Here is a 72,089-nt window from a genome sequence, read left to right as displayed (position 1 = left end):
ATGAATCATGATGGCCCGGTCTAGAGTAACTTCAGACGGTTGCTAGTCAGAATGATTGAGCGTTGGATAAACTTCAACCATCCTCTAGCCACGGGTTTGAGGTCATGCCTTCTCAGTTGAACCGGCTTTCCTCTTGACTCTCTCTTCCATTGAGTGCCCTCTTCACAAATGTCTATAAGGACTTGGTCCAACCTTTGATCAAAGTTGACCCTTCTAGTGTAAGGGTGTTCATCTCCTTGCATCATGGGCAAGTCGAATGCCAACCTTACATTTTCCGGACTAAAATCTAAATATTTCCCCCGAACCATTGTAAGCCAATTCTTTGGGTCCGGGTTCACACTTTGATCATGGTTCTTGGTGATCCATGCATTGGCATAGAACTCTTGAACCATTAAGATTTCAACTTGTTGAATGGGGTTGGTAAGAACTTCCCAACCTCTTCTTCGGATCTCATGTCGGATCTCCGGATATTCACTCTTTTTGAGTTTGAAAGGGACTTCGGGGATCACCTTCTTCAAGGCCACAACTTCATAGAAGTGGTCTTGATGCACCCTTGAGATAAATCTCTCCATCTCCCATGACTCAGAGGTGGAAACTTTTGCCTTCCCTTTCCTCTTTCTAGAGGTTTCTTCGGCCTTGGATGCCATAAATGGTTATGGAAAAACAAAAAGCAATGCTTTTACCACACCAAACTTAAAAGGTTTGCTCGTCCTCGAGCAAAAGAAGAAAGAAGAGAGTAGAAGAAGAAGAAATAGAGGAGATGGAGATGGCTTTGTGGTTCGGCCAAAAGGGGAAGAAGTAGTGTTTAGGTTGTGTGAAAATGAAGGGGTGAAGATGGGTTTATATAGGGGTGGAGAGAGGGGTAGGGTTCGGTTATGTGAGGGTGGGTTTGGGAGGGAAAGTGGTTTGAATTTGAATGGTGAGGTAGGTGAGGTTTTATGAAGGATGGATGTGAGAGGTGAAGAGAAAGATGGGATTTGATAGGTGATGGGTTTTTGGGGAAGAGTGGTTGAGGTGATTGGTGAATGGGTGAAGAAGAAGAGAGAGGGTGGTGGGGTAGGTGGGGATCCTGTGGGGTCCACAGATCCTGAGGTGTCAAGGAAAAGTCATCCCTGCACCAAGTGGCGAGCAAAAATGCTCTTCATGCCAAATCTGGTGATAAACGCCGGGCTGGTGCCCATTTCTGGCTTTTAACGCCAACTTCTTGCCCTTTCCTAGCGTTTAACGCCAGTCTGGTGTCCCTTTCTGGCGTTAAACGCCCAGAATGGTGCCAGACTGGGCGTTAAACGCCCATTTGCTACCCTTACTGGCGTTTAAACGCCAACAAGGTCTTCCTCCAGGGTGTGTTGTTTTTCTTTCTGTTTTTCATTCTATTTTTGCTTTTTCAACTGATTTTGTGACTTCTCATGATCATCAACCTACAGAAAACATAAAATAACAAAGGAAAATAGATAAAATATAACAATGGATTGCCTCCCAACAAGCGCTTCTTTAATGTCAGTAGCTTGACAGTGGGCTCTCATGGAGCCTCAAAGATACTCAGAGCAATGTTGGAACCTCCCAACACCAAACTTAGAGTTTGAATATGGGGGTTCAACACCAAACTTAGAATTTGGTTGTGGCCTCCCAACACCAAACTTAGAGTTTGACTGTGGGGGCTCTGTTTGACTCAGTTTTGAGAGAAGCTCTTCATGCTTCTTCTCCATGGTGACAGAGGGATATCCTTGAGCCTTAAACACTAAGGATTCTTCATTCACTTGAATAATCAATTCTCCTCTGTCAACATCAATCACAGCCTTTGCTGTGGCTAGGAAGGGTCTGCCAAGGATGATGGATTCATCCATGCACTTCCCACTCTCTAGGACTATGAAGTCAGCAGGGATGTAATGGTCTTTAATCTTTACCAGAACATCCTCTACAAGTCCATAAGCTTGTTTTCTTGAATTGTCTTCCATCTCTAGTGAGATTCTTGCAGCTTGTACCTCAAAGATCCCTAGCTTCTCCATTACAGAGAGAGGCATAAGGTTTATGCTTGACCCTAGGTCACACAGAGCCTTCTTAAAGGTCATGGTGCCTATGGCACAAGGTATTGAAAACTTTCCAGGATCTTGTCTCTTTTGAGGTAATCTCTGCTGATGAGCAGATAATTTGTACGCTTTTTGGCATTGTTTTTAGTATGTTTTTAGTATGATATAGTTAGTTTTTAGTATATTTTTATTAGTTTTTAGTTAAAATTCACTTTTCTGGACTTTACTATGAGTTTGTGTGTTGTTTTGTGATTTTAGGTATTTTCTGGCTGAAATTGAGGGACCTGAGCAAAAATCTGATTCAGAGACTGAAAAGGACTGCAGATGCTGTTGGATTCTGACCTCCCTGCACTCGAAGCGGATTTTATGGAGCTACAAAAGCCCAATTGGCGCGCACTCAACGGCGTTGGAAAGTAGACATCCTGGGCTTTCCAGCAATATATGATAGTCCATACTTTGCCCAAGATTTGATGGCCCAAACCGGCGTTCAAAGTCACCCTCAGAATTCCCAGCGTTAAACGCCGGAACTGACACAAGAATGGGAGTTAAACGCCCAAACTGGCATAAAAGCTGGCGTTTGACTCCAAGAAGAGTCTCTACACGAAAATGCTTCAATGCTCAGCCCAAGCACACACCAAGTGGGCCCGGAAGTAGATTTTTATGTCATTTACTCGTCTCTGTACACCCTAGGCTACTAGTTCTCTATATATAGGACCTTTTACTATTGTATTAGGAGCTTTTGATCATGTTTTTATGATTGAACCCTCTTTGGGAGGCTGGCCATTCGGCCATGCCTAGACCTTGTTCTTATGTATTTTCAACGGTGGAGTTTCTACACACCATAGATTAAGGTGTGTAGCTCTGCTGTACCTCGAGTATTAATGCAATTACTATTGTTCTTCTATTCAATTCCGCTTGTTCTTGTTCCAAGATATCACTTGTTCTTCAACTTGATGAATGTGATGATCCGTGACACTCATCATCATTCTCACCTATGAACGTGTGCCTGACAACCACCTCCGTTCTACCTTAGATTGGGTGAATATCTCTTGGATTCCTGATACACGATGCATGGTTGATCGCCTGACAACCGAGTGCTCGCCTGACAACCGAGCCAGCCATTCCGTGAGATCAGAGTCTTCGTGGTATAGGCTAGAACTGATGGCGGCATTCAAGAGAATCCGGAAGGTCTAACCTTGTCTGTGGTATTCTGAGTAGGATTCAATGATTGAATGACTGTGACGAGCTTCAAACTCCTGAAGGCGGGGCGTTAGTGACAGACGCAAAAGAATCACTGGATTCTATTCCAGCCTGATTGAGAACCGACAGATGGATAGCCGTGCCGTGACAGGGTGCGTTGAACATTTCCACTGAGAGGATGGGAGGTAGCCACTGACAACGGTGAAACCCTTGCATAAGCTTGCCATGGAAAGGAGGAAGAAGGATTGGATGAAGACAGTAGGAAAGCAGAGAGACGGAAGGGACAAGCATCTTCATACGCTTATCTGAAATTCCCACCAATGAATTACATAAGTATCTCTATCTTTACCTTTATGTTTTATTCGTATATCATCATTCATATCCATTTGAGTCTGCCTGACTAAGATTTACAAGGTGACCATAGCTTGCTTCATACCAACAATCTCTGTGGGATCGACCCTTACTCGCGTAAGGTTTATTACTTGGACGACCCAGTACACTTGTTGGTTAGTTGTGCGAAGTTGTGTTTATGCCATGGTATTGAACACCAAGTTTTTGGATTCATCACCGGGGATTATTTGTGTTGTGAAAAGTATTGATCACAATTTCGTGCACCAAGTTTTTGGCGCCGTTGCTGGGGATTGTTCGAGTATGGACAACTGACGGTTCATCTTGTTGCTTAGATTAGGTATTTTTTCTTCAGAGTTCTTAAGAATGAATTCTAGAGTTTCATGATGATCTGTTGAAATTTGGCTGGCTGTGAAGCCATGTCTAATTTCATTGGACCGAGGTTTCAACTTATCATCACAAGAGCTTGTTGATTTCTATCAATCTTGCTATTGGAGCAGTGATCTGCTAAGGCTTGGCTGGCCTTTAGCCATGTCTAGTGTTTTGGACCGAAGCTTTCTTTGAAAGCTTGGCTGGCTGTAAAGCCATGTCTAATTCCTGGACCGGAGTCTTAGACTAAACATTGCATGATTCCTGGAATCCTCATTAAGAATTTTGATACCTTCATTTTCTTTTTCCACTTAATTTTCGAAAAAGCACAAAAAAAATTTAGAAAATCATAAAATCCAAAAATTTCTTGTTTGAGTCTAGTGTCTCATTTTAAGTTTGGTGTCAATTGCATGTTTCTGTTTTTCTTGCATTCATTCATGTGTTTTAGTGATCTTCAAGATGTTCTTGATGATTTCATTACTCTGATCTTTAATTCCTCTTGACTTGAGTGTTTATGTGTCTCATATGCATTCTCATTAGTGTCAGTAGTATACAAATTGCTAAGTTTGGTGTCTTGCATGCATTATTATTTGATTTTAGTTGCATTTTGATTATTCCTCACTATTAAAAATCCAAAAAATATTTTTAATTTGTGTCTTTTCAAGTCAATAATACAGAGAATTGAAGATTCAGAACATACAGCAGAGGAATTACACAGAAAAAGCTGGGCGTTCAAAACGCCCAGTGAAGAAGGATAGACTGGCGTTTAAACGCCAGCCAGGATGCCTGGTTGGGCGTTTAACGCCCAAAAGGGTAGAGTTTTGGGCGTTAAACGCCAGAATGTGCACCATTCTGGGCGTTTAACGCCAGGATGGCACAAGAGGGAAGATTTTGCTTTCAATGCAAATTTTTTTTCAAGTTTTCAAAATCTTTTCAAAATCAAATCTTTTTCAAATCATATCTTTTCAATCAAATCTTTTTCAAATTCAATTTCTTTCTATTTTCAAAGATACTTGCTATCAATTAATTATTTGATTCAACATTTCAAGTATGTTGCCTTTTCTGTTGAGAAAGGTTTAATGTTTGAATCATATCTTTTCTTGATAGCCAAGTCATTAATTTTCAAAATCAAAATTTTTTTTTAAAAAAATGTTTTTCAAATCATATCTTCTCAATCACATCTTTTTAAAACCAATCATATCTTCTTAACCACATCTTTTTCAAAATAACTTTCAATCAAATCTTTTTGATTTCTAATTTCAAATTCTTTTTCAAAAATCACTTGATTTCTTTCCCACTTTTATTTTCGAAAATCAATTAGTGTTTTTCAAAATGTTTTCAAAATCTTTTACTTGATTTTTGAAAATTACTTCCCCTCTTCTCACATCCTTCTATTTATGGACTAACACTATTCCTTAATGCAAAATTCGAACTCCATCTTCTTTGATAAGTTCGAATTTTCTACTTCTGCCTTCTATTTTTCTTTTCCTCTGACACCTCAAGGAATCTCTATACTGTGACATAGAGGATTCCACACTTTCTTGTTCTCTTCTCTTTCTTATGAGCAGGAGCAAGGACAAAAGCATTCTTGTTGAGGCTGATCCTGAACCTGAAAGGACCTTGAAGCGAAAGCTAAGAGAAGCCAAGGCACAACTCTCTGTAGAGGACCTAACAGAAATCTTCAAAGAAGAAGAACCCATGGCAGCCGAAAACAACAACAATGCCAACAATGCAAGGAAGGTGCTGGGTGACTTTACTGCACCTACTCCCGACTTCTATGGGAGAAGCATCTCTATCCCTGCCATTGGAGCAAACAACTTTGAGCTCAAGCCTCAATTAGTTTCTCTAAATGCAACAGAATTGCAAGTTCCATGGACTTCCATTGGAAGATCCTCATCAGTTTTTAGCTGAGTTCTTGCAAATCTGTGACACTGTCAAGACTAATGGGGTTGACCCTGAGGTCTACAGACTTATTCTATTCCCTTTTGCTGTAAGAGACAGAGCTAGAATATGGTTGGACTCACAACCTAAAGAAAGCCTGAACTCTTGGGAAAAGCTAGTCAATGCCTTCTTGGCAAAGTTCTTTCCACCTCAAAAATTGAGTAAGCTTAGAGTGGAAGTCCAAACCTTCAGACAGAAGGAAGGAGAATCCCTCTATGAAGCTTGGGAAAGATACAAACAATTAATTAGAAAGTGTCCCACTGATATGCTTTCTGAATGGAGCATCATTGGAATTTTCTATGATGGTCTCTCTGAACTATCCAAGATGTCTTTGGATAGCTCTGCTGGAGGATCTCTTCATCTGAAGAAGATGCCTATAGAAGCTCAAGAGCTGATTGAAATGGTTGCAAATAACCAATTCATGTACACTTCTGAAAGGAATTTTGTGAACAATGGGACCAATCAGAAGAAAGGAGTTCTTGAGATTGACACTCTGAGTGCCATACTAGCACAGAATAAAATATTGACTCAACAAGTCAATATGATTTCTCAAAGTCTGTCTGGAATGCAAAATGCACCAAGCAGTACTAAGGAAGCTTCATCTGAAGAAGAAGCTTATGATCCTGAGAACCCTTCAATAGAAGAGGTGAATTACATGGGAGAACCCTATGGAAACACCTATAATCCTTCATGGAGAAATCATCCAATTCTCTCATGGAAGGATCAACAGAGACCTCAACAAGGTTTCAACAACAATAATGGTGGAAGAAACAGGTTTAGCAATAGCAAGCCTTTTCCATCATCTTCTCAGCAACAGACAGAGAGTTCCTCTGACTTAGCAACCATGGTCTCTGATCTAATCAAAACCACTCAAAGTTTCATGACTGAAACAAGGTCTTCCATTAGAAATTTGGAGGCACAAGTGGGTCAGCTGAGCAAGAAAATTACTGAACTCCCTCCTAGTACTCTTCCAAGCAATACAGAAGAAAATCCAAAAGGAGAGTGCAAAGCCATCAACATGGCCAAATTTGGAGAGGAGGAAGAGGCAGTGAACGCCACTGAGGAAGACCTCAATGGACGTCCACTGGCCTCCAATGAGTTCCCCAATGAGGAACTATGGGAATCTGAGGCTCAAAATGAGACCATAGAGGTTCCATTGGACTTACTTCTGCCATTCATGAACTCTGATGAGTATTCTTCCTCTGAAGAGGATGAGTATGTCACTGAAGAGTAAGTTGCTAAATACCTTAGAGCAATCATGAAGCTAAATGACAAGTTATTTGGGAATGAGACTTGGAAAGATGAACCCCCTTTGCTCACCAAGGAACTGGATGACTTGTCTAGGCAGAAACTGCCTCAAAAGAGACAGGATCCTGGGAAGTTTTTAATACCTTGTACCATAGGCACCATGACCTTCAAGAAGGCCTTGTGTGACTTAGGGTCAAGTGTAAACCTCATGCCTCTCTCTGTAATGGAGATGTTAGGGATCTTTGAGGTGCAAGCTGCAAAAATCTCACTAGAGATGGCAGACAATTCAAGAAAACAAGCCTATGGACTTGTAGAGGATGTTCTGGTAAAAGTCGAAGACCATTACATCCCTGCTGATTTCATAGTCCTAGAGACTGGGAAGTGCATGGATGAATCCATCATCCTTGGCAGACCCTTCCTAGCCACAGCAAGGGCTGTGATTGATGTTGATAGAGGAGAATTGATCATTCAAGTGAATGAAGAATCCCTTGTGTTTAAGGCTCAAGGATATCCCTCTGTCATCATGGAGAGGAAGCATGAAGAACTTCTCTCAAAACAGAGCCACACAGAGCCCCCACAGTCAAACTCTAAGTTTGGTGTTGGGAGGCCACAACCAACTTCTAAGTTTGGTGTTGAACCCCCACATTCAAACTCTAAGTTTGGTGTTGGGAGGTTCCAACATTGCTCTGAGTATTTCTGAGGCTCCATGAGAGCCCTCTGTCAAGCTACTGACATTAAAGAAGCGTTTGTTGGGAGGCAACCCAATGTTATATTTTATCTATTTTCCTTTGTTATTTTATGTTCTTTTGTAGGTTGATGATCATGAGAAGTCACAAAATCAATTGAAAAAGCAAAAACAGAATGAAAAACAGAAAGAAAAATAGCACACCCTGGAGGAGAGCGTGCTGGCGTTTAAACGCCAGTAAGGCTGTTGGGCATTTAACGCCCAGTCTGGCACCATTCTGGGCGTTTAACGCCAGAAAGGGGCACCAGACTGGCGTTAAACGCCAGAAAAGGGCAAGCATTCGGCGTTAAACACCAGAAATGGGCACCAGCCCGGCGTTTAATGCCAGAATTGGCTCAAAACGCATTTTTGCTTGCCACTTGGTGCAGGGATGACTTTTCCTTGACACCTCAGGATCTGTGGACCCCACAGGATCCCCACCTACCCCACCACTCTCTCTCTTCTTCACCCATTCACCAATCACCTCAACACCTCTTCCCCAAAAACCCTTCACCTATCAAATCCCATCTTTCTCTTCACCACTCAAATTCATCCTTCATAAAACCCCACCTACCTCACCCTTCAAATTCAAACCACTTTCCCTCCCAAACCCACCCATACATGACCGAACCATGAGCCCCCCCCCCCCACTCCTATATAAACCCATCTTCACTCCTTCATTTTCACACAACCAAACCACCACTTCTCCCCCTTTTTGGCCGAACACAAAGCCATTCCCTTCTTCCTCATTTCTTCTTCTTCTACTCTCTTCTTTCTTCTTTTGCTCGAGGACGAGCAAACCTTTTAAGTTTGGTGTGGTAAAAGCATTGCTTTTTGTTTTTCCATAACCATTTATGGCATCCAAGGCCGGAGAAACCTCTAGAAAGAGAAAAGAAAAGGCAAAAGCTTCCACCTCCGAGTCATGGGAGATGGAAAGATTCATCTCAAGGGTGCATCAAGACCACTTCTATGAAGTTGTGGCCTTGAAGAAGGTGATCCCCGAGGTCCCTTTTTCACTCAAAAAGAGTGAATATCCGGAGATCCGACATGAGATCCGAAGAAGAGGTTGGGAAGTTCTTACCAACCCCATTCAACAAGTCGGAATCTTAATGGTTCAAGAGTTCTATGCCAATGCATGGATCACCAAGAACCATGACCAAAGTGTGAACCCGGATCCAAAGAATTGGCTTACTATGGTTCGGGGGAAATACTTGGATTTTAGTCCAGAAAATGTAAGGTTGGCATTCAACTTGCCCATGATGCAAGGAGATGAACATCCTTACACTAGAAGGGTCAACTTTGATCAAAGGTTGGACCAAGTCCTCACAGTCATATGTGAAGAGGGCGCCCAATGGAAGAGAGATTCAAGAGGGAAGCCGGTTCAACTGAGAAGGCATGACCTCAAACCCGTGGCTAGAGGATGGTTGGAGTTTATCCAACGCTCAATCATTCCCACTAGCAACCGGTCCGAAGTTACTATAGACCGGGCTATCATGATTCATAGCATCATGATTGGAGAAGAAATAGAAGTTCATGAGGTGATATCCCAAGAACTTTATAAGGTGGCAGACAAGTCCTCTACCTTGGCAAGGTTAGCCTTTCCTCATCTCATTTGTCACCTCTGTTATTCAGTTGGAGTTGACATAGAGGGAGACATCCCCATTGATGAGGACAAGCCCATCACTAAGAAGAGGATGGAGCAAACAAGAGACCCCTCTCATCATCAAATCCCTGAGATGCCTCAAGGGATGCACTTTCCTCCACAAAACTATTGGGAGCAACTAAACACCTCCCTAGGAGAATTGAGTTCCAACATGGGACAACTAAGGGTGGAGCACCAAGAACACTCTGTTCTCCTCCATGAAATTAGAGAAGATCAAAGAATCATAAGAGAGGAGCAACAAAGACAAGGAAGAGACATTGAGGAGCTCAAGCACTCCATAGGATCTTCAAGAGGAAGAACAAGCCGCCATCACTAAGGTGGACCCGTTCTTTAATTTCCTTGTTCTTTATTTTCCTGTTTTTCGAATTTTAGTGCTTATGTTTATCTATGTTTGTGTCTTGTGATCATTAGTGTCTTAGTGTCTATGCCTTAAAGTTATGAATGTCCTATGAATCCATCACCTCTCTTAAATAAAAAATGTTCTTAATTGAAAAAGAGTAGAATTGCATGAATTTTGAATTTTATAACAGTTTAATTATCTTGAGGTGGTGGCAATATTTTTGTTTTCTGAATGTATGCTTAAACAGTGCATATGTCTTTTGAATTTGTGGTTCATGAATGTTGGTTCTTGAAAGAATGATGAAAAAGGAGACATGTTACTGAGGATCTGAAAAATCATAAAAATGATTCTTGAAGCAAGAAAAAAGCAGTGAATACAAAAAAAAATTCGAAAAAAAAAGAGAAAAAGAAAAAGAAAGAGAAAAAGAAAGAAAAAGAAAGAAATAAAGTTGTGATCCAAGGCAAAAAGAGTGTGCTTAAGAACCCTGGACACCTCTAGTTGGGGACTCTAGCAAAGCTGAGTCACAATCTGAAAGGGTTCACCCAATTATGTGTCTGTGGCATGTATGTATCCGGTGGTAATACTGGAAGACAGAGTGCTTTGGGCCACGACCAAGACTCAATAAGTAGCTGTGTTCAAGAATCATCATACTTAACTAGGAGAATCAATGACACTATCTGGATTCTGAGTTCCTAAAGAAGCCAATCATTCTGAATTTCAAAGGATAGAGTGAGATGCCAAAACTATTCAGAGGCAAAAAGCTAAAAGCCCCGCTCATCTAATTAATACTGATCTTCATAGATGTTTTTGGAATTCATTGCATATTCTCTTCTTTTTATCTTGTTTGATTTTCAGTTGCTTGAGGACAAGCAACAATTTAAGTTTGGTGTTGTGATGAGCGGATAATTTGTACGCTTTTTGGCATTGTTTTTAGTATATTTTTAGTATGATATAGTTAGTTTTTAGTATATTTTTATTAGTTTTTAGTTAAAATTCACTTTTCTGGACTTTACTATGAGTTTGTGTGTTTTTCTGTGATTTTAGGTATTTTCTGGCTGAAATTGAGGGACCTGAGCAAAAATCTGATTCAGAGACTGAAAAGGACTGCAAATGCTGTTGGATTCTGACCTCCCTGCACTCGAAGCGGATTTTATGGAGCTACAAAAGCCCAATTAGCGCGCACTCAACGGCGTTGGAAAGTAGACATCCTGGGCTTTCCAGCAATATATGATAGTCCATACTTTGCCCAAGATTTGATGGCCCAAACCGGCGTTCAAAGTCACCCTCAGAATTCCCAGCGTTAAACGCCGGAACTGACACAAGAATGGGAGTTAAACGCCCAAACTGGCATAAAAGCTGGCGTTTAACTCCAAGAAGAGTCTCTACACGAAAATGCTTCAATGCTCAGCCCAAGCACACACCAAGTGGGCCCGGAAGTAGATTTTTATGTCATTTACTCGTCTCTGTACACCCTAGGCTACTAGTTCTCTATATATAGGACCTTTTACTATTGTATTAGGAGCTTTTGATCATGTTTTTATGATTGAACCCTCTTTGGGAGGCTGGCCATTCGGCCATGCCTAGACCTTGTTCTTATGTATTTTCAACGGTGGAGTTTCTACACACCATAGATTAAGGTGTGGAGCTCTGCTGTACCTCGAGTATTAATGCAATTACTATTGTTCTTCTATTCAATTCCGCTTGTTCTTGTTCCAAGATATCACTTGTTCTTCAACTTGATGAATGTGATGATCCGTGACACTCATCATCATTCTCACCTATGAACGTGTGCCTGACAACCACCTCCGTTCTACCTTAGATTGGGTGAATATCTCTTGGATTCCTGATACACGATGCATGGTTGATCGCCTGACAACCGAGTGCTCGCCTGACAACCGAGCCAGCCATTCCGTGAGATCAGAGTCTTCGTGGTATAGGCTAGAACTGATGGCGGCATTCAAGAGAATCCGGAAGGTCTAACCTTGTCTGTGGTATTCTGAGTAGGATTCAATGATTGAATGACTGTGACGAGCTTCAAACTCCTGAAGGCGGGGCGTTAGTGACAGACGCAAAAGAATCACTGGATTCTATTCCAGCCTGATTGAGAACCGACAGATGGATAGCCGTGCCGTGACAGGGTGCGTTGAACATTTCCACTGAGAGGATGGGAGGTAGCCACTGACAACGGTGAAACCCTTGCATAAGCTTGCCATGGAAAGGAGGAAGAAGGATTGGATGAAGACAGTAGGAAAGCAGAGAGACGGAAGGGACAAGCATCTTCATACGCTTATCTGAAATTCCCACCAATGAATTACATAAGTATCTCTATCTTTACCTTTATGTTTTATTCGTATATCATCATTCATATCCATTTGAGTCTGCCTGACTAAGATTTACAAGGTGACCATAGCTTGCTTCATACCAACAATCTCTGTGGGATCGACCCTTACTCGCGTAAGGTTTATTACTTGGACGACCCAGTACACTTGCTGGTTAGTTGTGCGAAGTTTTGTTTATGCCATGGTATTGAACACCAAGTTTTTGGATTCATCACCGGGGATTATTTGTGTTGTGAAAAGTATTGATCACAATTTCGTGCACCATCTGCCTAGACAAGTCATCCAGTTCTTTGGTGAGCAAAGGGGGTTCATCCTTCCAAGTCTCATTACCAAATAACTTGTCATTTAGCTTCATGATTGCTCCAAGGTATTTAGCAACTTGCTCTTTAGAGGAAGAATACTCATCAGAGATCAAGAATGGTAGAAGTAAATCCAATGGAATCTCTATGGTCTTAGTGTGAGCCTCAGATTCCCATGGTTCCTCATTAGGGAACTCATTGGAGGCCAGTGGACGTCCATTGAGGTCTTCCTCAGTGGCGTTCACTGCCTCTTCCTCCTCTCCAAATTTGGCCATGTAGGTCATTTTAATGGCCTTGTATTCTCCTTTTGGATTCTCTTCTGTATTGCTTGGAAGAGTACTGGGAGGGAGTTCAGTAATTTTCTTACTCAGCTGACCCACTTGTGCCTCCAAGTTTCTAATGGAGGACCTTGTTTCAGTCATGAAACTTTGAGTGGTTTTAATTAGATCAGAGACCATGGTTGCTAAGTCAGAGTGGCTCTGCTTAGAATTCTCTGTCTGTTGCTGAGAAGATGATGGAAAAGGCTTGCCATTGCTAAACCTGTTTCTTCCACCATTATTGTTGTTGAAACCTTGTTGAGGTCTCTGTTGATCCTTCCATGAGAGATTTGGATGATTTCTCCATGAAGGATTATAGGTGTTTTCATAGGGTTCTCCCATGTAATTCACCTCTTCCATTGAAGGGTTCTCAGGATCATAAGCTTCTTCTTCAGATGAAGTGTCCTTAGTACTGCCTGGTGCAGCTTGCATTCCAGACAGACTTTGAGAAATCAAATTGACTTGCTGAGTCAATATTTTGTTCTAAACCAATATGGCATTCAGAGTATCAATCTCAAGAACTCCTTTCTTCTGATTCGTCCCATTGTTCACAGGATTCCTTTCAGAAGTGTACATGAATTGGTTATTTGCAACCATTTCAATGAGCTCTTGAGCTTCTGTAGGCGTCTTCTTCAGATGAAGAGATCCTCCAGCAGAACTATCCAATGACATCTTGGACGGTTCAGACAGACCATCATAGAAAATACCTATGATGCTCCATTCAGAAAGCATGTCAGAAGGACACTTTCTGATCAATTGTTTGTATCTTTCCCAAGCTTCATAGAGGGATTCACCTTCCTTCTGTCTGAAGGTTTGGACTTCCACTCTAAGCTTACTCAATTTTTGAGGTGGAAAGAACTTTGCCAAGAAGGCATTGACTAGTTTTTCCCAAGAGTTCAGGCTTTCTTTAGGTTGTGAGTCCAACCATATCCTAGCTCTGTCTCTTACAGCAAAAGGGAATAGCATAAGTCTGTAGACCTCAGGGTCAACCCCATTAGTCTTGACAGTGTCACAGATTTGCAAGAACTCAGCTAAAAACTGATGAGGATCTTCCAATGAAAGTCCATGAAACTTGCAATTCTGTTGCATTAGAGAAACTAATTGAGGCTTAAGCTCAAAGTTGTTTGCTCCAATGGCAGGGATAGAGATGCTTCTCCCATAGAAGTCGGGAGTAGGTGCAGTAAAGTTACCCAGCACCTTCCTTGCATTGTTGGCATTGTTGTTGTTTTCGGCTGCCATAGGTTCTTCTTCTTTGAAGATTTCTGTTAGGTCCTCTACAGAGAGTTGTGCCTTGGCTTCTCTTAGCTTTCGCTTCAAGGTCCTTTCAGGTTTAGGATCAGCCTCAACAAGAATGCTTTTGTCTTTGCTCCTGCTCATATGAAAGAGAAGAGAACAAGAAAATATGGAATCCTCTATGTCACAGTATAGAGATTCCTTGAGGTGTCAGAGGAAAAGAAAAATAGAAGGAGAGATAGAAGAATTCGAACTTATCAAAAGAGATGGAGTTCGAATTGTGCATTGAGGAGTAGTGTTAGTCCATAAATAGAAGGATGTGAGAAGAGGGGAAGAAATTTTTGAAAATAAATTAAAAACATTTTGAAAACATTTTGAAAAACACTAGTTGATTTTCGAGAACCAAGAGTGGAAAAGAAATCAAGTGATTTTTGAAAAAGATTTTGAAATTAGAAATCAAAAAGATATGATTGAAAAATATTTTGAAAAAGATGTGATTAAAAGATATTATTTAAAAGTTATGGTTTTAAAAAGATGTGATTGAGAAGATATGATTTGAAAAACAATTTGAAAAGATTTGATTTTTTAAAAAAATAATGACTTGGCTAACAAGAAAAGATATGATTCAAACATTAAACCTTTCTCAACAGAAAAGGCAGCATACTGGAAATGTTGAATCAAATCATTAATTGTTAGCAAGTATCTTTGAAAATGGAAAGAAATTGATTTTGAAAAAGGTTTAATTGAAAAGATATGATTTGAAAAAATTTGATTTTGAAAGATTTTGAAAACTTGAAAAATTTTGCATTAAAAACAGAATCTTCCCTCTTGTGCCATCTTGGCGTTAAACGCCCAGAATGGTGCACATTCTGGCGTTTAACGCCCAAAGCTCTAGCCTTTTGGGCGTTAAACGCCCAGCCAGGCACCCTGGCTGGCGTTTAAACGCCAGTTTGCCTTCTTCACTGGGCGTTTTGAACGCCCAGCTTTTTCTGTATAATTCCTCTGCTGTATGTTCTGAATCTTCAATTCTCTATATTATTGACTTGAAAAGACACAAATTAAAAATATTTTTGGATTTTTAATAATGAGGAATAATCAAAATGCATCTAAAATCAAATAACAATGCATGCAAGACACCAAACTTAGCAGTTTGTATACCATTGACACTAACAAAATGAGAATGCATATGAAAAACAACAAAACACTCAAGACAAGAGAATTTAAAGATCAGAACAAGGAAATCATCAAGAACATCTTGAAGATCACTTAAGACACATGAATGAATGCAAGAAGAACAGAAACATGCAATTGACACCAAACTTAACATGAGACTAGACTCAAACAAGAAACATACAATATTTTTGGTTTTTATGATTTTGTAATTTTCTTTTTTTTTGGATTTTTTGAAAATTAAGTGGAAAAGAAAATAAAGATATCAAAATTCTTAATGAGAATTCCAGGAATCATGCAATGTTAGTCTAAAGCTTCAGTCTAAAGGAATTAGACATGGTTAGCCAAGCTTCAGCAGGACATTGCATTCAAGAGCTAAATTGATGAAGATCAATCAGCTTTGGTGATGATAAGAACATCACCTTGAAACACTAGAATTCATTCTTAAGAACTCTGAAGAAAAATGCCTAATCTAAGCAACAAGATGAACCGTCAGTTGTCTAAACTCAACAATCCCCGGCAACGGCGCCAAAAACTTGGTGCACGAAATTGTGATCATCAATGGCGCCATCAACATGGTACGCTCAATTGCAATCTCAATTATTTATCACAACTTCGCACAACTAACCAGCAAGTGTACTGGGTCATCCAAGTCATAAACCTTACGCGAGTAAGGGTCGATCCCACGGAGATTGTTGGTATGAAGCAAGCTATGGTCATCTTGTAAATCTTAGTCAGGCAAACTCAAATGGTTATGGATGATGTATGAATAAAACATAAAGATAAAGATAGAGATACTTATGTAATTCATTGGTGAGAACTTCAGATAAGCGAATGGAGATGCTTTGTCCCTTCCGTCTCTCTGCTTTCCTACTGTCTTCATCCAATCCTTCTTACTCCTTTCCATGGCAAGCTGTATGTAGGGTTTCACTGTTGTCAGTGGCTACCTCCCATCCTCTCAGTGAAAATGTTCAACGCACCCTGTCACGACACGGCTATTCAGCTGTCGGTTCTCGATCATGTCGGAATAGAATCCAGTGATTCTTTTGCGTCTGTCACTAACGCCCCACAATCGCGAGTTTGAAGCTCGTCACAGTCATTCAATCATTGAATCCTACTCAGAATACCACAGATAAGGTTTAGACCTTCCGGATTCTCTTGAATGCCGCCATCAATTCTAGCTTATACCACGAAGATTCCGATTAAGGGATCCAAGAGATAAACATTCAAGCCTTGTTTGCTTGTGGAACAGAAGTGGTTGTCAGGCACTCGTTCATAAGTGAGAATGATGATGAGTGTCACATAATCATCACATTCATCATGTTCTTGGGTGCAAATGAATATCTTAGAATAAGAACAAGCTGAATTGAATAGAAGAACAATAGTAATTGCGTTAATACTCGAGGTACAGCAGAGCTCCACACCTTAATCTATGGTGTGTAGAAACTCTACCGTTAAAAATACATAAGAACAAGGTCTAGGCATGGCCGAATGGCCAGCCCCCAAAATGTGATCAAAAGATTCAAAGATCTAAAGATGAAAATACAATAGCAAAATGTCCTATTTGTAGAGAACTAGTAGCCTAGGGTTTACAAGGATGAGTAAATGACATAAAAATCTACTTCTGGGCCCACTTGGTGTGTGCTTGGGCTGAGCATTGAAGCATTTTTGTGTAGAGACTTCTCTTGGAGTTAAACGCCAGCTTTTGTGCCAGTTTGGGCGTTTAACTCCCATTCTTGTGCCAGTTCTGGCGTTTAACGCCGGGCAGTTTTGAGCTGATTTGGAACGCCAGTTTGGGCCATCAAATCTTGGGCAAAGTATGGACTATTATATATTGCTGGAAAGCCCCAGGATGTCTACTTTCCAACGCTGTTGAGAGCGCGCCAATTGGGCTTATGTAGCTCCAGAAAATCCACTTCGAGTGCAGGGAGGTCAGAATCCAACAGCATCTGCAGTCCTTTTCAGCCTCTGAATCAGATTTTTGCTCAAGTCCCTCAATTTCAGCCAGAAAATACCTGAAATCACAGAAAAACACACAAACTCATAGTAAAGTCCAGAAAAGTGAATTTTAACTAAAAACTAATAGAAATATACTAAAAACTAACTAAAACATACTAAAAACATACTAAAAACAATGCCAAAAAGCGTACAAATTATCCGCTCATCAATGGAATTGTTTATGCACTCTGTATTTCTGCTTGAACACCCGAGGATTTCCATGTGTGCGTGCGCACAAGCACCTGCGTGTACGCACAGGTCGATTTTCAACCGAGTGTGCCGGCACACACGTCTGGGCGTCTGCACAGGTCCCTGCACGTGATTTCATTAATAAAACATGTGCTTCACAATTTCTGAGGCCTCTTGGCCCATTTTGGAAGGTTGGAATGCTGTTTTGGAGTGCTTTATTAAGGAGAATTCAACACTTATTAAGGGGGAACACATTGGAGCATAATTTTACTTAGTTTTACATAGTATTAGGAGTAGGAGTGGTGTAGAGTAGATAGCTCTCCTAAGGTTTATGTAGTTTTCTTGTAGAATTTTATAGCAAGCTTTGATCTTTGAATTTACTTCTGTAATTGTAAGTACTCTCAATTTCCTCTTTAATTAAAGCACTTTTACCTTTATTTCCTTTGGTTCAAGTCACTTTGTTTATATTGTAATTTTGTGTTTCTTGAAGTTTTCATCAATGAATTTTACGTTTCATGCCTCCTTTATGTTTGATTGCGTGTTTACATTTGGTTTTTTTTATAGTTGGTTATAGTTTTCTAATTTTCCTTGCAAATTTTCCATACTTTACTTTTATGCACACAAGGTGTTTGTGAAAATGCCAACTTTAGATTTCGAGTAAATTTTCACACATTGGCTTGTAGCTTGAGTTCTTAGGATACTAGAGTCATAATGTTCGACATTTAGAGGTATTTCTTGGGTAGTTAGTTGACTCTTGTTTCCATTGACGCTAATCTTTTATCAACTAGTTTGGTAAGTTGGTTAGGACTTATGGATTAAGGTCAATTATGCTTGCTTGACTTACTCCTCGATGGTTGGGGTTGATTAGGTGAGATTGACTCATGATAATTACCATAGTTGTGGTTATGACAATGATAGGATTCTTTGGATCCTCAATCCCAAGTTAAGGCTTCTTTTATGCATTTTCATTAGTTTTGATCTTGTTTCCTTTCTTCTTGCTTTAATTACAATTTTGATTATCTCTTTGTTCTTTTATTACTTGGTTCTTTTAATCTTTCATTTATTGCTTGAAAACTCCCTTTTTGCCTTAACAACCAAGGAAGTAACACTTCAATTGCATCCTAGGGAAGACGACCTGAGGTTTAGTACTCTCGGTTATTTTTATTTGAATTTTAATATTTGATCTTGAGAATTCATTGTTGGTTTGGAATATGCTACTAACGAATTGATCCTTATTTTGATTGATTCTAAACCGGCATAAGTTCTCGTTATCAGTCTTCTTCCCCAGGATGACATTGTAAACTGTGGAGTCTCTTAGGACTACGAACTCGGCCATTACCGACCTCTTTCCTTCTCCTCCACTGATACAAACTGGGAGGATGACTGTCCCGTCAGGTTTTATGAAGTTGTCTTCTAGGCCGACGACCCCATGTTAGTGGGTTTTTAAGTCGGTCTCGCCGAGTCCTAGGGCATCGAGCACGTTTCTGAACATGATATTGGAGTCGACCCCAATATCCACGAGGATCCGCTTGAACCAAACCCATTCAAACCCTCACCATTATCACATTGGGGTGTTTTACCGGTATGTCGTTAGTCCACTGGTACTCTGGTTCGAACGAGATACTCGGGAGTCCTTTGGTCGGGGGTCTATGGGTCGCTGACGACACGGCCAAAACTTTGGCGCCCTTTCTGGTGGCGGACCTTGACTTTCGGGGTGCGTCTCTCCTGACCACCACTTTTACCACCATGAGGGTGTTGTCAGTGTCCTCGCTAGGCCCTTGTTTCTGTTTCACGGCCCGGGCATGATCTTCCTCAGAACGTTCTCGCTCCCTTCTCTTGGGCTTCCTTATGAACTGGGAAAACTCGGTTAGCTTTCCTTCGCGGATGGCTTACTCCAAGGCATCTTTCAGGTCAAAGCAATCCTCGGTTTTGTGGCCAAACCCCTTGTGGTAATCACAGTACAAGCTCTTGTTCCTGCCTATTCTGTCTTTCAGTTGCTGGGGCTTCGACAGGATGCCCTTGTTAGCGATGTACTGGTAGACTTACACTATTGGGGCCGTAAGGGGGGTATAGTTTGTGAACTTTCCCACTCGAAGGAAAGTCTTGAAAGGTTTAGCTGATCCCTTGTCTTTGGAGGGTTCTTTCGCCCTTTCCCCGTGTCCGGGTTGACGGGTGGGAGGGTTGACCGATTGTCGCTTATTGGCTGCCATGACCTGGCTAATCTTCTTATCGTTAATGTACTCTCTAGCCATGTTCTGGATTTATTACATTGTCCACACGGGCTTGGTAGTGAGGTGCTTTCTGAAGTCCTCATTTAACAAACCGTTCGTCAGGCATAGACTGGCCACTGAGTCGGTCAGGCCGTCAATTTCTAGGCACTCATCGTTGAATCTGTTAAGGAACTTCCTAGTCGGCACACCGGCTTTTTGGGTGATCCCTAAAAGGTTAATGGGATGTTTATCTTTGGCGATGCGGGTGGTGAACTGTGCTAAGAAGCTGCGAGTTATGTCTGAGAAGGTTGTAATGGACCCTTGTGGAAGCGCATTAAACCACCGGATTGCCAGTCCTGCCAAGGTCACAGGGAAGGCGCGACACCTCACTGCGTCGTCAACACCCTCGAGATTTATCCCGGCTTCAAAGGCTGTTAGGTGTTCCTAAGGGTCTTGGGTTCTATCGTATCTCATGTCTGTTGGCTTATCGAAGTGTCTCGGTAGTCGAACCTTGAGGATGGAAGGGTGAAAGGGGGTCGCTCCATGATTATGGGGTCATGCCGCCTTTTCGGCCTCTCTCTGTTCTCGCCTTGGCCCTCCGATCTGTCGTGGGTCGAGGGAGATCGAGCATCTGCTCTGCGCGTGGCACGGTTCCTGCTGGGGCTTCTTCCTCGGGCTTCTGATCTCCTAGGGGGAGATCGGGTACGGGAGATGCTCGGGCTGGGTCGGTAGCGATCCTTGGCCGCCAGCTCCCTCTCGCGATTTTACACTCAGTGGCGCAATTCTTACATGATCCTTGCGTTGTCACCACCCGTACCCCCGAAGGGGCGTCTTTCATGGGAGCTGGAAGGAGGGTCATTCCTACGAGATGGGGTCCTCATACGCTCGTGAAAGGAAATCCATTCACGCCAGTCACCACAGACGGCGCCAATGTTTGGTAGCTCGTGTATCGAACGGGTCGGATCTAAAGGTAATGAAGGTAAGGGTGACTGGGAGATGGACGCTGGAGAGCTCCGGCAAGTGACTCCTCCGGCCTGATGGGTCAAGGATGAGGTGGGACCACCTGCAAAGACTCCAACGCTCAAGTCAGTGTCTGTACAAGAGGCGGCTATTAGGGTTAAGGTTAGGTGACGTTCCTCTCGAGAAGGGTAGGGCCCTCCCCTTATATAATCTATACTAGAGTGGGTCCCACGCAGTCAGACCCTCTTTCCTGAAAGTTTCCTTCCCAGCTGTCCAGGTCCACACGAGGGGTGACATTCGGGTCACACCCCAATACGGGTGCGACTAACCCGTCAGGTCAGTCAGACGCCCGGACCCAGGTCTTTGGCCATCATTAGGCTAGGTCAGAACAGAATATAACAAGATACATGAGTGTTGGTGACTAATTCTGAAGTAAAAATTTAGATATTTGACAGATATTTCTAACACATGACAATGAGTCAAGGAAAATGTGTTTTTATGTACAAAGGACCAAAAAAATTGTTGATGTTTATTATGAGCTTGAAGTGTCAACACTAAAAATTTTACCATTGAAAGAAGTTGTGGTATATGTTGATCATGAATAAAGGTTGGTGAAGGAGACTTAAAGAGCATGCCAAGTGCAACTTCCAATCCTAGCCCCGTGCTAACACTTCATAAAATACTAAAATTAAACCATTTTCAACAACACTCTTTTACTCCTACATCGAGCTATAATCCTAATTTTATTTTAATATGTAACATCAATTCAAATCCCAAATCTAAAACTACTTTTAAATTAGACAAGAATTGTGTTATATGCACCATTTCTAAATGTAGCCTGAAACTAATTCCAAATTTTAATCTAATTCCAATTCCAACCCCAAAGTTAACCCAAATTTAAAGTTGACTCCCAAGCCTAAGAGCAATCCAAGCTTAATTCAAAGTCTAACCCCAACCCTAATCTCAAGCCCAAGTCTAAGAAGAACACCAAGCCTGCTGCAACTATTAACACTAAGTCTAATCCAAAATCTAATTTTGTTGTAGAACTTAAAAATAATCCCTCTCAAAATTAGACAGAAACTAACTACCAAGTCTAAGAAAAATACCACTTCATAATCTAAACACAATTTAATCCAGAAGAATATCACATCTCAAACTATTAGACCTTGCACAAAATTTGTTACTAAAAGCAAAAAAAATTTAACAAGAATAATGACCTAATGATAGCTCTAGTAATGATGACAGTTTAAAAGATAATTTCTACAAGTTAGGACAAAAATACAAGTCTAATGAAAGTTAAAAATTTAAGAAATTCTCTGTGTCAACCTTTGCAAAGGAAAAAAATTACTAGAAGGTGAGGATGCTTAGGTTGAGGAGGTTTTAGATATAGAGGTGGATTAAGAATTTTAGAATTCATAGGGCAAAGTATAATGTATGAAGCATTAGACTCAGATGATTAATCTAATGGTGCTACCTCTTGTCACTAATAAGAGATAAAGTCTCTTTCTGATTTTGAGGATAAAGAAGAATTTGATAATTTTTTAATTTTTAGAGATGGTGTAGGTTTGCTGAGTTTCAACTTCAAGTGGGAATAAAACTTATAAGTATGAATTTAGAAAGACTATGAGAGAGTTTAAACAATTCAAGAGGGTAAGAGAATAAGATTAAAAAAATGATAGCATTAGGTGTTACATTATTTGCAAAGTTAAATAGTACAATTTAGTAGTATATGCCTCGAGAAAACATGAAGATTCTTGTTGGCAAATGAAAATATTTAATGATGATTATACATGTCTGAGAAAAAACTCCAATAAAGCTACAAATAGGGTTTGAATTTGACTAGCTAGTGAGTTAGTTAAAAAGGTTAGGAAGTACCACAATTTTAAAATAATGTATTATTGTTATTTACTTCAAACCAAAATGTGATCTAATTCTAAAGAGAAATTCAATCTCAAAGACTTTGACAAATATTAAAAATGTTGTGTATGGGCTGAGAAAGTCCAATATGCCATGATAAGGAACTAGGGTAAAATTTTATTAAAAAATAATCTGGAATACAATTTAAATCAATGTCATTTCACAACTAAATATAGAGATAAATAATCACATTTATGTGATTACATGGACTATTATTGATGTGGAGAATAGGAAGAACTCAAAATAGTTCTTCGAGATACTTTACAGAGATCTTGGAGATTACAAGACTAATGAATGATGCTTTATATCTAACTTGAAAAAGATATATTTTTTATTCATCCTCTTTTTAATATTGTTATTACATGTACTTTGTCATGTGAACCGTGAGATTATTGTTTCATTATGTCACATTGTTTAGGGATCACAAAGAGTCACGATAACAAATTCAGTGACTATTATGTATCTAAATTTGAAACTCAATGACTAAATTATAGCACAATAATTCGTTAAACTATGATATTGGACCATCATATAATACATTTTTTATGGTTGGCCTGTTTTGCAGAGTTTAATTCTAGTTGTCCAGGAAGTAATGCTTGGTGCTCATCACCATTTTTGTGTATGGCACTTATAGAGAAACTTCAATAAATAATAACGGAAATGTTTGATAAAAAAAAAATCAATCAAAGACAGTCATAATTTGCCTTATTTAGCATTCATTAATTGTTACGATAATTAATAAATACTAAATAAAGTAAGTTTTGAGTGTTTATTTTTTGTCTTCCTAGCATTATCCAAATAATAAAAAGATCTTGAGCTGAGGGACCTACTGAAAAATGTGTCAGGTCAATTACTTTCCAAGACTTTATACACAACATGAACAAGACTAAGAACTTGAATGAGGAGGCATGAACTTATCTAAACAAGTAACCTAACAAATCTTAGATGAAGTCACAATTTAGTTATAGGTCGAAACTACTAGACAATATTTGCAATAACGCATATGAGGTTTTTAATATAAAGAATCAAAAAAGCAAACAAGTCAATCATTATATTATTTGAAGAGATTAAAGTGTTTGTCATAAGATCAATTACAAAAACAAGATAAAGTTGTCCAACCATGTAAGAAAACTTCCTCCTATAATGGATAATAGGCTAGAAAAGACTAAAAAAGAGTAAAAAGATTGATATCTATCTTATCGAATTAGAAATGAAGTTTATGAAAAGTATAGATCTGAAAAAATGATTCTACAGTTGCCAATTTTAAATGTTACCAGGTGATATGTATAATATATTGGTTTTCTAATATATTATACCATTTAAATTTTTTTGTCCTTCTAAAATATCTCTGTCTTCAGAATTTTTTTTTATTGTTATATTTGTTTTGTGTTTAGATTTTTGGTTAATTGGCTAGTTTTAATTTATGATTACTGAATGTAGATATCCTTTAGGATTACATTAATTTTGTTCTATTTCATATGGCTTGGACATTAAAATATTAGTAGATTTAGTTTATATCATGATTAGATTTATGACTCACTCAGATATTATTATATTTTAAGGAATGTGAACTAATTTTTAACATTCTATTTAGTGTCTTGTTAAGATTTTCAATTGTGATTCGTAAAAGGTTTTTAAATAGACTCTTAAGATTTCATAGGTTAAGCGCATGACTTATTCGTAAATTAAGATTTAGTTCGATAAAATTTTTATTTTTTAAAATTTGTAGTATATGTATTTAGTAAATTAAATTAAAAATGACTTTTAATTAGCATAAGTAATAAGTATAATTGATAAAATAAGTTTTAAAATTAAAAAAGATTATAATAGATATTAGGTATTTTTAAATTTAAAATTTAAAAATATTCTAATAAATTTAAAATTTAGATATTAATTAATTGATGAGATTATATAAGATTTTTTAATTTTAATAAACACAAATTAATTTTAAAAAAAAAATCTCTTAAATATTTTTAAAAATTTAAAAACTGCAAATATAAACACATAAACTTTTTAATTTACTAAATAAGTTAGACTTTTTAAATATGTAAAATGTTACTAAACTAAGTCTAAGTCAAATTTTTTAACAAATCATGCACGAGTGTAAAATGATTGCTTGAGCAAATTTACAAACGGGTAATAGTTAATTAGAACTCTCTCTTCATAAATATGGTCGTATATATCTAACGGGTCTGCTACACATACAAGCACTAAGGTCTTACAAGTGTTACAAGCCCCCAACCCACAAACATTCTACACGCACACTAATTATATTGAATGGAGCGTAATATTCACGCGCTCCCACTCAAACGGTTACGCTTCTCTTCGCGTAAACTGCCCCTTAATGGCAGACTCTTCTACTTCTTCTACTTCTCAAAGCCATTTAGAGAAACGCAACCCTTTCATTTTCGAGCAACATTCGAAACTCAAGATATACAACTCGTCGCTAACATTCGAAAACTCCATCAACACACCATAAAACTCTCGATCAAGAATCTCCAGAGAAAACAAAGCTATAATACTCAAGGTACGTTACATTACCATTCTTGTATATTTTTCAGATTTCGAACTAGGTTTTACTATTCTTCTACGTTGTTGTACGTTTTACTGTTCTTCTTGCTCTACGTCTCATTTTACAGTTTATAATGTTCTAGGTTTTACTGTTATTCTTGCTTCTATGTTACATTGTTCTTCTTCGTTCTTGTAGGTGTTACTGTTCTTGTTGTCCTAGTTCTTCTGGTAACTGATTTTTGGGGGTATATTCCGTAGTTTGGTGGGTGTATATGGAGTAATTTGTTGGGTGTATATGGCATAAAATGTTGGGTGTATATTTCTGAACTGATATACTGTAATAGTCAGCACTTGCTTATATTTGCTTGTCCATGGGTGTATATTGCTTGACCTTGTAATGTTGCTTGATATTGATGCATGTTTGAGTGATACCTGACTGATATATATGGGTGTATCTGAATCATATCTATGGGTGTATCTGACTGATATATATGGGTGTATCTGACTGATATCTATGGGTGTATCTGAATCATATCTATAGGTGTATCTTACTGATATCTTTGGGTGTATTTTTCATTTCAGAGAAAATGGGAACGAGAAACCAACCTGGAAGAAATGTAAGAACAAATATATGTCTTACATGAAATCAGTTTTATATAATAGAAATATATCTGACTATAATTTTATTTTTGTTTACAGCAAACCAAAGACCTTAAGTGTGCAACACATTTGTTAAGTGAGAAATTCAGAAACATGAGCGAGGAGAAGAAAACAATTGTTAGGGATTTGGGATTTGGTGGCCTGATGCACATCCCACCGTCAAGGGTGCATCACCAAATTGTCAGATAGATTCTAAGGATATTGACACTGATTAATGTAAATGTTATATAGTCCTGTAACAAATTGAACACATGCTGTAAAAATTTTCCAATTATAATCCAGTTTATTGTAAAATTTCTTTCAATAATTAAACTCTCTTTGTTGTATTCAAAATGTATGAATTATAGGTACTATAATATGAAGAAAAACATCAAACCAAATATACACCCATAACCTGCCATTTTTTACACCCAAAAAAAGTTGAATATACACCCAAAAATCTATCCCCCTAATGCTTTATCCCTAAAATTCTGAACCCTAAACACTTAAAACCTAAACCCTAACCCCTAACCCGTAAACCCTAAAACCTAAACCGTAAACCCTAAAACCGTAAACCCTAATACCTAAAACCCTTAAACCGTTGTAAAAAAACAGTATTTTATAACATAAAAACAAGATTCTGAAGTATATATATGTATATATATGTAAAATGTGAAATACAAGAAAATTCAGAAATACACCCAAAAGAACACTACTTTTACACCCAAAAGAATGCATACTCTCGCTACTTTGTGTGCTTCTCATCCCTGTCCAGAAGTGGTGATCCAGATAGATTGGAACCCATATATGACGGTCTTTACAGAGATCTGCAGAATACACCCAAACACAGACTATAAATACACGCGAAAAAAATTAAATTTACACCTCTGCTGCAGATTTTAAACAAACATTACCTGAAAGCCACTTGTTATCCACAAGACTAAAATTTAGCAGAAAATCATTTCAATTCCTATCAAATGAGTCTTTAAGCACACCCATGCTTCTCGCACTTCTCTCGTAATGTAATTCCTCACATCCTTTTCAATAAAATTTAACTCACGATGACCCCCGGCAGCCGCAACAAATGATTGGTAAGTTTTGCTTAGTCTAATACCAGCCTCCTCGTTATTTTCTATTGTACGACGAATGGACATGCTTAGTTCCCTGTACTGTTTGAGATAATTTAGATTTCCATTTCCCTCTCTGCTACATGTAATCAATTGGTTCTTAATCTCGTTTCCCTTCCTATTTGTGCTCCGAACTCTTGTAGAAAACCCTGCAGCCTTGGCGTAGTTCCTGTAAACTTTTCCAGCATCTTCAAGGATGGTAAAGGTCATTCCAACCTTGGGAACAAACTGGTCATCAACAACAGAGAGAAGCTGTAGAATACACCATGTCAAAAACTAAAAATACACCCAATCATGTCTGATATAATACACCCGAACCGCAACAACTCAACTAAAATGACAATAAAAGCCATAAAATGTAAATACACAGGCTGCAGAATACACCATGTCAAAAACTAGAAACACACCCAATCGTGTCTGATATAATACACCCGAACCACAATAACTTAGTTAAAATAACAGAAAAACCACTAAACTGTAAATACACCCACACTTCCCTAAAAAATACACCCAAAAAAGTTCTGATCTACACCTGATCATCTGCTATAAATTCCAGAAAATTAATCAAAACTAATACATTACATTCAATCCACAAATTTATCTTCATGCGTTAGTTTGATAGTCAATGTTCACAAATTATTCACCTACACAATGCTATACAAATTACTGTAACAAAATTCATAGTAATCCTATGTAAATCAAACCTCAGGAACTTCGTTAGATTCAAATTCATAATCTACTTCGCTTGGATTCAGTTGATAATCTGAGGTTGAATCATCCATTATCTTCAAAACGAGTTCAAACTTTGATTTCAGAAAACAAAAAATCAAATAGAAAACGAAGCTGGAGTTACAGAGAGAGGAACTAACGTAAATGACGAAGAAGAAACGAGTGAGAAAGGAGGGGAAAAGAACGATCAAAGAAACCAGGGAAAACTTCGCGAGAAGAAGAACGAGCAAATCTGCAAATAAGGAAAATGAAGAAGGAAACAAATCTTTTAAATTTGGTAGTTATATATAGCGCGTGTATACGACCTAGCCATTGGAGCGCGTTTTAGGTTTTAGGGTGTTAAGTAACTTGTAAAGCATACAAGTCGTTAGCGCTTGTATGCAGAGCTTTTCTGTATATCTAAAAAGGAAAAAGTTTGATAACCAAAAATTTTCAGCCATAATTAGTCAAAGTTTCTATAATTTACTTCATTTATATCATTTAATATTAGTTTTATTTTTTATTTCTCTCTTATCATTTTACTTATCATATTCTTATCAATTCTACTTATTAATGATATTAATTATAATATAATATTCTTGTAATTAATACTTAATATTTCTTTTATAATTTAATTTTTATATTTAAGAATACATTAAATATTAATAATAATAATAATAAGAATGGACGGTAATAATTACATTAATTGAGTTAATTACACTTAATTCTTTGTTTTCCTTAAGGCATTTAATATCAATCAATAGAAATATAAAAAAATCATTAATTCTTTGTTTCCGTTAAGGCATTTACTTACACTTTATTCTTTGTAATATATACCTTCCATTAATTTAATTATTATCATTCAAAAATCATGACTATAATACCATTGCAAGCATAATAGTGTATAAGTCAAGAAATTTTACAAGTCGCGTTTATTGTTGCAAATAGTATGGCATTTGAATTCGAATTTAATACGGTACTTATGGTAGAAGGTGCTGATGAAGAATTTGAACAACAGATAGATTCATCCGACGAGATTGTTGTCAGTCAACCAATTCTCGAGAATATGAAAAACCACACTAGCTTTGATAAGGTATGGTAATAAACTGATTTTTTTTGTGCTTTTATGTGCATTTATAATTATATTGTATACTAACTAAGTTTATACACATAACATTTATACGTACATATACATAATATCCATAATTACATACAACTAACATCTAAAAATTAAATTCATGTTTATTAGATATTACATCTATACACATATCATTTTTTAGTTATTGCATATGTAAATATAAAGTTAACACATGTTTTTTAAATTTTATAATTGAATTTAAAAAAATATCAAATTTTTAAATTAGTTTATTCAATTGATAAATTTACACATAATATCTATAAATTCATACACATAACATCCATAATTTCATGTTAATAACATCTATAATTTGTATTCATAATATTTATAATTTCATACCTATAATGTTTATAATTAATAAATTTTTATAATTAATATTATCAAATTTTAAATTATTCGTCTTATTGTATTTTTTAAATTATCTCATATGTGTACTAATAGGCCATGATTTTAATTATTTTAATATTTTTATTTAATATTCATATATATACTTATTTATTGATTTTAATATGACGAGTTAATAATTATTTTAAAAAATTTATTTTTTAATTTTTGTTTATATTTTATATTTTATATTTTATTTTTTAATAGTCTATATGTAAAATATAAGTTGTATAGTACAAGTTGTTAAAACTTTTTAATTTAATTTTCATATTTTTTGTAGAGAATTATTACATTTTAATGGATAATAATGTGATTGAAAGATGTTAGGGATTTGATTTGGAAGAAACTGAAATTAATTTTGGAAAGAACATTAATGACTCCAAACATGCAGCAAAATAGTAGGTGATAAGGAGGATAAGTGATAAGGAGCTGTATGTCACTTGCTTATCAAGAGGATAGGAATTTTTATGTAATATTCTTATACTGTAATTATTTTTTGGCTACCTAGCATTAAATTAAAAAAAATAATAATATATTTTAGATACTAGTTGGATAATAATTATAATATTATTTTATTAATTTTATATAGAAATGCAATTTAGAGTTATAGATTTTATATTTCTGTATCAAATGTATCTTTAATTTTTTTATTATAATTTTTACTTTCTCAATTTAAATTTTGTATTATAGTATGATGTTTTGTTATTATAAATTTATGAATATTTTTTAGAGGAATCTCATAATTTATATTTTTATGTTTCTTTTGATTTTATCTAATAAAATTTAAATCGTGATAGAGCACTAAATATTTGCTTCTTTGTATATATGTAAATGTTGCTAAATTAATAGTTTTAGTACAAAATTTTAAAAGTTTATTGTCTAGATTTATGTGTTAATGAGTGTTGAGTTTATGAGTAAATCTTAGCATTATCACATAATTTATGCATTAAATTACACTTGCATTGATTTATTAGAAAATAATAATGTCTATTATTTTGTAGCAATTTATATAAATTATAAAAAAATTTATATAATAAATTTTAGTTTGAAAAAATTTCATAAACATTTGTTTTAATTTTATTTAGGTGAAAAAGACATTAAAGGGTACGAAATAAAAATATATAAAATTAATCTTATATACAAAAATAAAGGACGGAGAAATTTAGTCTTGGATGAAATTTTCTATACATAATTAACACACCTTGAAATTTTAACATGGTGAAAAGCCAATAAATATATTTCAACCAAGATTTGGTATTTTATCTTCACTAGTTTCTTTTTAAAAATTATCAAATTTATTTTATTGCAATCTTTAGCTATGATAAAGTTGAAAAAATTTAAATATTTAACAAATTAGTAAAATAAAATTAGACATTGAATAAACTAATAGAGAATTTAGATTTTGACCAAAAGTTTTTAAATTTATAAAACAACCACCACCATGCTAGATACAAACAAAAAACAACTACCTGTATAAAATACTTGTTAAAATTTTAAATAGATTCAATAAATTAAATAATATATATTTCTATACAAATATATGACATAATATAGAAATTCGTCCCAACCTCTACTAAAGCACCAATTAGAAACTTATTGTCGTCATAGTATGAACATATATCTGTCTTAAGCTGCTCAACATAATCCTTCCTCCTTGACCTTTCTTGCTTCAAGGCCTTAAAATTTGAAAGAACATAAACAACTAGAAAAACAAACATCCAACACAATCACAACACCAACCAAATAAGGTAGCACATTGAATGAATCATGAAGACAGTCAAGCATAGTCTGATGGAAATCAATTCACTCTCTTTAATCCTCCTCTGTATATTGGAAAGATCAGGCAAACGCAGATTTTCCTTTTATCAGAACTAAAATAAAAAATTTAAAAATAAATAAAGAAACCAACAAACCAACTTCTTGGGTTAGTAATCTAAACTCATCAGACTCCAATTTTGATGTTGAATTGCATTTCAGCCTAAGCATCTTCTTCTTTCTTCTTCCTTTCCTCATCAATGATTCTCGACTTCTTTTTAATGTCATAGTCATCCGAGTCAACATCTAAATCCTATCCTGAATCAGAAGTGGAGTCTTTCTCTGCATAACAAACAACAAACCAAAAATAAATAAAAGTTAAAAACAAGACATAAACAACAAAAATATGTGCAAATGGTTGGGATAAAGGCTGAAATGCAGAGAAGAAGTGTAGGAATTTTCTCTCTTTCTCTCCTTAAAACATGGTCAAAATGTGCAAAAAAATGTATAAAGTGTTTCATGAATTTGTGATAAGGATTCCTTAAATGAAAAATCTGAGTCTTAACTAATTAATTGTAGTCAATAGGGCTAAAAAAATCAGAGAAGAGTTGGCTAAGATCGAGAGAGGAGGGACGTGATTCTGAGAGAACACAATTAGATTTATAATGATGTGTTTATTCACAATTAACTGCGATTCTTGTGGTTAAAAATTACAAAAGAGGAGTAAGAGGCTGAGATAATCTCGGCCTAGAGGCTAAGAGGGAGGGGACGAAATACTTGGGTGGCAAGTAAGAGAGTTTGGGGTCTCTAAGAGTTGTTTGCGAAATGTTAATAAGAATTCGGTTCGAGGTAATTTTTATCGTGTGGTAAGATAATCAATGGCTAAGATTTATTCTTAAATAAATAAATTATGAATGGATGGCTAATATTAACTTTGAGACAGAATTACCAAAGTAGAAGTTATTTTTACTACTGATTCCGAGTTTTTTAATTATTAACTTTTTTACAACGCACGCAAACCGTCGCTAAAAGTGAATTTTCGACTCAAAATGTCTCTAATGAAGAAAATAAACCAATGACAAATAAGTATTTACTTTTTATTAGTGAAATTTGATTTTAAGAAATTAATTACTCTTGTAAAATCAAGTTTCACCTATTAATTATTATTTTATAATTTATTTTTGTTTTTTTCACCATTCGGCTGTAGTTCAGAATTTTGTAAGATAAATTTTAAAATAATAAAAAAAAGTCAGGTACCAAAAATTGATTCTTACACTATGCACATACACCATCCTCTCATGCAAAAACAAAAATTTAATCATGTCCTAATAGGCCCGTTCCGATCATCATAGGCCCAAGAGTATATCAATCTGGTCCAATACAACGTCGACTTAGCTCCCACCACTTCATCTGAGCCACTTAAGCGGACTATAGCAAGAGCATGAGCAAAAATAATTATCTACAACATCAACCAAGCTAATGAACGTGCATCTTACACCTTCTTACGATAATGTTCACTAAAACTCCCTTACCCCTAATATGAACCAAACCAACCATTTTTTTAACAATAAATCTCAAAAGTGTTGAACATCGAAACGTTTCTTTTATATATATATATATATCATCATTTTAGTTATTTTTCTTACATATGGAAGTCAGATGATTAAGTTAAATTCATGTATTTAAAAAAAAAAAATAAAACAAGACCAACGGTTAACGGTCAAGTTGAAAGTTTTCACATTAATTTAAAATTGCAACAATAAAGCTTTGATCTTTATAAGATCAGAAAACACAACGACACAAATAAAAATTTCATTACAATTTATTGCAAAATACATCTATTAACAGGTATACGAGTTAAATATGAGTTTTGTACATTGATTTTGTCCCAAATAATTACAAAATAAATTAACAAGGGAAAACATATTTTCACCCAAACAAAGCACATGATGAGAAGTTAAGAACACTCAAAAATGAAAGACAAGCAATTTTATATAATCAGAGAAACAAGCAAACTGAAGAACAATGCCAACACCAAACACTGATTCTTCCAATTAGCTCCAGCAAGAAGAGAAGTAGCTGAAGAGAAATTCCCTGAAGATGAGTTGGTACTTAAAATAAGAACCATCCAGTCATGTTCAGAACCAACCCCTGCAACCGTATAATTAGAATCATTGAGATACTTTGTGAAGTGATTCGACTTTGTATAATTGGAGAACAATGCATCCTCGTCCAATTTGGGCACGCGAACCGGCATGATCACCCCATCTGTTGTGGTATTGTAATCAATCCTGCACTTCTTAAGGTTCTCTTGGAACTTAGGAATCTTCAAGGCGCTACCCGGCGAAGGATAGTAGCTGGCAAGTTCTTTGCATTTGTCTTTGCCACCTAAGTCGTCCGCGATCTCGTCGGCTAAGCAAGACATCTTGCTGAGTTCCTTGAGTTCCGGAAGGTTAAAGACTTTCCGGTAGATGTTGATGTCATCAAGAAGATCCTGTCCCTCAGTTGCTGTTAGGGAATTAGTGTCATGAAGGTTAAGCATGAAGAGTAAGATTACAAAAAGCATGCATATTGATAATATTATTCGGAAGGATGTCATTGTTTTAATTTTTGGTACAAAGAATTAAATGGTGGAAAAAAACTATAACATAGGCTATTACCTCCACTTAGCACTTGGCTAGTAAACAGGTGCAAGGCGAAGACGGGTAGAAGAACGTTGAAAGCAAGTTTGAAGCATGCCATAGTTAAAATAATAGATGAGAGATTGCAACAGGAGGTGAGGAGGCAAAAGCGTCCACTTAGAATGAACTACAACTTATGCTCTTATGAGTTTAATATATTATAAACTCTCACCTTTAGGCATTATATATGATGACAATAGAAGAGGTACAAAGAGGGAAAAGAAAAATATGAAGAAGAATAAAGAGAGGGGAGGTTTACTTGTGCTAAAAGTAATTAATTTATCTAGGAGTTGTATGGTATTAATAGTTTCATGTCCATTATTTTGTTTAAGAGGGCTATTAATATTGTTTCAAGTTATTATTGTACAAATTAAATTTTCATATACTAATTGTGTAAAATATTTTATATAATTATTTAATTATATCTATGTTTTTAATAACTAATTACACAATTAAAATGTTAAAAGTAGATATTTTTTTGACATAATATTATGTGATTAGATGTAATTTTATACTAATAATACATCAAATAAAAAATATCACAATTTTAAAGTTAGCTTTTGAATTCCCACTTATATTACTGAGTCATCTTATCACATACATAATAAAAATCTATGAATATTTGTTTTTTATTTTCCTCGGAAAAAAATACTTAGTATGGCAAGTATGAATAGACATTATTACATACATTATTACAATCTGCCGTAAAATCGTGGATCGTATTTGTGTTCGACTATCTTAATTTTTTTGCGATAATTTCTTTTAAAATTTCCTTTTTAAATCACCTCTATAATTAGGCCTTAGCCAACTATTTAAAACTCGTAATGGATAGGATAGATGAATGGAGTTTAAACTTTACATTAACTTTATTTCCGGATTTAAAATATTTTTCATATTTAATTATACTCTATCTGTAATTAAAAGTTATGAATTCTAATCCTGTATATATACACTTCCTATCCTATTCTACTTTATTCTACTCCCAAAAAAAAAAAAAATCAATCAAATATAATATTTAAGTATTTCATATTTCATAAATACACTAAAAAATAAAAAATACAAAATTAAGTCTACATTAAAATTAAAAATAATAAAATAAATGAAAATTTAGGATTTGTGAAGTTGGAACAGAAAGATGTTAGAGAAATGACACTGAAAACATTTAGACTTAAGTGAGAGCTAGGAAACTTAGGTTTTATGAGTTTTGCTTTATATATTAGTTTATTTTTGGTGAAATTTATGAAAAACAAATGTATTATGGTGAAAATTCATATGAAATTATTTTCATACAAAATTGATAGGTAAAAATTATTAATTTCATATAAAGATAATTGCATGTATGTGAGTCTTCAATATGTATTATAATATAATTAAACTTATTGCTTTAGTGGTTTTATAATTCTTAAAAAAAAATACATGGGTTGAACTCCCAACTACTTCATTACACATATATAATAATTTTAAAATATATATTATATAATATATTAAAGATGTATATAAGTCTAACAGAGTCTATTTTAAACTTACATTTGATTTCATTCACAAATCAATTCCTTATACTCTAAATTCAATTTTAAATTCTAAGTCGTAATTTAAATTAGATCAGATTAAATATCTGCATAAATTATTCGCACACAGTAGATAACTGAAGAACGCAAGTAGTAAAGATTCGTTGATCTGTGTTTGGTCTCCCACGAAAGGGAGATATTCTGCACTTTAATTTATTTGTACCTTGCTTGTCTGAAGAGATCGATGCCACGCTATTATTGTATTCTTTGGACAAGCAGTGAACTTATTAATCTTGAAGTATGTTTTATTAGCACTTAATATCTTGTTAACACAGAATATTTCTACCAAAACCATATGAACTTAGGAAGTAGCATCACAGACCAAAAGTGCGGTCCTTACAAATGGGTGAAGAATATTTAAAATATTGTAGTCAATAAACAAGAATATTTAAATAAGAGTTCAACTAAAGAGCCATTTTTGTCAGTTAATATGAATTAATTTTTTAAATAAAAATTAATTTTTTAGCTAATATTAATTTAATATTTTAAATTATTTTTTTATTTTAAATTTTAAATTCTAAATTCTAAATTCTAATTCTAATTCTAAACCCTTCAAAAAATTAACATTACAAAAATAATTTTATAATACAAAAAATAACTAATACTAACTAACTAAAAATTAATTTTTCATACTTATTTCTTAGATAAATGATCTAATCTGTATATTCTCATTTATCTATCACTCCATTATATATGACTCATTATATTCTAATTTCATTATCTGCTGTGATTAGTGAATATTTTTGTATCTAAAAACATAATCCAGAACTGATTGGCACTGCATTATTTGTTGACTATTTATGGACAAAGATCTAAAACCAGCTGAACATATGTAAAATAACTTGAGTATGTAGCATAGGTATGGCTGTTAACTTTTCTGAAAAAACATGATCGGAAAAAGTGGAAGACTTTGTTGTTGTTTTCAAGAATCTAAATATTGCATAAGGAGATATAAATAAAGCATAAGTAATTAGACCAAAATAAGGAAAATGCTAGATTGGAGAAGAGATATTCATGTGAAATCCGCTCCATATATATAAAGCTTAATAATTTGTTTTGCTAGTACTTGCAAGTGAAATAGATGATTGCTTACTACTGTCATGAACTACATACTCAAGCTATCGCTGTTTATATATATCTTGTAACTCAAGCTTTGCAACTACTCTAGGTGATGGCAGAGTTGGAATGCTCTAACACTCCGTTCTGTGCAACATTTATTAACCTTGAAATAGATTTGTCCCTCACCACATGGCAGTTAACCTCGATGTGTTTGGTCTTCTCATGGATTGTTGTCCACAGGAAAAAACAATTGGTTTGGTTAAAGGGAAGCCAAAAATCAATGAGAATGTGTGAGAGTCTTTAAGTTTCTCTAGTTGCAGAAGCTAGAGCTCGAGATTTTTGCTTCACCTGATTAGTAAGGGACCATGACTTACTTCTTAGTGTTCCAAGTGACAAAAGAGGTGCCTAAATAGAAGCAATAACCAGAAACATACCTCCTTGTATTAGCAAAAGTCGCCCAATCAGAATCCTAGTAACTTGAGGGAGCCAGATCAGACAGCTGAGAATAACAATCCACTACTCAGAACCCGAACAACAGCTTAAAAGCAAATACTTGTTAGACAATTCAAAACTGGCTTAATCTGCTCATAGAGAGTGGAGGCACGCAGGCTTGACTTTTCATGTAGCATTCTTTCTTACGAGTAAAAACACCAAGTAAAAAACCTTCTTACCATTATCACTTATGAAATACTTGACAGTTTTCTAAAATTGAGTCTCAATCAATTTGGCAAAAAATATTGTGACCATTGGTTGACGATAAGCAAGAGGGAGAATATAAGATGAGAAAATAGCACATTTAACTCAAAACTTTAAAATGATAAGTTAACGGGTCTCTCATCTTATAAACTCTCCATTATTCTTTGTCTTCTTCAATGTGGGACTAATTCATTATACTCCTCACATTTGCTATTTAACAATATCTTCCTTAAGTATGAGCCACCACATTGAGCACATCAATTCCTCTTCTTTTTAGCTTCTCCATGACATATGAGTATTCGTCGCTCACACCACCGCACCACACCGCGGGACATGCTGTCCGGACCACCTTTGCTAGAAGGACTTTCGATGTTTCACCTTAAATACTCTTTAAACCACTAGACCGATTAACCATCAGCTCTGATACCACTAGAGAGTGAGAGAGAACAGTCATAAAGTGAGAGAGAGAAGAGAAAAAAAATAGAATTTTTAATTTTGTGCAGAACAACATATTTAAAAAGATAATTTCTCATTCGTTCACCGTTGCACCGATCTTAAATTTTGACTGCAGGTTCATCTCATCTTGTTCTTTATTTTGGACAATGGAGATGTTGATTGAAAGTCTGCAGTGGGAGGAATCAGCTTCGAACACAGCTCTATTTTTTGGGTATTTTTCATCTTTTTGTTATTTATTTGTAAGCTTTAATGCTGTGATGTGTTGGTTGGTTGTATGCACGATTTGTTCTTTGTTTAAGACTCTCTTGTACCTCAAATTTGATTATAATAGATTCATTTTTTTGTCTTGGTGAGGCGTGATTTTTTACATTAGAATATCGGTGTGTCACTACAAGAAAAACGCTAGCACCGTCAGATTTACCATTAGATTCTTCAAGTATATCCGACGGTAATTAATTTATCATAAATTTACCATAAAAAACAACTAGATGGTATATGTCTAGCCGGTAAATGCTTACCGTCAGATTTTGTGATGGATTATCAGCTCAAAAAACGAATTGGTTACCGTCGAATGTTTTCGACGGTAATGTTGGCACCAAAACATGTTTTATGCCATATTACCATTGGATTAAATTTAAAATAAATAGTCAATTTTAATTTTAAATTTTAAATTTTTTGAAACAATAAGTGGTTAATTCATAAATAATGAAGAAATTTTATTTAAAATAAATAAATAATATAATGTGCAAATTAAATAAAAGTCAAGTACACCAAATAAATGTATGAACAATAAAACTAAAACCTAATATCTACAGATTCAGGTAGTCGTCATTATCGTTAGTCCCGTGGCCTTGAGTCGACGATGTCGGAGGCGGTGATGATGTTTATGTGCCACCAGCGCTATTGATGCCACCTGCAATAGGACCACTACCATCAGTAACAATGTTGCCACCAGCAGGGTACACCTTCACTATTTGAGTCTCTATACGCTGTATCCGCTCCAGCCTCTCCCGATAATTGTTAAGCTCCTAAGCCTACCAGTGAAGGCTACATTGGAGCTACTGCACCTGGAGCCTCAAATCCACGCATTCTTCGAGCTGGACGGATCGACTAGTCGTGGAGCCTAACGACGGCCTCAACATCGAAGTGTGGAGGCTGCTGGCGAAGAATGACCCCATTCTGTATAGGCGGTTCTTGTACGGGGTTGAAGCGATCTCACGCCAAATTGCATCGGGGTCGACGACTGATGCCGCAGATCCATCGGTGGCGTCCTCTCCACTTTACTGAGACTGTTGAGTCATGACCTCCAATCTCTGTGTGTAAGACTCCTGTGCAATTAACACAAGTTACTGTGTGATTAATAAGCTAAGGCTGATATATAATTAATATCTAATAATTTCATAGCAGAAGATAATCAGACATATGTTTACTCACATAATGGTCCTGAAACTACTGATCAACAAATTTTGCTTTGTTCTCCTTTAGCATGTGGGTGTACTTGAAGCTCTCCGTCAATGTGGCCTCGCGGTCCAACGACTTTGACTACACAAGTTGTATTGAAATACAAAATTATTAGAATACCTAGTAATAATATGTAAAATAGATAACATAATGAAGTTATTAACAAAAAGGAACTACATACCAGCTTAGCCTTCATTTTCATGAAGGTTGCCGAGCCACTGGTGTACTTGAACGATCTCTCTAATGCCCTGTTAGCTCGGTTGGTGAGATGCTGATGTCTGAACCTTGCATCGTTCTCCTAATGAGTGAACAGACCCTTCTTTACCTTTAGTCGGAGCCAGCGCATCCACTGGTCTCGACTGTGGCAAACATCATCCAACTTCTGCTGGAGCTGCCGACCTATCCTATAGTCGAATATCTTCTGGATGGCCAAATCATGCTTAGCATCCTAAATGAAGTGTAGCTGCAACAACGAAGATTTAAATTCATTTAGACAAGATAGAGGATATAAAGTAGTTAAAAAGAAATAAAACAGAAATAACGAAAGTAATTGCCACCCATTTATCAAACCAGCACTGCTTGGTCTCAGCGGGGATCTTCGTGTAGCTGGCCAGGACTAGTCGTACATCATCTTGATGACATTCGTAATCTCCTAAGTACACGCATTCGGGTTCAGCAAAAGCCTAACAACAACTCACAAACAAGAATCAACCTAAATCCACTTAACAAGAATCAATTTTTAGGAAATCTTAGCAACAACGGAAATCATAATCAATAAAACTAGAAAAGAATAACCGACATCATTCCAAATCAATATACATCCATTAAACAGGAATTAATTTTCAGAAAATCTCAGCAACAACAAAAATCATAATAAAACTATAAAACAATAACCAGCAGATTCCAAATCAACCTAAATCCACTAAACATTAATCAATTTTTAGGAAATCTCAACAACAACGGGAATCATACTCAATAAAACTAGAAAATAATAACTTGTAGCATTCCAAATCAACCTAAACTCACTAAACAGGAATCAATTTTCAGAAAATCTCAGGAATAAAAGGAATCATAATCAATAAAACTAGAAAACAATAACCAGCAACATTCTAAATCAACCTAAATCCATTAAACAGGAATCATTTTTTTAGGAAATCTTAGCAACAACAGGAATCATAATCAATAAAACTAGAAAACAATAAATAGAAAATACATGAGCATTGAACGTGATACTTATCTCGTGCCACCATCAGGCCAATGCGTAACTATACGATGGTAGGTGGTAGAGCTGCTACTTCACTATCGTGGCTGGACTTCGAGGCCGTGGCATCCGTCGCTGGACTTGGCGTCATCGTGGATGCGAGCTGTTGAGCGGCAAGAGGTGGCATCATCTCCATGGACGGTGGCACATAGTTGGGTTAGTGACCATGATGAATGGCTGGTCTGCTACACCCACAACTTGTGGTGTGACCGGGGTGGTCGGAGTAGAGAGGAAGGATCAGAAGTCTCGGGGGTACCGGAGGAAACCTTCCCTCTACCCCAACCATGGCTATGACCACGACTGGTAGCTTGATTCATAGCATCTCTTCCTGTCATCATGTCAAATGTATTAAAACCAGCCATAACACAGTCAATGTACATCTTTCAGACAATATCAAACAACGCCACAACAATATTCAGGAATTCAGTTCAATAATCAAAACACTTTTCAAAGTTGAAATTTAAAATTCAAATTCAAAATCAAAATAAGAAAAACTAATCAGCAATCAACAAGAAGTATTTTCATAAACTCAAATTCAACCATCTTTAAATACGTACGAAAACACAGTCTCCATACTCATCATATACATCATCTAACCAGGTTTTCATGGGAAAAAGGAAAAAATAATTAAATAGAAAACAAAGATTTTTTTACTTTACTAACAAAATCTATTAGGATAATGTTTCATTCAATATAAGTTTACATACATGTCAATATAATCTATTAAAAGAAAAATAGTTGGATATAAACAACCAGACATAAACACCCATCTCCACTTTCATAAAAAAAAAGAACAGGTTAAACAAGTTTTCTTTTTCAAATATTCATCCTTATTAAGAAACATATGCTTCAATATAACTTAATTCCTCAATCATTTTTGGATCTGTTAAAATGGACAGCTTGACAATTTTTTCAATTTACAACAAAATATTTTAGCCTAATATAGAAATTTCAATTAACAAAACAAAGTATAATCTAATCGAATTTTAATATGCATCAGCATTGAGCATACAAGGTTCTATTTTTAATATTCATATTTGAATCTGTTACCTATTATTGTAGAGGCAGAATTGATTCAAACAGAACAAGCTGAGCAGCGCCGGTGGTGGTGGTGGTAACAAGTAGACACCAGAGAGGCGAAGCTGGGGAGCTGTGGTGGTGGCTCTGTGGTTCGGAGAACGGAGAAGGTTAACAGTGAAGTGGTGACGTGAGGATAAGTGTTGGTTAGGAATTACCAAAGAGGTTTTCTAATTCAACGTCGGGAAGTATAGTCCCAACCAACAAGATATCCTCTCGTCAAAGTTAGAAAGTGTGTCACAACAATAAAATCAATAACCAAGAGTGGTATCTCGGGTCATTTTTCTTAGGAGTTGCCATGAGATGCATATCATTGGTTAGGAGTTTTCTTGAGATTTTAGGTTGAGTAAAAGAAAAGTAAATAACTAGAAATTAAGGCAATTGACAACTAGCAATTAAATTGAAGCAATTAAACTAACAACCTAACAATCTATCAACTAACAAGCATGCAAAATAGGGATGGCAATAATCAAAACTATGGCTAAGCATATGAAACTAGACTAAGAGAACTAAGAATCAATATTCAACAAGGAAAGTAACACTCAATCAATACAAAAGATCTTGGCTAGGGGTGAGAATTGAAAATTATATCCTCATTGTCTTCTCCAAGTGTGATAGTAAAGGCTTATTGCTCTCACTTAGTCATCCTCTAACAATTCAAGAAAATTCAAGTGAGCACAATTAACTTTAGCCCACAATTCCTAGTCAATTCATAGAAAAAGACTAGAATTAGTGAGGTTCAGGTTAACTAGAAATCCTCAATTACCCATCAACACCCAAGTATAACAATTCAAGAGGCTCCAATTACTCAACCCCAAAGCCAAGCAAGGAATTCTACTCCATAGTTATAAGTGACATTTCCTCAAACACTTGATGAGTAAGAACAAAAGACATGGTAAAAGTGAAGAAACAGTCTAAACCAAGGTTACCCAATAACAACAATCCATAATAACAAAACAAATAACACAATGAACATGAAAAATACCTCAATGCATTAATAAGATTCAAATCCAACAATATCCAAATTATGAACACAAAATAACCACAATGAAAATATTACTAAATGGAATTAAAGAGGAGCTCTACAAGTAAAATGACTAGAATTAAAGGTGACAAAGGTTTGATCTATAAATGCAAATGAAATTAGACTAAGAACACCAAAACTCTAGAGAGATGTCAGAGTTTCTCTCTCTAAAATTCGAAATTACTCAAAACTAAAACTAATGGTAAAAGTGTGTCCAAGCTAGCTCTCCCCTCAGCTTTTTCTCTCTATTTTGGACTTGAAATTGGGCCAGAAACAGCCTAAAGATTGCCTCCAGTGTATTCTCTTTAATGAGGCACATGACACTCACCACGCATACGCATCAGCCACACGTACACGTCATCTAGACAATGCTCTAGTCATGCGTACACGTCAACTGCGTGTATGCGCCATCTTGTTGCACCTGGTCACGTGTACACGTCAGTCTTGCATACGCGTCGGGACCAGCTTCTCCAAACATCAATTTCTTGTGTTCCTTCCTCTTTAGCGTGCTTCCTCTCTATCCTCCAAGTCATTCCAGCCTTATAATCCTGAGATCACTCAACAAATGCATCATGGCATCGAATGGTAATAAGAGAGGATTAAAAATTAGTTATTTAAAGGCCTAAGAAGCATGTTTTCAATTATAGCACAAAATTAGGAAGGAATCTTAAAAACATACAAATTATATAGATAAGTGTGAGAAGAGTTGACAAAATCTACTAAATTCAACCCAAAATAAACTATAAAATTGTGGTTTATCAAGTGGCAAGGAGAGAAGATGGAGAAGAAGAAGAATGAAAGGGTCTCGAGGGTGGGTAGGCTGACGGAAATGGAAAGAGGGCTGTGGTGGGGGCAGTGTCGGTGGCGGCAGAGGGTCATTTTGGGTTGAGGAAAGGGAGAGCGAAGGAGATGGTGGTTTTGGTGGTTTAGTGAGAGAGGGACTGAATTTGAATGATGGGAAAGAGATTTCGCGTTTTGAATTTATGTCTCAGTTACAGTCGAATTTACCATTGGAATTTTCTAACGGTAAAACTTTGCGGTCACCAAAAGACATTATTTCACTAATTGGCTTTACCGTCGGAAAAATCTGCCAATCAATCTGACGGTAAATAACATGCCATTTTATTTTTGTTTCCTTCCAATAATTTTCGTCAGAGTTATCGTCATATCCCAAAATCTGCCGGTAATTACTAAACCTTATGAATTCAACGCCATTACCGCTAGTAAATCCGATGGAAATCTCGCTGCTAATGGCCAACGCTAAATCCGACAGTACTCAACATTTTTCTTGTAGTGTATTCTTGTTGTTAGTTTAGTTGATATATTTGCTTGCTTATAGTTGCTGCCATATTGTGTTGTGAGTGTTCTATGTTGTTCTTGTATTGGATATTTGTGTTGTTTCTGATGCTGGCTCTTTCATGGATGTGTACTAAATCAAATGGATTCTTAGAAGTTGAAGTGCTCCTTGGAAATAGAAGTCTTTTTTGCTTTGAAATTAACAAGAATAACAAGGATCAGATTTCTTATTATTTACATCAGGCTTAAACAAGTAAGTGTTTATTAATGGATAATTTAGATATAAATAGAAATATTATAATATTAATAATATTTTTATAATTTAAGTATAAATATAGTACTCCAAGAATACTCTCATACATATATTTACTAGGATAGAAAATTATGCATTCTAAGTTGTTAGGATCATAAATTATACTTTTTATGATAATAAATATTTGATATAGTTTCATATCAAAATTTGTATATATATATATATATGTGTGTGTGTGTGTGTGTGTGTGTGTGTGTGTGTGTGTGTGCGCGTGTGTGTGTGTGTGTGTGTGTTCATGACTAATAGAAAAACATGTTGAATTTTCTACATGGTATCAGAGCATACTTTAATACCGACAAACACAAAAGGAACCTAGGTTGCATAACCATGGCAGCAGAATCAGGAAAGAACTCTGTAAATGTACTAGAGACTTCAGAAAAAGGAACTAAGAAAACTTACTCGCCATATGACCTCAATGCGAGTGACAACCCAGGAAATGTAATCACGCAAGTGTAGCTGCATGGAAAAAATTATGAGAAATGGGCTAGAGCTGTGAAAATATCACTTCGGGCTCGGAGAAAATGAGGATTCATCGATGAAACTCTCACAGAACTAGAACAAAGTGCATCTGATCTTGAGGATTGGTGGACAATCCAATCCACGATTGTATCATGGATCTTGAACACGATCGAATCAAGCCTACAGTCGACTGTTGCCTATGTAGAGAATGCACGGACCACAAATACAACAACTGAAGTCAAATTTGATGAGATGTAAGCAGGAAGGAATGGCCATGACGGCGTATTATGGGAAATTAAAAGTAGTATGGGATGAATTAGCACAGTGTGAGCGAATTCCCAAATTCACGTTTGGTAGATATAAGTGCGGGATTGGATCTCAACTTGAAAAGCAAAGGGAAGAAGAGAGGGTCCACCAAGTTTTGATGGGCCTAGATGATGCGAGTTATGGAACAGTGCGGTCAAATATTCTGGCAACCGATCCTTTCTCATCGCTGAATCATGTGTACGCAATGCTAGTCCAAGAGGAGAGAGTGAAGACGATGGCTAAGGCATCATAAGAGAGACGGTTGGTTGTGGGACTCGCAATGCAGGCAGAGAATAGGATGAAAGGACGAGGAGATCCTAGCCAAAAATCAACAATATGCTCTCACTGTGGCAAAAGTGGGCATGATGTTAAAGGATGTTTTCAGATTGTAGGATATCCAGAATGGTGGGGCGATCGACCAAGAAATGAAGGAAGAGACAGTGGCAAAGGCTACGGACGACAAGGCACGCATACTCGAGGAATTTCAGCGTGTGCACATGTGTCACACATTGATGGAAGTGATAGGCATGCTACCAACATGGAAGACACAAGACGTGAGATGTCAGGATTGACAAATGAACAATGGCAAGTATTGGTAGATATGATAAACAAGCAAAAACCAAATGCTCCGAGAAAATGACTAGTAAGAGAATTTTTGATTTATGGATCATTGATAGTGGAGCTTCCAACCACATGACTAGAACCTTGAAAAACTTATGTGAAAAGAAAACTATACGCGGGTGTCCAGTAAGTTTACCAGATAGAGAGCAGGTGATAGCATGCAAGCAAGGAACAGTGATACTTGAAGGAGGACTTGAATTGAAAAATGTTCTCTATGTACCTCAATTAAAATGCAACTTACTCTCAGTTTCTCAATTAATAGATGAAGAACACTGTCTAGTACAATTCCCTGATAAATTTGTGTCATACAGAATCGCACTTTGAGGACGCTGATTGGAGCGGTTGAGCGGAAGCATGGGCTTTATTGGTATCGTGGGGCACACAAGATTCAAGCTTGTCATACCAGAACAGAGAATCAACTAGCACTTTGGCATAAGAAACTAGAGCATCTATCATTTCAAATTGTGCAAATGCTTCGTAATGTAAGTGGAAAATATACAACCAATGAGATTTGTGAAATTTGTGAAAAATATAAGCAAACAAGAGATAAGTTTTCTTTGAGTGACTATCAAGCTTCCAATATTTTTTATTTAATCCATTGTGACTTGTGGGGATCCTATAGAACTCCTTCCTCGTGTGGTGCTTCATATTTCTTAACTTTGTGGATGATTGTTCACGAGCAATTTGGATATATTCGATGAAAGAAAAGGCCGAGGTATCAATCACATTGAAAACTTTTTTCACTTTGGTTGAACGCCAATATAACAAATATGTTAAAATGGTGTGATTTGATAATGGAACGAAATTCATGTGTTTAAAACAATACTTCCTACAACAAAGCATTGTTCACCAATCGTCATGTGTTAATACACCGCAACAAAATGGACGAGTGGAGTGCAAACATCGACATATTTTCAATGTTGCTAGATTATTACGTTTGCAAGGAAATCTTTCTATCCAGTTTTGGGGAGAATGTGTCTTAGTTGCTGGCTATTTAATTAATCGTACGCCATCCTCAGTACTGAAGGGAAAGACTCCGTATGAGGTTTTCCATGGAATAATTCCAAGTTATGAGCACTTGCGGGTTTTTGAATCTTTTTGTTAAGCTCAAAATCAGAATAGGCAATGGGACAAATTTTCCAGCCGTAGTCGAAAATGTGTGTTTGTCGGGTATCCTTTTAGGAAAAAAAGATGGAAACTATTTGACTTGGAAAAGTAAGTTTTCTTTGTTTCTCGTGACGTTCATTTTGTTGAAGATGAGTTTCCCATTAAAGCGGATCAGATTTTGGAACCAAAGATTGAAGATGTTGGACCTCCTGTGACAGAAATAATTATTGAAGAAGACACACACAACGAGACCAATACTCCACACTTGAATGACTGTGCTGGGGACTCCCTTATTGAAGAACCTATTGACCAACAAAGGGGACATGAGCTCAATGAAAAGATTGAAGAGTATATCACTGACGATGCATCGGAACCAAGTGCAGTAGAAACAACGCCGATTTCTGATCTACCACTAGTCACGATGAACGTTCGACTTGGTCGGGGTCACCGCATAAAGACACCCTCAGCCAGGTTGCGGGATTTTGTTTCTGCTGCTACGATACCAATAGGCCCTACTGACCAACCTCCCTCTCCATCAAAATCCTCAAGTGTGTCCTATCCTATACAAAATTTTGTGATTTATAATTCCTTTTCCAAACAACACCGCTGTTTTCTTGTCTTTCTCCAGATAGAACAGGAGCCTTTATTTTTCTCTCAAGCAGTTAGAGATGAGCATTGGCGCGAAGCGATGTCCCAAGAAATTTGTGCACTTCAACTCAATGACACTTGGAAGCTCACAGCCCTTCCTCCAGGAAAGAAAGCACATGGGTGTAAGTGGGTTTATAAAATTAAATACAACTCTGATGGGACAATAGAGAGGTTCAAAGAAAGATTAGTAATTTTGGAAAATAATCAAGTGAAAGGCTTAGATTACAATGAAACATTTTCTCCAGTAGTAAAGATGGTAACAATTTGCACAACAGTCGCAGTGGGAGCAGCCCAGGATTGAGAACTCCACTAAATGGATGTCCACAATGCATTTCTTCATGGAGAACTTGATGAGGACATTTACATGAAACTTCCCCCTGGTTTTCAAGTTTCTCAACAAGGACTGGTTTGTAAAATTCATAAATCTCTCTACGAACTACGACAAGCTCCACGATGCTGGTTTGCAAAACTTTCATCTGCTCCCCTTCGATATGGTTTCAAGCAATCCCCAAAGGACCATTCCTTGTTTAGCCTTCGCCACAATAGCGAGTGGTGCACGAAATTGTGATCACACTTTACACAGTTCCGCACAATTAACCAGCAAGTGCACTGGGTCGTCCAAGTAATACCTTATGTGAGTAAGGGTTGATCCCACAGAGATTGACGGCCTGAAGCAAGCTATAGTCATCTTGTAAATCCCAGTCAAGTAGATTCAAATGGTTATGAGGATTTGATAATTAAAAGATAAATAAAACGGAAAATAACATAGAGATACTTATGTAATTCATTGGTGGGAATTTCAGATAAGCGTTTGGAGATGCTTTGTTGCTTCTGAACCTCTGCTTTCTTATTGTCTTCATCCAATCATGCGTCCTCCATTCCATGGCAAGCTGTATGATTCTTTCAGTGAAAATGGTCCGGCTACGGTCTCTGTACGGCTAATCAACTTTCGGATTTCTCATCTCGGATGAAAAATACCAGGCACAGCTACCGCAGGGCTAATCATCTGTCGGTTCTCACTTCCGTCGGAATAAGATCCATTGATCCTTTTTCACACTGTCACTGCGCCCAACATTCACGAGTTTGAAGCTCTTTATAGTCATCCCTTCCCAGATCCTACTCAGAATACCACGGACAAGGTTTAGACTTTCCGGATCTCAGGAATGTTGTCTATTAATTCTAGCCTATACCACGAAGATCCTAATCACGGGGTCGGATGCTCTGTTGTCAGGAGAGACAATGCGAATCTATAGATTAGAGACCCAAGAGAGTATACTCCAGCTGGCATCTAATGACTACGTTAAAAATCATGTAGACCACTTTGTAGTTGTCAGGCACGCGGATCTTGGCTAAGTGAGTACTGAAGATAGTGGGTGATTGTCATGGGTCACCCCTTCAGTCTGACTTAACTGAATTAAGTACAAGAGTATATCTTGGAGAAGAAGTAGGCGTGAATTGAAGGAAAAACAATAGTACTTGCATTAATTCATGAGGAATAGCAGAGCTTCTCACCTTAATCTATGAGGTGTAGAAACTCCACCGTTGAAAATATATAAGAACAAAAGGTCTAGGCATGACCGAATGGCCATCCTCCCAAATGGCATAAGAATTCGAAAATAGGGGAAGAAGACCTGATCAAAGGATCAAAAAGTGGTCCCCAGATAAAATGCAATAGTCAAAAAGTGCTATTTATACTAAACTAGTAACCTAGGTTTATAGAAAATGAGTAGATAGTGCAGAAATCTACTTCCGGGGCCCACTTGGTGTGTGTTTGAGCTGAGCTTTGAAGCTTTCACGTGCATAGGTCATCCTTGGAGTTAAATGCCAGCTTTGGTGGCAGTTTGGGCGTTTAACTCCAGTTTTGGCATTTTACCCAGAAAAGGGTTTCTGGGTGGCGTTTGAACGCCAATTTGGGCCATCAAATCTCGAGCAAAGTATGAACTATTATAAATTTCTGGAAAGCCCAAGATGTCTACTTTTCAACGCATTTAAGATCGCACCAATTGGGCTTCTGTAGCTCGAGAAAATCTACTTCGAGTCTAGGTAGGTCAGAATCCAACAGCATTTGCAATCCTTTCTCAGCCTCTGAATCAGATTTTTGCTCAGGTCTCTCAATTTCAGCCAGAAAATACCTGAAATCATAGAAAAATACACAAACTCATAGTAAAGTCCAGAAATGTGAATTTTTAATGAAAATTAATAAAAATATACTAAAAAGTGACTAAAACATACTAGAAACTACCTAAAAACAATGCCAAAAAGCATATAAATTATTCGCTCATCACAACACCAAACTTAAATTGTTGCTTGTCCCCAAGCAACTAAAACCAATATAAGATAAAAAGAAGAAAATATACAATAAATCCCAAAATATCAATGAAGCTTAGTTCTAATTAGATGAGCGGGACTAGTAGCTTTTTGCTTCTGAACAGTTTTGGCATCTCGCTTTATCCTTTGAAGTTCAGAATGATTGACATCCATAGGAACTCAGAATTCAGATAGTGTTATTGACTCTCCTAGTTTAATATGTTGATTCTTGAACACAGCTACTTATGAGTCTTGGCCGTGACCCTAAGCACCTTGTTTTCCAGTATTACCACCGGATACATAAATGCCACAGACACATAACTGGGTGAACCTTTTCAGATTGTGACTCGGCTTTGCTAGAGTCCCCAGTTAGAGGTGTCCAGAGTTCTTAAGCACACCCTTTTACTTTGGATCACGACTTTAACTACTCAGTCTCAAGCTTTTCACTTGGACCTTCATAACATAAGCACATGGTTAGGGACAGCTTGATTTAGCCGCTTAGGCCAGGATTTCATTCCTATGGGCCCTCCTATCCATTAATACTCAAAGCCTTAGATCCTCTTTACCCTTGCCTTTTAGTTTAAAGGGTTACTGACTTTTTGCTCTTGCCTTTTGGTTTAAAGAGCTATTGGCTTTTTCTGCTTGCTTTTTTTTTCTTTTTTCCTTTATTTTTTTGCCCTTTTTTTCGCAAGCTTTGTATTTTTCACTGCTTTTTCTTGCTTCAAGAATCAATTTTATGATTTTTCAGATTATCAATAACATTTCTCCTTTTTCATTATTCTTTCAAGAGCCAACAATTTTAACATTCATAAACTTCACTATAAAAAATATGCACTGTGCAAGCATTCATTCAGAAAACAAAAAGTATTGTCACCACATCAAAATAATTAAACTAATTTCAAGATAGATTTTGAAATTCATGTACTTCTTGTTCTTTTGCAATTAGAAACATTTTTCATTTAAGAAATGTGAAGGATTCATGGGATATTCATAGTTTCAAGGCATAGACACTAGACACTAATGATCATGTAATAAAGACACAAACATAGACAAAACATAAAGCACAAAAAAACTGAGAAACAAAAAAAAAATAAGAACAAAGAAATTAAAGAACGGGTCCACCTTAATGACGGCGGCTAGTTCTTCCTCTTGAAGATCCTATGGAGTGCTTGAGCTCCTCAATGTTTCTTCCTTGCCTTTGTTGTTCTTCCCTCATGGCTCTTTGGTCCTCTCTAATTTCATGGAGCATAATGGAGTGCTCTTGGTGCTCCATCCTTAGTTGCTCCATGTTGGAACTCAAATTCCCTAAAGAGGTGTTAAGCTGTTCCCAATAGTTGTGTGGAGGAAAATGCATCCCTTGAGGCATCTCAGGGATTTCTTGATGAAGGACTTCCTCATTCTCTTGTTGAGGTCCATGAGTGGGCTCTCTTGTTAGCTCCATCCTTTTTTTAATGATGGGCTTTTGAGATGAATCTTTCCATCTCCCATGACTCAGAGTTAGAAGCAACTGCCTTCTTTTTCCTCTTCCTAGAGGTTTCTCCGGCCTTAGGTGCCATTAATGGTTATGGAAGAATAAAAAGCAACGCTTTTTCCCACACCAAACTTAAAAAGTTTGCTCATCCTCGAGCAAAAGAAGAAAGAAAGGAGTGGTTCGGCCAAGGGGGGTTTGGAGGGTTTGTGATGTGTGAAAATGAAGGAGTAAGGAGGGGTATATATAGGGTAATGGGAGAGGGAATCCATGTGATAGTGGGTGGGTTTGGGAGAGAAATGGTTTGAATTTGAGTGGGTGAGGTAGGTGGGGAGATTATGGGGAAGAGGATAGGATTTGGTAGGTGAATGGTGTTTGAGGAAGAGTGTTATGGAAGGGTGTGAAGAAGGAGAGAGAATTAGTTGAGGTAGGTGGGGATCCTGTGGGGTCCACAAATCTTGAGGTGTCAAGGAATTCTCATCCCTGCACCATTCTGGTGTTTAAACGCCCTCTGTGTGGCATTTCTAGCGTTAAACGCCAGGCTGATGCCTATTTCTGGTGTTAAACGCCAGCTTGGCTGCTAGTTCTAGTGTTTAACACCCATAATGCTGCCAGACTGGGCGTTAAACGCCCATTCTACTAACCCTTACTGGCGTTAAACGCCAGTTTGTGTGCCATTTCTGGCGTTTAACACCCAGAATGGTGCCAGACTAGGCGTTAAACGCCCAATTTGTTATCCTTACTGGCGTTTAAATTCCAGTAAGCTCGTCCTCCAGGGTGTGCTATTTTTTATGCTATTTTTTATTTTGCTTTAATTCTGCAGCTGTTTTTGTGACTTCACATGATCATCAACCTAAAGAAAGCATATAATAACAGTGGAAAATAAAATGAAAGAGTAATTAATATAGATAAATAACATTGGGTTGCCTCCCAATAAGCGCTTCTTTAATGTCAATAGCTTGACAGTGAGCTCTTACAGAGCTTCACAAATGCTCAGAGCATGATTGTGACCTCCCAACACCAAATTTAGAGTTTGAGTGTGGGGACTCTGCTTGACTCTGTATTGAAATAAGCTTTTCATGCTTCCTCTCTATGATTACAGAGGAAGATCCTTGAGTCTTGAACACAAGGTAGTCCTCATTTAGTTGTAGGACTAACTCTCCTCTGTCCACATCAATAACAGCTTTTGCTGTGGCTAGGAAGGGTCTTCCAAGGATGATGGATTCATCCTCATCCTTCCCAGTGTCTAGGATTATGAAGTCAGTAGGGATGTAAAGGCCTTCAACCTTCACTAAGACATCCTCTACATGTCCATAAGCATGTTTCATTGATTTGCCTGCCATTTCTAGTGAGATTCTTGCAGCTTGTACCTCAAAGACCCCTAGTTTCTCCATTACAGAGAGTGGCATGAAATTGATACCTGAACCCAGGTCACACAGAGCCTTTTCAAAGGTCATGGTACCTATGGTGCAAGGTATTAAGAACTTTCCGGGATCCAGTTTTTTTTGAGGTAATATTTGCTGAATCCATGTATTCAGTTCATTGATGAGTAATAGAGGTTCATCCTCCCAAGTCTCATTACCAAATAACTCGGCATTCAGCCTCATGATTGCTCCTAGATACTGAGCAACTTGCTCTTCAACAGTGTCTTCGTCCTCTTCAGGGGAAGAATATTCATCAGAGCTCATGAATGACAATAGTAAGTTCAGTGAAATTTCTATGGTCTCTGTGTGAGCCTCAGATTCCTTTGGTTCCTTATTAGGGAACTCCTTATTGGTCAGTGGACGTCCAGCAGGGTCTTCCTCACTGGAAATCACTGCCTTTTTACTCTCTCCAGGTTTGGCCACTTTGGATATGGTTATGGCCTTGCACTCTCTTTTGGGATTCTCTTCTGTGTTGCTTGGGAGAGTACTAGGAGGAGTTTCAGTAACTCTTTTACTCAGCTGACCCACTTGTACCTCCAAATTTTTGATGGAAGACCTTGTTTCATTCATAAAACTGAGTGTGATTTTAGATAGATCATAGACTATGTTTGCCAAGCCAGAGAGGCTCTGCTCAGAATTTTCTATCTGTTGCTAAGAAAATAATGGAAAAGGTTTGCTATTGCCAAACTTATTTCTCTCACCATTATTGTTGTTGAAGCTTTGTTGAGGCTTCTATTTGTCCTTCCATGAGAAATTTGAATGGTTTCTCCATGAAGGATTATAGGTGTTTCTATAGGATTCTCCCATGTAATTCACCTCTTCCATTGCAGAATTCTCAGGATCATAAGCTTCTCCTTCAGAGGAGGCTTCTTTAGCACTGCTGGATGCAGCTTACAATCCAGTCAGGTTCTGAGAAATCATATTGACTTACTGAGTCAATATTTTGTTCTGAGCCAATATGGCATTCAGAGTATCAATCTCAAGAACTCCTTTCTTCTGAGTCATCCCATTATTCACAGCATTTCTTTTAGAAGTGTACATGATTTAGTTATTTACAACCATCTCAATGAGTTTTTGGGCTTCTGCAGGGGTTTTCAGATGAAGAGATCCACCAACAGAATGGTCCAATGACATCTTATATAATTTAGACAGACCATCATAGAATATACATATGATGCTTCATTCTGGAAGCATGTTAGAAGGACACCTTTTGGTTAATTGCTTGTATCTTTCCCAAGCTTCATAGAGGGATTCACCTTTCTTATATTTGAAGGTTTGGACTTCCACTCTAAGCTTGTTCATCTTTTAAGGTGGAAAGAATTTGGTCAAGAAAGCATTGACCAACTTGTCCCAAGAGTTTAGGCTTTCTCTAGGTTGTAAGTCCAATCATATCCTAACTCTGTCTCTTATAGCAAAGGAGAAAAGCATGAGTCTGTAGACCTCGAAATCAACCCCATTGGTCTTAACAGTATCACAAATTTGCAAGAATTTAGCTAAGAACTGATGAGGATCTTCCGAAGGAAGTCCATAAAACTTGCAATTCTGCTGCATTAGAGAAACTAATTGTGGCTTAAGCTCAAAGTTGTTTGCTCCAATGGCAGGAATTGAGATGCTTCTTCCATAGAAGTTGGAAGTTGGTGCAGTATAGTCACCAAACATCTTCCTTGCATCTCTAGCATTGTTGTTGGGTTCGGCTGTCATGTCTGCTTCTTTTTTTAAAATTCTCTGTAAGGTCCTCTCCGGAGTGTTGTGCTTTAGCTTCTCTTAACTTCTTCTTCTTCAGAGTCCTTTCAGGTTCAGGATCAGCTTCAATAAGAATATTCTTATCCCTATTTTTGCTCATATGAAAAAGAAAAGAACAAAAGGGAGTAGTGGAATCCTCTATGTCACAGTATAGAGACTCCTTGATGTGTCAGAGAAAAATGAGTAGAAGAATGAGAAGAGAGAGGAAGTGAGTTCGAAAAAAAAAATTTGATGAGTGGAGGGGGAATGTTAGCAATTAAATAAAATAAATAGAAAGAGATGAGAGAGAAAGAGCTTTTGAAAATTTAAAAGAAATAACATAAAATTAGAATTTAAAACAATTAGCTAATTAAAAAGATTTTTGAAAAAGGGTTAGTGATTTTCGAAAATGAGAAGTGAAAAAGTGGTTAGGTGGTTTTGAAAAGATAAGAAATAGTAATTAGTTGAAAAAGATTTGAAAATAATTTTGAAAAGATAAGAAGTTAGAAAAAAAGATTTTGAAATCAAAATTTAAAAAGATATGATTGAAAAAGATTTGATTGAAAAGGATATGATTGAAAAGATGTGATTGAAAAAGATTTGATTGAAAAATATTTGATTTTAAAAAGATATGATTTAAAAAGATATGATTGAAAAAGAATTGATTTTTAAAATTGATGACTTGACAAACAAGAAATTAAAAGATTGAACCTTTCTTAACAAGAAAGTAACAAACTTGCAATTTTTCGAATCAAAACATTAATTGTTAGCAAGGATTTTTGAAAATGTGGAAAGATAAGATTTTAAAATTATGATTTAAAACATAAAAATTTGAAAATAATTTGAATTTGAAACGAAATTACCTCCCCTGTGTCATCTTGGCATTAAACGCCCATGATGCTATCCATTCTAGCGTTTAACGCCCAGAATGCTACCTCTTTGGGCATTTAACGCCCAGCCAGATACCCTGGCTGGCGTTTAACGCCAGAATTCCTTCCTTACTGGGCGTTTTTCTAAATGCCCAGCTTTTTCTCTGTGATTCCTCTGCTGTATGTTCTGAATCTTCACTTTTCTGTATTATTTACTTGAAAAGAGATATTTTTTATTTTTGAATTTTTAATGAAGAGAGAGAAAAATAACAAAATGAAATAAAACATAAAAATGCAAAATCAAAACAAGTAATGCATGCAAAGACACTTTGAATGTCAGATGGACACCAAGAACACCTTGAAGATCATGATGAACATCAAGGACATATTTTTGAAAATTTTTAAGAAAATAAAGATATGCAAAACACCAAACTTAAAAATTTTTAATGTTTAGACACTATGGATTTGAAAATGCATATGAAAAACAGAAAAAGACACAAAACATGAGAATTTAAAGATCAAAACAAGGAAAATCATCAAGAACAACTTGAAGATCAATGAAGAACACAATGCATGAATTTTTTTTTAGGATTTTATTAAAAATTTTTTATATTTTTCTAAAATAAAAATAAAAAGCTTAAACATAAAATAAAATTACCCAATCTAAGCAACAAGATGAACCGTCAGTTGTCCAAACTCGAACAATCCCCGACAATGGTGCCAAAAACTTGGTGCACCAAATTGTGATCACACTTTTCACAGCTCCACACAACTAACCAGCAAGTGCACTGGGTCATCTAAATAATACCTTATGTGAGTAAGGGTCGATCCCACGGAGATTGACGACTTGAAGCAAGTTATGGTCATCTTGTAAATCTCAGTCAGGCAGATTCAAATGGTTATGAGGATTTGATAATTAAAAGATAAATAAAACAGAAAATAACATAGAGATACTTATGTAATTCATTGGTGGGAATTTCAGATAAGCATTTGGAGATGCTTTGTTGCTTCTGAACATCTGCTTTCCTATTGTCTTCATCCAATCATGCGTCCTCCCTTTCATAGCAAGCTGTATGATCCTCTCAGTGAAAATGGTCCGGCTACGGTCTCTGTACGACTAATCAACTATCGGATTTTTCGTCTCGGATGAAAAATACCAGGCATAGCTACCGCAGGGCTAATCATCTGCCGGTTCTCACTTGTGTCGGAATAAGATCCATTGATCCTTTTGCACACTATCACTACGTCTAACATTCGCGAGTTTGAAGCTCCTCACAGTCATCCCTTCCCAGATCCTACTCGAAATAGCACAAACAAGGTTTAGACTTTTCAGATCTCAAGAATGCTGTCTATTGATTCTAGCCTATACCACAAAGATCCTAATCACAGGGCGGATGCTCTGTTGTTAGGAGAGATGATGCGAATCCGTGGATTAGAGACCCAAGAGAGTATACTTTGGCTGGTGTCCAATGACTACGTTGAACATCATGTAGACCGCTTTGTGATTGTCAGGCACGCGGATCTTGGCTAAGCGAGTACTGAAGATAGTGGGTGATTGTCACGGGTCACCCCTTCAGTCTGACTTAACTGAATTAAGTACAAGAGTATATCTTGGAGAAGAAGTAGGCATGAATTGTTGGAAAAATAATAGTACTTGCATTAATTCATGAGGAACAGCAAAGCTCCTCACCTTAATCTATGAGGTGTAGAAACTCCACCGTTGAAAATACATAAGAACAAAAGGTCTAGGCATGGCCGAATGGCTAGCCTCCCAAATGGCATAAGAATTCGAAAACAGGGGAAGAAGACCTGATCAAAGGATCGAAAAGTGGTCCCCAGATAAAATACAATAGTCAAAAAGTGCTATTTATACTAAACTAGTAACCTAGGTTTACAGAAAATGAGTAGATAGTGCAGAAATCCACTTTTGGAGTCCACTTGGTGTGTGCTTGGGCTGAGCTTTGAAGCTTTCACGTGCATAGGCCATCTTTGGAGTTAAACGCTAGCTTTGGTGCCAGTTTGGGCGTTTAACTCCAGTTCTGGTGCCAGTTCTGGCGTTTTACGCCAGAAAAGGGTTTCTGGGTGGTGTTTGAACGCCAGTTTGGGCCATCAAATCTCGGGCAAAGTATGGACTATTATACATTTCTGGAAATCCCAAGATGTCTACTTTCCAACGCAATTGAGAGCACACCAATTGGGCTTATGTAGCTTTATAAAATCCACTTTGAGTGTAGGAAGGTCAGAATCCAACAGCATCTGCAGTCCTTTCTCAGCCTCTGAATCAGATTTTTGCTCAGGTCCCTCAATTTCAGCCAGAAAATACCTAAAATCACAGAAAAACACACAAACTCATAGTAAAGTTTAGAAATGTGAATTTTGCATGAAAACTAATAAAAATATACTAAAAAGTGACTAAAATATACTAGAAACTACCTAAAAACAATGCCAAAAGTGTATAAATTATCCGCTCATCAGCATGCAATTGGTAGTTTTGGTATATGTTGATGACTTTGTCTTTGCAGAAAATGATGGTGCTGCAATTCAACGTTTCAAAGAGTATTTACGCACATGTTTTCACATGAAAGATTTAGGCTGGCTGAAATACTTCTTGGGAGTTGAGGTTGCCAGATCTCCGACTGGGATCTTTCTGTGCCAATGAAAATATGCTTTGAACATAATCACCAAAACAGGACTTCTAGGTGCTAAGCCTGTAGTAACACTGTGCGAAGAAAATCATCGACTGGGGTCAACTACAGGTTCTCTTTTATCCGATCCTAGCATACATCATCGACTTATTGGAAGACTGATTTATTTGTGTTTTACTCGGCCTGATCTGGCCTATAGCGTTCACATGTTGTCCCAATTCATGCAAAATCCACGCATCGAACACTGACAAGCTGCTTTGCGTGTTGTACACTATTTAAAGGGACATCCTGGACAAGGAATTCTTCTCCCACTAGAGAATGATTTGCGGCTCTATGGATGGTGTGACTCCGATTGTGTTAGTTGTCCACTCACTCGCAAGTCAATCACATTCATCCAGCTTGGTAACTCACCAATATCTTGGAAGACTCAGAAACAACAGAAAGTATCTACCTCCTTTGCTGAGGCTGAATATCGTTCAATGGCTCAGACAACAAAACAATTGAAGTGGATTAAAGATATACTCTCCTTCTATACGTGCTTTATCATGCCCGCATTCGTCTCTATTGCGACAGTCAAGTAGCTCTTCACATTGCTAAAAATCGAGTTTTTCATGAACGCACAAAGCACATTGAAGTAGATTGTCATCTTATTTGGGATGAGATTGTGCACCAACGCCTCCTTCCATCTTATGTTCCCACTCAAACTCAGTTGGCCGACTTTTTTACTAAAGCTCTTGGTGCCAAAAAATTTGAGGTAATATTGGTCAAGTTGGGTATTAAAGACTTGCATGCTCTAACTTGAGGGGAGTATTAATGGATAATTTAGATATACATAGAAATATTATAATAATAATATTCTTATAATTTAAGTATAAATACGGTACTCCAAAAGTACTGTCATGTATATCTTTATAGAATAGAAAATTATGCTCTCTAATTTATTAGGATTGTAAATGATGCTTTTTAAGATAGGAAATATTTGATATAGTTTCATATCAAAAGTTGTGTGTGTGTGTGTGCGCGTGCGCGATCATGACTAATAGAAAAACAGGTTGAATTTTTCCTTTGTGCATCAATTGCACTTTTCATGTGTTCACCCTAGCTTTAATACTAAAAATATAATTGTTAGCTGAAACATCGAGTTCTAAAGTTGTATTTGGAAGGGATATGAAGAATGAGAAACTAAAATTTTTGTATTGTGTTTGATATAAAGTATACTGAATTGAGTTATGTCTCAGTGTTATGTTTAATTTAAGATAAATATGAAAATTAAGGGGGGTAGATTTAAAATTTAAAAAGTTAAATGAGAGTATTATTTAAAAAATGTTATTAAAATTTTAGTTTTCGTCTTAAAAAATTTCAGTCTCCTTTAAAGATACTGAAGAAACTAACATTTTAAGTCTCATTTCAGTTTCAGTCTCTGAAAACAAATGCTACCTAAATAAATTAAAAGAAATAACCATTTATTGAAGATAAAGATGGAGAAAAAGTAACAAAAAAATGGTATAATAATTGGAGGAACCAGTTCACAATGTTGGTTGGGTTGTTATAGTTACAGGCTAGCAATGAGTAAATTACTAAATTTATAAAAACAGGGAGTAATGGCTAGGGACATCATAATAGGAAGGGTAAATTCTACTTTTTTTTTTCCCTTAATGTTAAAAATTCTTTAAAATTAGTCATCACGTTTAATTTGATTTAATTTTATCTTAAAACAGGTTTTTATTTTATTTATGTAGTAAAATTAGTCAATTTTTTTCAATTTTAATCCTTGCCAATCTAAGCTTAGTCTTTGATGAATATTTGCATAATCGCATGCAGTTGCCTTTATGTGAAATTGATAATTAAAAATTATTAAATAATAATTTAATCAAATATATCAAATGATCCTTCTATCCTCTTTCTACTTTCAAGTGCTTGCATTATTCAAAAGTAGAAGAAATCTATTATTTATTATATATCTCTAATTTTACAACAAAAATGTGCCATATGTCATTTTTCATTGCAGTTGGAATCAAATTTTTTCGTCTAAAATTAAGAAATTCTCCTCTTTTCCTTACTAATTTTACAACCAAAATGTGCTACATATCACTCTTTCATTGTAATTGAAATTAAATCTTTCTCTCCAAAATTAAAGAATTTTTTCTTCTTCCTTACTAATTTTACAACCAAAATGTGCCACATGTCAATCCCTCATTGCAATTGAAATCAAATCTTTCCCTCCAAAATTAAAGAGTTATCTCCTCCTCCCTCTTCCTTTCTCTATTTCTCTCATTCCTTTAACCACTCTATTTATTTTATATATCATTAATTATTAATTTGACAATCAAAATGTTCAACATGACATTCTTTAATTGTATTAAAATTAAAATTGAAATATTAAAATTTAAATATACCTATATTATGTATCATATATTAGATATTACTATCTAATTTAATAATCAAATGTGTCACATGACACTCTCTTATTAAAATTGAGAGAAAATATTTTTTTTCAAGATTAATAAACTCCCTCCCTAAATTCTCTCAGCTCTCTCTCTCTCTCTCTCTCCAATTTTCTATTTCTCTAATATTTTTACTCTATATATAATTTATATTTTATATTAGTAATTTAACAAATTAAAATATGTCATCCGATATTTTTTAACAATTAAAACAAATTTTTTTCTTTCAAATTTAACAAACTCTAACTCTCACTCTCATTCTTTGTCTTTATCTTTCTCTCTCTTTTCTTTTATTCTCTATTTTTTCTATCTTTCTGTTCTACAAAAAATAAAATTAACAAAATAATATAATTCAAATAAAAAATATTATTATTATTATTATTATTATTATTATTATTATTATTATTATTATATACATAATTTTTTAGTTTTTTATTTAGTTTTAAATTTTTACCACTTATCTTTCTAATCTATATTTTTATTTCTCTTCTTTCAAATATTTATTACATATAATTTGGAGAGAATACTAATGTTATAATTAAAAGTTAGAATCAAGATTCAATTGTTTTAAAAAAATTAATTTTGAGTTAATTTTATAAATATCAGTATAATTTTTTTTATGCTAATATCTAATTATATTTTTATATATAGAGAGAGAAAAAATATTATTTTTAAATAGTAAGTATAAAAATTAATTATTTCTATTTGTTCAACAGACTTAACACCTAATTAAATGTAAAAGTATACACGTTAAATTATTTTAAATTTTACATAACGAATGTTAAAATTAATTATTAATAAAAAATTAGACTTTTTCATATAAAAATAATAACTAAAAATTTTATTATTTGATTTTTTATCTATAAATATCTTGGTCCTTTTAGTCAGAGACTTTTGTGAATCTATAAAAGTAGATTTGATTTTTTCATATAAAAATAATAACTAAAAATTTTATTATTTGATTTTTTATCTATAAATACCTTGATCTTTTTAATCAGAGACTTTTGTAAATCTACAATTTTTTTTGTAAAAATAGTTTAATTTTATAAATTTTTTATGCCATAAATAATTTATATTGTTAAAATAAAATAGACTATAATTTTAAAAAATTTATATTCTCATAATATTACGATAAAAATATTAGTAAAAACAATGACAAATGACCGGATAAAAGACCATTCAGATAACGACGATCATGATCATGATATCACACAAAGTTAAATCTCAAACACGTTATACATGTAATGAGATTGGTTCCTCAAAAGGCAATAACATTTTTTGCTTTTCTCCATTTTTATTACAACTACTTCAAATTTTAACCGTTAAGAAGAAAATGCAACCTCAGTTAACAAATAACACAAAATATAGAATGTAATATTCTATAAATGCAATACATCTTTCACCCACTTCAATTTGTAATTTATTTTATTATCAAACATCTCCATTCTTAAATTTAAGTGATGTATAAAGCAATATCTCTAATTTCTCAAAACTTGGTATAAATAAATTCTCTTTGTGAACATACTAGCAAACTTATCTTTAAAATAAGTGAAGCAAATACAGGATAATAATGAGATATGAACTCAATTTAGTAGTATTGCAAGGCTGATTACTCTTTAATTGTTATAGATTCTATCATTATTTTCTCTCCTTTAGGAAATCATGTCAGAGATAAAAGCCATAAATAAAACATTTTGTATGACATTAATTCCTTAGGGTAGCCTTCAAACGCAAACCTTTTCCCCCGTTTTTTTTTTTTTTTTTTTGTTGGAAGTCTTTATCTTCAGCATATACTTCGAAGACAACACTGTAAATGCTTAGTTAAAGCTTAAATTTCCTTTTCATTTTTATTTTTTTGTGATTATACTGTATAATCTTATCCACAGTTTGTGTAATAATCGACTTAACACATAAGATGGAGTGTTTTGTTTACAACAAATGGTGTATATTGTAACATCCTAAGCTTTACACTTAAGTCATAAAATAGATGTGGTGTGGTATTACGACCTCTAAAAATAAAAAAATATATATATATAATAGTTGAAAGGATATAATATTCAAGGAGCATTGAAAGATAGTTAAGGCAAAATCGCAACGCTCAAGGATAAGAATTACTTGCATACGAAGAAAACTAAGGTTCATAACACATATATATATAATGAGAAGAGATGGTCAAGAGTACAAAATAACAAGCTCCTAACTCAACCTGCAAAGTTAAGGTTGGCCGGAGAATATAGGTCGTGTTTGGTTAGTGGGTGTGTCTACACAAGACAGAGACACGTTGACACACGTCCTCCTCTGTTTGGTTATTGAGACACACAATTTTAAAGGATACGCTGGTACACAAATTGACACAAATTACATGTATTCAATGTACCTATAATAAGTTGATACACAAAATTAATATTGAGACACTGATTATTTTGACAATTTTACCCTCCCTTCTCCTCTCTATTTCAACTTCCGTCTCTTCTCTCTTCATGGCCAACTAAGCAGAATCTCTTCTCCCATCCCTTCTTCTCCCCATTTGAACTTCTGTTTCTTCTCTCTTCATGGCCAATCAACCTCCTCTTACTAAAGTGTCTCTGCCATTGCCATTGCTACTGCCTCACTTCCTCCTCATACTCTCCAGATTGGGTCTTTGTCTTCTTCCTTCTTCCAAATCTCCAGATATGCGACTTGTGTCTCTGCCATGTTGTAGGCGAGCCTCTATCATCGACCCATTGTGCCTCCGTCTACATCTCTGTTCATCCTTCTATTTGCCCCTTTTTGGATTTTTTTCTAAAATAAAGTTTTATATTTTTGTTTTTTTATTATTAAGCTATGCTATTTTTAGAAAAAAAATTATAGTCTAAATGCTATGAACAATTTTTTCCGTTGGCTTCTATGTTGTTGAAATATCTCACATTCTAATTAATTTTTTAATTTGATATTCCATTCGTTCATAGTCGTTTCAACAATAGATCCATACAGACAAATAAAGTAGACAAAGCAAATACAAGTAGAATACAAATATGGTAGGTAGCAAATATAACAGGTAGGCATAATAATCACATAGGTAAGTCCAATTAATGCACAATCAAACAAAGCACATATATGCATATGATGTATGTCTATCCTATTGGCCGTGAGTTCAGTGTTGGTTAAATTGCCAAAACCCAACACACCCGGTAGCTAACTCGAATATGGTCTCTAGGTTGCGCATTTCCAGGAAGAACTTTAACGAAGGAGAGTGCCTTTCCACCTTCTCTTGGAGGTATCACAAAGGAGAGTGCCTTTCCACATCGAAGGAGTGTGCCTTTCCACCTTGCAACCAGAGAAGAATGTGGGAAAAATAAAATGAAGGAGAGTATTTTCTACCTCCCCACATCTCCATCACAACAAGAGAGGGAATCCTCTATCCTCAACTTGCCACACATTAAGTTTTCAGTTAACTCGCAGGCGGGATCACACCCAGACCCTGCCATCTCCGCCATTCCGGCCATACTCGATCATTGCCAATCTCAACATTTACCTCTCAATACAATCACATCATAAATAAAATCTTATCATTCTCAACTCTGTCATTAATCATACATCATCATCAATTCTACGCATCTTCAACCACAATTTATCACCCAAACCTTTTTTCACTTCTAAGCTACCTCACCTTTCCTAACTTTACCTCATCACTAAGCATACAACTAAGATTTAGGGGTTAAAAGAGTAAAAATAGAAGTTTAGAGGTTCAAAATTATATTTCAAAACACAAAAATCACTTTGCTAATTTCATGGGTCACGTGTATGCGAGTTGCCCAACCTAAAAGGGTTGGTCATGTCGCGTGCAGGTGGTCGCGTACACAAGATATGCAGAGTGGCAAAAATGTTGAATGCTGCAGATTTTTAGTTTTGTACTCTAAACTTCCGACGTGCATAACTTTTTTGTTTTAAAATATTTTTTATCTGTTCTTCAAATGGCATAAATTTCACGGACCCAATTTTCATATGAAACAAGTTTGAACTAATTTGAAAGTCCAAGCCGAGTTATGACTCGGCGAAGTTTGGCCAAAGATAAGTTTTTTCAGAAAAGTTCTTAAACGTCTATTTTCACCAAAAACAAACTCAAAATCAACTTGCCATACACAAAAAATAGCACCACAACCTACCATTTATAGCACCACAACCTCCACATCCTACCATACCCAACCATTCCTCAATTTTAAACAATCATATGCATAAATTTCTCAATAATACCAACATGATCATCAATATATCACCACCCTTTTGATATTCATTCACGTCACTTTGTCAATCAGCATTAACTCATCGCTTAACATCCTATTTTCATCATAACCAATAATCACCCAACAATTACTCAATCCATATCAACAAATATCATCAAAGGTACTAAGCATTTTAGCATACTCATGCATTCTAACCTATCTTATGGTCATTTAGTCTAAGTTTTATAAGACATTGTATATTAAATACGAGAAATCAAAATCATACTTTGGCCAATTTTCTCGTATAACCCAAGAATAATCCACTAAGAAAGATTGCTAGCCTTTAACACAAAAATTCAGCAACCCAAGATCCAAGCCAAGCTTCCAATTTCCACAAATAAGCTCCATTTTATATATTTACACACCTAATTCACATTACCAGACATAACTAATGAATTAACTAGGGTTCTAAAATTATCACCTTACTCAAGCACCAATGAAGCAAGGTTAAGTGTTTTCCTCAAACTAATCAGATCCTATAACATAAAAGAATCAAAATCTCACACCCACTCTATTAGTCTATTCAATTTTCAAAAATTTAGGAAAAAGTGAGGCTAAGAACGAAAATGGAGATTTGTTACCAAATTATGCATCAGGCTTTGTAGAGCTCAATGACACGGATGCGTGGTCACAAACGGTGTGGCGATTGGAGTTTGGAGTAGCAAAATATGGTGATTTGAAGTGGAACAAGGGTTTTGTTCTTCCTTCTCTACCTTGTGTTTTCAGCGTGTGTGTATGTATGAATGGGGAAGAGAAATGGCTGATGCCATTTCATTTAGTGTTGGGTTGGGCCTTGGATCCAATACAGGCCGAGTTTGTCTGGTTTGGTCCGTTTAGCTTAATTTTGGGCTAAATTCTTTAAAATTAGTGTCAAAATTCTTTTTTTAATTAGCTCTATATTATTAAACTATCAAATTCATATATCTGATTTTTTTAAATAATAATTAATTTATGAATTAATTATCTATTAATTTTGTGAATTTTACATATATAAATACATAGACATGGCCTGTCCTTCAACTTCAATTGAAGCATATGAAATAGTGGAGTCTATGGTGAGTTGGTGACTATCAATACTAACATTAAAGTCATAACTTTTTATATTTTTCAGAGTATTTACCTATTTTGATCTCTAAAGAATTTTGAACTAGACATTTTAGTCCCTAACTAAAATTAATTACTCGATTGGTCTCTAACAATTAATGATGCATGTGCATCTTTAGTAGGTTTTAGTTGTTATTTCTTTGAATAGTGGTAGGGATTTAGTGCTTTTATTAGAAATTTCATGCTTTTAATCTATGTTCTTAATATTTCTTTCCTTAAATTTAAGATAGAGATTTTCTTTTGCTTTAATTGAGATTTTTGGTGCCTTGATCAATGTTCTTTGGAGTTGTTTTGTGCTTTCATAAGTATAGAAAATGAACAAAATTCAAAAGAACAAAAAAGAAAGCTAAAAACACACTTTGAAAAAAAGGACACGCTTTGAAAGCCAAGGATACGTTTTTTTTTTCAAATACCAAAATTAATAGACTTTGGCACAGAAGCTTTGCCGTCCAACATGAAAGTGCTGGCATGACACGATCATGCGTACGCATGCATCCATGCGTACGTACAATTGTCCAAATTAAGTGAAAACATGCGTACGCATGCATCCATGCATACACACAAATGACGAATTCAGCAAGTTATGCGTATACACAACCGGTGCGATCTTCAAATCATGTTTCAAATCATGTGTACGCATACATCCATACATACGCACAACTGTAAATTGGCGTCTCACGCCAAGGCTGTCCCGTACCACGTCTGTGACTTAAGTATCACAATTAGAGCCAAAGAGTCATTGAAGTGCTACACCAAATCTTCAGTTCCATGCCTATGCTCCATATTCATATATTTGGGCTAGTTGTTGAGAAGTAAATGTGTCATTCCACATCCAATCTCTCAGGCTTTAATTTTCCTTCATTCATTCCTGAATTCTCCAAGGATCAGAATAGTAGATCAAGTCCAACAGTATAATTTCAATTTGATCTTGAATTTAATGTAATTTAAATTTTATTTGAATTTGTATTTTGTAATAGCTTATAAATAGGATAGAGGGTTACTCACCATACAGACACATCCATGGGAGGAAGTCTTTGGACTCTTTTTTTCTCCTCACTCTTGTTCTCTTTCTCTTTTTCGTCTTCTTTCACATCATTTTATAATTCTTTTGTTATGAATTTCTAACTCTCTTTAATTGGGAAAGAGAACTCTATTGTAATTTAACGGATTAATTTATTTGATTCTTCATCTTCAATTTTTCTTTTTTTTGCTTCTTTAGAAAGAATCTTCGTTCTTCAATCCAAGAATTTAAATTCCTCGAGAGAAGATTTGAATCTAACTTGAATTCTATGAAAACTTGAGAGAGAGATCATAGAATTGAGCTTGAAGGTCTTTCCCCCAATTTAGTGAATTTGGGTTTGGGATGGTTATGTGACATGTAATCAACTCATAACTTAATTCATGAAATTGTGTGGCTCTAAATCAGAGACCAATCTTTATCTCTTCTTATGAGCAATTAGATCAAGATATTGACAATTGATCCAGTTAAGAGAGATTGAATTACTAAGACATTAGAATTTAATCAATTATGATTTGCCAAGAGATCAATGATTGTATGATTGAAATAGAGATGAGAATTATTGATCTTGAGAATGCAACATCTCTTGATTCCAATGTTCTTTGCATTCTTGATTCTTGTTATTTACTTTCCAGCCTTTAGTTTCTTGCAATTTAAGATTTCTACACTTTAATTTCAAACACTTTATATTCTCATCATTTACTTTCTTGTTATTTTATTGCTTTCATTTATTCCTTGTTCAATTTCACTCAATTGCTCATTATCCAAATATGACCTTCTAACATGAATAATCAATTAAATATTGTTTGCTTAATCCGTTAGTCCTCGTGGGATCGACACTCACTCACCGTGAATTTATTACTATTGATACGACCCGATGCACTTGTCGGTAGTTATGCGAGATTGTAAAAATTTCATATCAAATTTTGGCGCCGTTGCTGAGGATTAATTGTAATTGATAAACTACTAGTTGATTGATTCCTTAGATTAGACATTTTTTCTTTTTGTTTATTCATTTAATTACTTTTATTTCTTTATTTTTTATTGCTAGTTAACTGTTTGTGATATTGCCTCACTAAGAATTCCCTCAATTGTGACAATGGGGATTCCAATTTCTTTTTATCTTGGTGATTGTGTTGCTACAGAGTATCTTTAAGAAAGAATGGAGTTTACATCATCCTTTGAATAAGCAAATTACATGGGAGATTTTTTCACCACCACAAAATAATTCAAGTTACTATGCTAATAGTAGTTGAGAGTATCAAGAACAAGAAATGATGGAGTTTGAGCAATCAAACCAAATGAAATATTTTTCAAGACCACAATATGATTCATACTCCTATGAATGAAACAACTAGCTAAATTGTAGTTGGGAAGGTCAAAGTCAAAGAGAATTCGATATTCCATATCCCATTCATCAAGAGCCATCAAATTGGGACTAAAATGTGTTCTATAATTAGAAGCTCTCTAAACTTGCATAAATTTATTTTGTCAGGAACTTGGGACATATATTGATATAACGTACAGCGAGATCCTTGTAGTTTAATTGTAGTTAACTTATATTCTTGGGATTTGACACTGCTGCTGCTTCCTCTTGCTTAATGCTGTCATAAAGATTCTCGACAAGGTGAAGCAAGAATCCGTCTGCACCGTGTTTGGCCAACAGTGAAACTGATATAGGAAGGTTATTATTCATCCCCAAGGGTATGGTTACCTACAGATAGTTAACAAACAACATTTCAGTTACATTCTGAAATTTAACAGACTAAGGATATTTATGATTCAGTTTGTTCAACCTTTTCTACTTTCTGTTTCAGTCATGTGAGTTTTATGCTTCTAAACCCTTTTGGTCAAGGTGAATCTAACATAATATCAGAGTATTATCACCCAACTTAAATTTTCTGTTGTATGCTTTCTTTTTACATTAATTTTATCTTCCATTTCTCAAGAAATTGACTTTCCTCAGTTCTTTTTATATTGTTTGGTTTCTAGATATTTAAAGAAATCCTTGCATATACAATTATTTAGAGAAACTATTAACCCGACTTACTTTGTTTCAATTAGTTTCTAAACAACATATAAATAGTGGAGAGAGGAACAACCTGGCAAAATCCAGAGACTCCAGCAATGGACAGCAAGCTAAATGCCCTTGCTCGAAAAACTTCTAATTCAGATGGATCTGTTTGTAGCTTTGGTGGAGACCCTGGTACTGTTGGGATCATGAGAACACCAAAATCCTGAAAGTTTCAAACACTTGAGAAATTCTTAGATAAGCAAGGTTCACCACACCCTCTTTTAAGCGCAAATTATTATTTAACTTGGTAAGAAAAGTATCTATTGTGGTAATGAATGAACTTCTGTTATGTTCTCAACAACTTTATAAATGTAAAAGACTCATACACAAGCATGATAAGTTTATGATGTTTATCTCATGAACTTTGTTCTTTGTTACTTGGTTATGTGGATTCCATAGTCCTTATACGTGTGTGAGAGAGAATACCCCAAGAAGAGAAGTAAGAGCATCGCGCAGTTCCCTTCTTATAGCATGGCAGATATCAGCATCTTCCCCTGTTGCATTTAAGGCTTCTGATACACGTTCAGATATTCCAGGACCTAAATTTGGTTTGACTGCACTGATCCACTCACCATGATTACTCTTGAACTCAAACCTAAGTTTAACAAAAGTGAACAAAGCAAGGAATCAAATGTAGTTCAAAACAGAACACAAAGGTGCACTCTTCAGTTTCTGAAAGCCAAGGATCAGCACTGGATGATGAGATACACCTCTGAAGCGATCTCATTGCGCTTGAAAGTGCTGTCAGTGATGGAATATTGTATACTTGGTCTATGTTCTCTTTTGTCATGAAATGGTTCAAGCTTGGAACATTGTCCTTCACATAGTCGCCGAGATTTTCGTGCTTTAATATATCACCTGCAAAGGATCAGATTGTTTCAGTTCAATTACATAACTAAACATCATTCTCAGCCGGTATGGAGATAGGTACGCCATTACATCAAATAACCATACTGAAATTATTACAGAAGTTCTATCTGGTCAATTGCTCACCTCCATATAGCTTCTCTGCAGCTTTAGTGACAACTTGTGTAATTAAATCAAATGGAGTGCTTGAAAGCCGAAAACAATCATCTGCGATGATTATGCGAGTAGGTCTAACAGCTGAGACTTCTGTCAGCTGTAGAAGTATGCGCCCAACGCTGGTGAAAGTCTTTGGATCCCTAGCAAACCATCCTGGATGTGAATTTGAGAAGTAGAAAATGAGTCTCCAATATAAAGAGCTGACTAAATAGTGAAAGCTAAACTTTCAAGACCATGAGACTTAGAATTACACAAGTTCTTTTAGGATCCATCTCTTGATGCTGAACAAGAGCATGTAGTACCAGCACATTAGTACATTGATACATTGATTTATGAATACACCAGGAGAGTCAAAATAAGTTTTCAATATGAGAAAACTAACAAGCTTCTATGATCCCAAAGTTGCAGGTTCTTACCCACAGTATCAAAGCTTTGTGCCATAGGAGTAACTCCAGATTCTGTAATAGCGCCATGAGAAGGACGAAAGCCAAAGATCCCACAGTAAGATGCAGGCACTCTTACACTTCCTCCCGTGTCGGTTCCTATCATACAAATCAAGTGGTGAAAATCAGGTTCAAAGTTCAAACTATTAACGAAGTGTTATCAGAATAATTGACTCATTGAATGGAAGAATAGTTCACCTAAGGAGAAATCAACCAGTTTTGCACCGACGGCAACAGCAGAGCCGCTAGAAGATCCTCCGGGAACCCGATCTGCGGCACAAGGATTTATAGGCGTGCCATAGTGTATATTCTCTCCATTTATGCTGCCAAGAAAAGAATCAGAGTAGTTAGTCACATTATTAACAGGGGAAAAAAAAAAACTCAAATGATCCTATTTTACTGAATCAGTTAAAGTTAAGAAAGTTACATAATGTCCCTATAAACTGAGAAATTCTTAGATAAATACTCCCTGCACAAGAATATGGAGCTGCTATGTACAAGCATATCAGCTGCTTCCATAAAGGAAACTTGCATGAAAGATAGCAATGACCAATAAATTTGATCTGTTAAAACTGTAAATTATACTGAAAAAGAAAAGGGACAAAGTCTTCTCTCAAAATCCTTGAAAATGACGAATTTGTCCTTCGTCATCTAAAAAAAAGTAACAAATAATTTATGTAGTAATGTTTATTTTGACCCTTGAAATTGAACTGAAGAATCAATTTGGCCTGTGACTTTTCAAAATGAACAAGTCAGTCATTTACTTTCAGAAATGTGACTTCCATTGGTCCTTAACCAAACTTCTCTCTCACATCTATAAGTGTAATGATGATATGGACAATTAAATGCCATCATATATTGGTCGATATAGTATTTGAAATTATGTTACAACAACTAAATAGTATCTATTAGAGAGGCAAAATGCATTTAACCGTCTATGTCAGCACTGCACTAACGATTATGGGATGAAAGTTTAGCCAATGACTAATGAGAGTCGAGTTTTTGGAAGTTGAGGACCTAGTTGATCATTTTTAAAAAATTAAAAATCAAATTAACCATCTTACCTGTTTCAACATTCAAGAACCAAAATATAAATGATCTCAATTAGTTATTCCCTACAAAATCCACACAGGTATAAAAGCACAATAATGGTGTCAGTTTACTGAGATTCGAGAAGGAGTTGAAACCTGTAAGCCATTTCATCCATGACAGTCTTGCCAACACAAGCAGCACCTGCTTTAAGGAGAGTCAAAACAGTTGGAGCAGTAGAAGTAGCCACAGGATGAGTCCTTAGCCAATCAGGGTTCCCGAATCCGGTCACATACCCTTTAACATCAAATCTGCGTGCTCGCAATCACAACAAACTCTTTGATTTCAAACAAACCGTTATGCTTATTACTTAGTGGGTAAAGTGTGACACAACAACTTACATGTCTTTGACTGCAAAAGTGAGTGAAGTGAGAGGAAGGGGAGCATGCCCGGGTGGTGAGGAACTTGGGGGTAGAAGGAACCTCTCCATGAACGCTCCGTAGTTCGAGGAAGTTTCCATGATTGGTTGGTTCTGTCGCAGGGTTGCAAACACGCTCTATCCTAAGTTTTTCAACTACGGAAGGATGATGGTGTGGTGGTTAAGTAGTAACTAACAGAAAACTGTAGCGGCACTTCACTATTTATTATTTCAACTTTTCAAGTGTTCCAGCATTTCCACCCATTTAGCCATTAATTTCAATCATAAAATATATAAATAGTCGAGACCAAATGATTAAAATTACTTAAACATCCACAATACTTAAAATATTTCTTATATTTTACTCTCTATGAAGTAAAAAAATATACTCTACATTTTCTGTAGATTTGTCGAAAATTTCAATTTGTCCACCAAATTTAGGATTTTTTATTTAAATAAATGAAATAAATATTTTAATTACTGAAATAAATAATTATAAAAATTATTATTAAAATCCGTTCTCCAACTTTATTTTGTTTATACTGTAAACGAGATATGTGTTAAAATAATGTGTTTACTGTGTAAACGAGATACAGTAAGAGAAATTTTCAATTGCTATAAAAGAATGTACAATTCTTGTCATTCTCCACATACATTTCATATCTTCTTCTCTCCTGTTTTTCTTACAAAAAGTAGGAAAAAATGTCTAATAATAGCGGATACGTAGTTATCTGTGTGTATCCCAATTGTCGTATGAGAAATAGCGACAATGAGGTGATATTTGAGTGTGAAAATCCGTTACTATTGCACACTCGGCGTGTAAGTTCATTGTCCGAATTGAAAAGTTTGATATTGAGCAACCTTGTTGGCACATGGAGAGGAGAGATCGAAAGGGTGGGGTATAGGTTGCTAGCACCGTTGGGTAATGGAGTTTTCCGTTTTCAACTATTCGGCTCCTCGACGACGAGCATGTGCGACTCATGTTCGACATCCATGGGAGAATCATGGCAGAACAAGTGATGGACCTTTCTGCCGAGGTTGGTGATGTTGAT

The 72,089-nt window shown here is 35.9% G+C and overlaps 2 protein-coding genes, 1 long non-coding RNA gene and 2 other non-coding genes across 6 annotated transcripts; 2 read left to right on the top strand and 3 right to left on the bottom strand.

The window, feature by feature from the left end:
• The first annotated feature begins 13,541 nt into the window (after positions 1 to 13,541).
• Positions 13,542 to 13,649, top strand: LOC112713188 (small nucleolar RNA R71). The gene has a single exon (XR_003158163.1). It is a non-coding gene; the product is annotated as a small nucleolar RNA R71 (small nucleolar RNA).
• A 16,829-nt stretch (positions 13,650 to 30,478) lies between these two features.
• LOC140174965 (uncharacterized) lies at positions 30,479 to 31,447 on the bottom strand. The gene is made up of 2 exons (XR_011865123.1): positions 31,321 to 31,447; positions 30,479 to 31,096 (listed from the first exon to the last, which is right to left on the bottom strand). It is a non-coding gene; the product is annotated as an uncharacterized lncRNA (long non-coding RNA).
• A 1,103-nt stretch (positions 31,448 to 32,550) lies between these two features.
• Positions 32,551 to 33,637, bottom strand: LOC112712959 (uncharacterized GPI-anchored protein At5g19250). Its single transcript, XM_025765795.3, has 2 exons — positions 33,415 to 33,637; positions 32,551 to 33,262 (listed from the first exon to the last, which is right to left on the bottom strand). Exons 1-2 carry the CDS (start codon positions 33,494 to 33,496, stop codon positions 32,745 to 32,747), a joined length of 600 nt encoding a protein of 199 aa, XP_025621580.1. The 5' UTR covers positions 33,497 to 33,637; the 3' UTR covers positions 32,551 to 32,744.
• Positions 33,638 to 53,174: 19,537 nt separating this feature from the next.
• Positions 53,175 to 53,282, top strand: LOC112713638 (small nucleolar RNA R71). The gene has a single exon (XR_003158608.1). It is a non-coding gene; the product is annotated as a small nucleolar RNA R71 (small nucleolar RNA).
• A 14,051-nt stretch (positions 53,283 to 67,333) lies between these two features.
• Positions 67,334 to 71,300, bottom strand: LOC112710862 (amidase 1). 2 transcript variants are annotated; one of them, XR_003157066.3, is made up of 9 exons: positions 71,021 to 71,297; positions 70,778 to 70,930; positions 69,789 to 69,913; positions 69,564 to 69,689; positions 69,118 to 69,300; positions 68,835 to 68,982; positions 68,551 to 68,719; positions 68,153 to 68,303; positions 67,334 to 67,764 (listed from the first exon to the last, which is right to left on the bottom strand). XR_003157066.3 is itself a non-coding variant. In XM_025763295.3 (9 exons), exons 1-9 carry the CDS (start codon positions 71,137 to 71,139, stop codon positions 67,603 to 67,605), a joined length of 1,320 nt encoding a protein of 439 aa, XP_025619080.1. In that variant the 5' UTR covers positions 71,140 to 71,300; the 3' UTR covers positions 67,334 to 67,602. The 2 variants fall into 2 exon arrangements, 1 of the variants encoding a protein (XP_025619080.1); XM_025763295.3 differs by having other exon boundaries at positions 68,153 to 68,287; positions 71,021 to 71,300.
• Positions 71,301 to 72,089: the final 789 nt, after the last annotated feature.

The sequence above is a fragment of the Arachis hypogaea genome, chromosome 9 (assembly GCF_003086295.3).
Source record: "Arachis hypogaea cultivar Tifrunner chromosome 9, arahy.Tifrunner.gnm2.J5K5, whole genome shotgun sequence".
NCBI classification, from domain to species: domain Eukaryota; kingdom Viridiplantae; phylum Streptophyta; class Magnoliopsida; order Fabales; family Fabaceae; genus Arachis; species Arachis hypogaea.
This window is presented reverse-complemented; position numbering and strand designations above follow the sequence as displayed.

What these genes read in the sequence shown, in the direction of transcription:
- LOC112712959 (XM_025765795.3), bottom strand. Translation starts at nt 33,496, where the DNA reads ATGGCATGCTTCAAACTTGCTTTCAACGTTCTTCTACCCGTCTTCGCC. An exon ending in TAGCCAAGTGCTAAGTGGAG is followed by an intron (nt 33,263 to 33,414) that starts GTAATAGCCTAT and finishes ATTCCCTAACAG; the next exon opens with CAACTGAGGGACAGGATCTT.
- LOC112710862 (XM_025763295.3), bottom strand. Translation starts at nt 71,139, where the DNA reads ATGGAAACTTCCTCGAACTACGGAGCGTTCATGGAGAGGTTCCTTCTA. An exon ending in ACTTTTGCAGTCAAAGACAT is followed by an intron (nt 70,931 to 71,020) that starts GTAAGTTGTTGT and finishes GCGAGCACGCAG; the next exon opens with ATTTGATGTTAAAGGGTATG. An exon ending in GCAATGAGATCGCTTCAGAG is followed by an intron (nt 68,720 to 68,834) that starts GTGTATCTCATC and finishes TGTTAAACTTAG; the next exon opens with GTTTGAGTTCAAGAGTAATC.